At 38.3% G+C, this 54,898-nt stretch overlaps 1 protein-coding gene and 1 pseudogene across 1 annotated transcript; both read right to left on the bottom strand.

Annotated features, from left to right (window-relative positions):
• Positions 1-358: 358 nt before the first annotated feature.
• LOC118560998 lies at positions 359-1,412 on the bottom strand (annotated as a pseudogene).
• A 22,794-nt stretch (positions 1,413-24,206) lies between these two features.
• On the bottom strand, positions 24,207-53,775 carry LOC118556332 (adenylate cyclase type 1-like; the record flags this gene model as incomplete). The annotated part of the gene is given in 11 exon segments (XM_036132549.1): positions 24,207-26,718; positions 33,268-33,392; positions 35,142-35,256; positions 37,617-37,715; positions 38,130-38,276; positions 43,074-43,190; positions 45,641-45,767; positions 46,088-46,362; positions 51,311-51,400; positions 53,495-53,579; positions 53,678-53,775. Coding segments are annotated over 11 exon segments (1,611 nt in total), but the record flags the coding sequence as incomplete, so codon positions are not given.
• Between the last annotated feature and the right edge of the window lie 1,123 nt (positions 53,776-54,898).

Below are 54,898 nucleotides of genomic sequence, written 5' to 3'. Positions count from 1 at the left end.
CTGCTCATACAGGTTAGAAAATGGGATAAATGATGGGCCGCAGATGGGATTGTCTGGAGATTACATAATGGCCACATGTTAATCGCCTATATAGGCTTGATGCAGAACAACCTTGTTTAAAAGGGTGCCCTATATGGGTCCAAGGTGGGCTAAACAACTTACAATGTTTTATTGGAACCCATTTGAGACCCAATAAAGACCGAGTGTCCATCAAGCCTGAGCTTTATCCATTTGGAGCCCGCAAACACTTGTATGCTGAGAATGTTTGGAATAAGTCAAATAAGCTAAGCTGAGCCATGCCTATTTCTGTTGCACGTAATGAGTCAAATGACTCATGAAACTTTATCCCCAAAAACACCTACCTGCATGGTTTGTAAAGGCCACGCTTGTCACAGTTGGGGAGGTAGAATCTGGTCAATTTCTCTCCTAGTTTCTCAAGAGATTTGGCAATTGTCCAAAGCAGTCAGCAGCTCCAGGTGACACGGACCCTAAGTGGGAGGAAACAATGAACACGAACAGGTTGATTTAAATTATGATAAGCATCATTATTATCACTGTTTTATTAGGGGGAAAGCAGGGGGTTATGTTAAACTGCAAATAAGATTTGTAGTAATGTGTCTCCTTGCCTCCCTCTCATTTCAAAAAGTGCACCAGCTCCCCCTGGTGGGAGGTCATCTCCCAAACCCCCAAAAAACTTCATCCTTGCAAAAATCCACATTTTCACGCTTGCACAGTGTCTGTCTCACCTGCTCCACCAGTTTCTTGTGAATGGCGATGAGTCGGGCTTTCATGCTCTCCTGTGCTTCGGTCACAGCCCGCGGGTCAAAGGGGAGACCGGGGACGAAGCTGGAGCCGATGATGGCCGAGTTGTCCATCTCCGCGTCTGGCTCTCCTTGATCTGGTGGAGGGAACAAATGAATGAATGAGAGGGGAGTCTAACCGGCTTAATTTAAATCACATATGCGAGGATCTCCTTTGAATACAACGACGCAGCTGTGGGATGTGTGACTCTGTGGAGGTGCGAGGCCTACCTTGGGTCTGTGGCTCCGGGGTGGGCGCCGGAGCAGCGCTCTCCGTGCACACGGCCTGTCCGCGGGTGAGGGAATGCAGCGGACGGGGGTCGCCGGGTCTCGGAGTGCATCTCATCCAGAGCCGCAAGGCGCCCGTGTACATCCCGCACAGCTCCCCCGCCTTCAGTGCGCAGTGCGAGGCAGCATCTGCAGCCCGGTTCCCCGCCGCACCTCGGCACAGCCGGGCGCCACCGCCGGACACTGGCTACAGCCGCTCCGGGGTACACGGGGCGCATCGGATCGGTTCTGACCCTACTACCGGGGACCCCAGCGTCACCGTGACGAGAAGCGAACACACGCAACTGCCACCGCGACGTGCCTCAATCCACGCATAGCCAACATGTCTGGTAATAAATGTGAAATTGAAATGCAGAGCAGTTCAGAGAGAATGTGCAGATAAAAAAAAGGCGCCGGATTGATTCCCACGGTTGCTGCTCTGTGCCTTTCGTTTGATTTTGGGAAGATTGTCTAACTGGTGCGTTGCGCACAGCCGTATTTATAGCCGGCCGCTCTGTGAGTGTTTGACGCATCGGCGTTATGAATGATTTCTGAAAAGAAGGTGTAATGATACGATGAGCTCTGATTGGCCCATCCGTGTCCGGTCATGCCGCTCATTTGAATACAACAATCACGTCAATATTTGTTTTGGAACAGGCGGTGCTTGGCACGTATCGCTGACGACACCAGTGTTTGATGTTGCAATCAAGGACCCCCGCCCCCTTCCTCCCCACTCCCCTTTCTCACGCGGGTGCTACCCCAAAACACCACATTATAGAAACAACACATTAAACTCTGCTTCAGCTGGTTTCCACAACCTGAAAGGCGAACATGCTGGCACTCTGGAGGCTGGAGCTGCTGGTTGTTCCTATAGTGTCGGATTTCGGCTCTGACACAAACCACCCTCTATGTGTGTCAATGTTGTCTATTCATGCGTGTGTTTCCCCTTTAATTGTCCTCGAAATAACGCCTTACACAACTTTGGGGGGGAAAAAAACCCGAATAACCTAATAAGCGCAAATTACGCACGCCCACGCTGTGCGCAAAGAGCGTGGGTGCGCTGAGAACGAACTGGTCGCTCCGGTTTGACATCAGAAAGCATCCAGAGGATTGCAGCGGGATAATAACGCCACGTTTCAGAAATAGCAGCGCAGATGAGGGTCGCCGTTTTCGTAAAGGGAACGGGTGGCTCGGGACTTTTTTGGTATGCGCGCACGCCTGATTTTGAACTCCTTCCAGGAGATGTCCCGCTGAAATTACCCGTTTCCTGATGATAATAATAGACCGGAGGTTTGAATCGGGGCAGTCTGACATGACCACAGACACGTCCCTCACATCACCATCCTCTGGGGGGCTGTGAGGGTCCCACGCTGGACAACCCTGCACGTTTTCACGGCTTGCTGCAAAGACGGCTTATGCTTTGTCACTCCAGCCCAGAATGTGACAACGACCCCTCCATTTCCAAGCTTCCCTCCACAGCAGGCACACTGCTTCAGCTGCTTTACGGCCGCAACTGGGCCAGTTGACACATTTCAATTAATTGGCCTCTCCTGTCTTACTTTCTGATGCAATGAGCGGCATTGTGTCCTCTTCTGCTTGCAACTGCCTGATGGGATTGCATCATCTGAATCATGGCGTTAACCGTCACTCTAAATCATGCCCATATTTCTACGCCACGGACTAAATAATGCTTTAAATATAATCCGGTGTGGCATTGAACATTTTCTACCTCCATCCAATGAAATATCCATGTATCAGTCCAGATACATACCTGAAATACAAGTAGAAAAGTTAAACTGTCTCATAATTAAATTGTATTTAATTGAATAATATTAAAAGGACATTCAACTTAACTGTGTGTATAAGCTAAATACTGAGAATCAACACAATCAACTTGGTCATGAAAATGGCACTTTAAAATGTTTTCTTTCTTTCTTTCTTTATTATGTTTATGGCATGTGTTATTTTTTGTATTATGTACTAGATATTAGGATAATGAGCTGTTTCAATTCTGCAAAATAAACTAAATCTTGTATGCCCTTCGAAACTGACGCATGGTCTGGACCCCTTCACAAATCTGCCATTCACGTAGGTAAAGAACGATGCATTTATACCTTTGTTTGAATCTTGTGATAATCTGCTCTTTAATGCCACACAAACAAACTAGCTAAAGTCTGTTGTGTTTCTTTTCCAGTCTTTAAGTGACAGAAATTCTCATAGAATTTGGTCGCACTTTTTAAACATCAAGTACTGTGCAAATGTTTCAAAACAGCATTTCATTTCAACAGGTCTAAGTATTTCCATTTCCATGTTGTCCTTTAAAAAGTGGGCTCTTAAAGTAATCTGTTCCAATAGTTCCCCAAAAGTTTTTCTTTGGAGGTCAGCAGATTTTTCACAGATTTTTGTCTGACCCATGACAGCAGTTTGTGAAGTGTGTGCTTAGAAAATAAAGAAAGTGGGCAAACAGAGTAAAAAAAACCCCAGAAAAATAATATTTCAGAAACAGGGAACTAAGACCTGAGAAAGGTTCTAGGAAACACATCTTCCTTTAGCTGATCATCTTTATTATCATCTTCATTATCCCACATTTTAATCCAATACCTCAAAAAGAGCTGCTCTGTCATGGCCTTAATGCCATTTTCTCTCAAAACAATATTTCTCACGAAATCAAAGCAAAGTAATTGTAATACATTTTGTGTTTGCGACATGTGATATGTATCGAAATGCATAACAACCTTGTTGAAAAGTGCTTTATTGTTGTCTTTTATATCGTGACAAAGCACCGGTTCATCCTTTGCGTTTAGGACTTTTTTATGCTTGAATGATTCATGGCAGGTTTCTAATTGTAAGCATTTCTGTCTTGTAGCAACTAGGTCCTAGGTTTGAATCCTGGACCCCTATAAGGAGGTTGCATGGTCAAGGTTGCTGGAAACACCATTTGGTGTGAATGAGCATACATGGATGGGTTTCCTGCATGTCCTTATGCTGCTACCTCTAACCCCAGCCACAAAAGTGTACATCAAGCAGATATATAAAATAAATCATTAATTTATAGGTCAATATGTTGTAGGTTTCATATCTTAAGACAACATTCATCCAGAAACTATTGAAAGAAAAATCACAATCCCACATTACATGACTCTTACAAGACGTCATGACTGCTTATTAAAAGGAAAAATGTGAATTTGCAAATGCAGACCTCACCTACAGTAAATAGTAAATAGACCAGGAGGACAATGGGGTAACTTTGATTTGGCTGGAGCTCAAGAAAGTTTTCCAACTAAGTAGAACCCCTTAACACCCTTCAGTATAGTTGAAAGGAAGGTGCAACGATCCCACATGTAGAAGCTGTGGAAAGAGAAGCTTTTATACTGAGGCGTGAGTGGAAGTGGTTCAGGTGGGATCTTTTTACCAAAATGTTATTATTTCATGGTATCACAAAACCATTCAAGACTTTGACACTGTGTTGCACTGTATATGAGGAATATATAGCATTAGATAAACAACAGCTGTAATTTATTTTCATTTTCAACCTTTGTGTCATGTATTTTATTTACAATAAAGGTAGCTGGAGTTATAAAGAGTTCACCATCTCTAGTATCACTTTAGGAGAGACCAGAACTGCAAATTTGGTCTCTTTTCAAATGTCCTGACATCTTTAACAACTATAAACAGTTAAATATAACCTTCAAATGAATAATGTCAAGAAAAGTAGAACACTCATATATTCTAAAAAAAAAAAAAATCACCTCATAAAATGTACTGAAGCAGTGCATGATGACAAGGCCGCTCTTCTTTTTTCAACGCATTAAAGGACTTCCTGTTGGCTGAGAGTGAGCAAAAACAAACCACACTTGGACATCCTGTAGGACAAATTGTATAAGCTGCACATGAACATGCGTCACGTGTTTAAATGGAGAATAGCTACTTTTTTTCTTTTGAGACCTTGCATCTCGATAAGTGAGAGCAGATTCCCTTCCCTTCCTTTCCCTTTGGGAAATGAATCTAAAAAAACTTAACTGTAGCGAGAGCAGATTCAAAGATGCACCGATTTCTGTTAAACTTTACTTGAACTCTAAATTTGAGTATTAAAAGATGAGAGGTCATGTTTATGTAAAATATTTTTTAAACCTTGCAAGTATGCAATGAGAAGAGACAAGATGATACTGCACATTAAATGACCATGTAACTTAACATAAAACAGTGTGATTTTTTTACAACATTGTGGAGCAGAAAATAGATTGTCACAGACATATATAAATTATATATTTATGGCCTTAACTCATTGGCCTCCTGTATTAAATCTCCTAAGTTCATCTTTTGTAAGGTATGTACCTTGACTTATCGCCGTATGTTTCCATGAACTTCTAATGATGATTTTATTAATAAAAATGCAGTTTAATCTTAGAAAAATAACTGAGCCATTAGGTTTCACATGGAAATATCTATTATATTTGGTAGAAAAAGATTGTGTTGTTTTTGACTGGCCCTAAAAGAAGAAATTTAGATGGTAAGATTATCTTTAGTATAAGTTTTTCTTAAAAGGAAAAATCAAACCTTAAAATATAAGCCTGCGTCCTTTGAATGCATTCATAAGATACTCTTTAGTCAGTTATTAAAATCAGAATAATAACAAACAGGCTTAAATTGGAGGCAACCAGACTTTTGCTCAGTTTTTCTGAAAAAATTTGGACACCTATCCAGAAGTCTGATAGCTCGCATAAGCCACCTCCTGGATAGGTGTCGAAATGTTTTCAGAAAAACTGAAGCAAAAGTCCGGTTGCCTATGATATGAGCCTGTATGCTGTTGTGATAACCTGTATAACTGAGAATTTGCACAAACAGAAAATACTTTGGGCGGATTGTTCTAAAACCAGTTTAGCATGATCTACACTTTGGGTTTTGTTAAGAGGTGATATGTGCTTGAATAAATAACCATTTAACCCTTCTGATCAGGAATAATTGGCACAAGTTTGTCCTTGTTCTATATCTCTCAGAGATCATATTCAGACCACAATCACTGAAAAAAAACATGATTAGTGATTTTTAGGAGGTACTTCTCTAGCAGTCGTGCAGACTACATGATTTTAATAAAATCATACATACCTAAGAAATTTACTAAGAGCTTAACCTATTTTTGCAGGCAGACTTTGAATACAATTAGCATGGTGGAATTGTATCTATGATATTTATTTTCCTGTTATTTGCATTATGGTTGTAATTTTTTATATATTGTGATTTTACTGTTAAGTGCTTTGGTCAACTTAATAATTTTAAAGTGCAATCAATCAATCAATCAATCGATCGATCAATCAATCAATCAAACGTTCAATATGCACCATAGCTCCATCATTTGTATATGTTTGATCCCCCTATCTGCTATGTCAAAATATTTTTTTCCAAAACCAGACAGTTCTAATTACCACTGAAATAAAAGTTTTTAATGCACAAAGGCAGTTTGTATTAGACAAGGGAGAAAACATGTTTATTCAAATTAAGATGTGTCACATCATACAGTATTTATGAGCAGTTTTTCTTAAATAAAATACATATTTTTCTAATTTGTGAAAAATTGTCAAAATAAAGAAGAAATGCCTTTGCTTTTTAAAATGCAACATATTGTTTATTTTCTGCGGTAACAATATTCTCACCTGCTTTTAGGTAACAATCTCCAGCAATCTGCATGTTTGAATCAGCGTTAGTCTTTAAAGATAAGACACATTTTGCTCTGAATAAATAATACACAAAAAAAATGAGTGGAAACTGCATCCATGTTTCATTTAAAATGGGCAAACTCATTCTGTTAGCTTGAAAACAAAATTTTACAAGCAGACCTTCCTTTGTATGCCATTTGAGAATAAAAATTATTGGCAAACTTAATTTGTGTATCTTTAGGGTTCAGCATTTCCTTGTTGAATATACCAGAAAGTTTAATCATAGGCTGTGTGCAGGCCATGTATTAATGCAGAGGTCACACTAAAACAGAGGTACTGCTCTTCTTAGTATCTTTCAGATAAAGATTTTTTTAAATGTATAAGCCACAAATTCTTAAAATATATAATGGAAAAAAGCAAAAAGAAAATTTCTATATCATGTAAAAAAAAACTTTTTGTTTATTACACCACATAGTAACCCAGCTGTAAGTAAAAGCTCCCTTTTTTTTCTAAAGTGGAACATTTTCATCAACATGTTTCCCGATCAAAACACAACATGAGTCCCGATCTGAACTGTGATGTCAAGAATGCGGTGGAGCGGTGGCTCGAGGTCAGATGATCATCTGCAATCCTCCAGCTCTTCCCACCTAAATCCCTTGAAAATAACTTTCAAAGTCATCTGCTGCTGCATAAAGTCAGCTTTGTGGTATGGCAGTGCCTGGCATTGCTGGGAAAACACAGCATGGGATTGTGTTTAATTAGCAGGTTGATGCAAAGAGGGAGAGACATGCAGCATTAAAACATGTGAAGTATTCTCATAGAAGAGCCACATGTCAGATCCGAGAGGCGGAGTGGTCAAACAAAGCCGAGTCATCCAAGGTCACCGACAGACCCGCTTTTTCAAAAACACGTCAACACAGCGGGTTCCACTTCTACAAGCTGCTGCTGGGTTTGTGTTTGGGAGAAGCGTTGAAGAAGAGCTCTCGCTCACCTCCTTCAGGTGTTATATGATGAGGAGATCAAACGCCGCTTGGCATTGAACGTCCCAGGAGTGGAATGTTTGTCTTTGACGTGAGCAGCGGGGAAAAACAGCCATGTTGTTACAGGGGCCGCACACACACACACAAGCAAATACGAACGAAGGTCTCCGGGATCCACGTGTGATGAGCTTCCAAGCTTCCTCTCCTTTTTAGGGTGTGAAGAGATGGTAGCCACGACAGGTGATCGGAGGAAAACAGGGTTGTTTTGAACATACCCACAGAACAGAATATACACCTGTGTGAAGCCATGTCTAATGTGTGAAGAGCTCCATAGCTCAACTCTGCAGGCAGTTTTTATTTTTTAAATCTTGTTCTGGTGGTTCGATTATCCTGCAGCTACAATGTCGGATGGTTTTGCAACAGCTCCAAACAAGTTGGAGCTAGATTTTAACAACACTTTCAAATAAGAACAGGACAGGAGCCCCGGTTACCCTAAAAATGTATTCACATCATAGCTTTTGAAAATTTTCTAGGTTTTGTTAGTGCTGTACTTTGTGAAATCTATGCATTCCTTAAACACTTCTCATTTTGTTCCATACGACCACAAACTTTGCTGTAGTTTATTTGGATTTTTGTGATAGACCTACACAAATGATCCATTTCCATTAGTATCTACTCAGCTCAGCTCTAGTGGTCCTAGAGTCTGAACAATAATAACAACATTATTAGCACGTGGAGTCTAAGCAATGAAGTGGTGTGATTTGTGTGCGACTCAAAGACAGCGCCACCATGGAGGACATGAAAAACCTGGTGCTCAGTCTATGGCCAGAAAAGGTTGTAGGCAGCAAGATGAAATACTCTGGATAAATACAGGACAATGTGGGAACCCTTAGAGTAATATCAAATTTAATTATATGAGCGAAATTACGTGTGAAGGTAAGCCAATGGTTCCTAATGCTAGCTTGCTTCATTAGTCATATACACAATAAGCACAAAAAAAACAACAACAAACGAAAAAACTCAGCAAAACAAAAGAACACTTTTCGGTGCTATTATAGTTGCAAGCCTTTGGTATGTCTCTACCAGCTTTGTACATCTAGAGGCTCAATTTTATTTCCTATTCTTTTAGACTGAACTTTCTACTCTGACCGACTTCTTTGTTCCTGCAAAGAAAAATAATCTTCACAGCATGGTTCTACCGCCACCATATTTCACTACTGACCTGTTCAAGCTTATGTGCAGATTTACTTCTCAACTGAACTTTTTTTTTTTTTTACTGTAAAACATGCAACGAACAGGACAAAAATAACAGAAAATGGGCAAATCAGTTCAGTACTTTATAGAGCCACCTTTTACTTGTAAACCGACATATTCAAATGTAACCACATATTCTCAATAGGATTTAGGTCCTGGTTGTCCTGGTTGTTCCAGTCTAAATTCCTTTATTTGCTTTTTTTTCTCCAAAAACAGCTTGTAAATATTGCATTTTGTAAAATGACCACATTTTCGTTCTATGTTGTTGTTATTGTCTGTTATTGTTTGCATCATGATTGAGTTACATTTGTGACGTGCAGTTTAACTGTCAGAGGTGTAACTTTGATTGATATGCATCATGAATTAATCTGATTGGATGAAGAATTGCATAAAAAGCACTTATTAGCTGCAGCAGTTCACTGCACCCCGAAGGAGAATCTTTTAATGTAACCAATTGGAGACAGGCATGAAGTCACACGGAAGACAAAGATTAAAAAGCATACATGCACATTCATCTGTTGGCAGTCCCACACTATTAAATAATATTGCAGAGACAAAAAAAATAACCTCAAATGAATATAAAATGGAATGGGAATGCTGAAAAATCCAAAGTCAGACACATTTTATTAGATAAAAGATTTCTGTTTACTGTCTACACTTTTCCCTGCAATGATGATGAAGGCAGTGCCTGAGCACTCTCTATCGACAGTCTGCTACTGGTTGTGGGGCTGGGATGTGTTGAGTTTGCATGAGACATACTATTTTTTTTGCCAAATTTATCAGACAGCATGGGATGAATATCCACTATTATGCTGATGACACTCAGCTATATTTATCTATAAATCCTGACTAATCCAATGAGTTAGACTGACTACAGACTACAGGCATATTTCAATGACAACTGTAATTAAGTAAAAAAACTTGGAGTTGTTTTTGACCTGGAAATGTCATTTAAATTCTATATTAACAAATGTCTGCGATGGACTGGCGACCTGTCCAGGGTGTACCCCGCCTCTTGCCCATTGACAGCTAGAGACCACAAGCCCCCTCGTGACCCCAATAGGGATAAGCGTGTTGGAAAATGGAAACTTCTCCTCACATATAAAGTCCTTAATAGTCCATCATACAAAGATCAGAGAGCACTTCACTCTCAGACAGCAGCTTTACTGATGGTTCTAGATGTTTAAACCTCAGTAGAATAGGAGGCAGATCATACAACTCCCAGTTGATGTGTGTGAGGCATACACCCTGTCTGTTTTCAAGACTAAGTTTAAAGCTTTTCTTTTGATACATTGTATAATCTGTGGGACCTACTATCTTTGTAGTTATGCTTCTATATGCTTAGGCTGCTGGTGTGGACTCTATTTAGTGATCAAAATATCCCTGAAGGGTTTTAGTTGCACTAGATCTTATTTGGGAGTATCAGCATAAACGGGGTCTGAATACAATGGTACCAAACATTTACAAGAACGAATATGAATAAACCGTGTTTAATTTTCCCTTCACTTCACCTCTAGGCTCCACTTTTGGTCAGTCTGTCACATAAAATCCCAACTGCCCTGAGATTTATGGTTGTAAGGAGGAAATCTGGAAAAAAAAATAACAGGGTGTACATACATGTGCAATCTGCTATATTATTCATACTACACGTTTGAAGAAAACTTTAATAAACCAACATACTTTTAAGTTTACCTCTAAACAATAGGAAATAAAATATATCCAATAAAAAACAAACACAAATTAAAAAAAAAAAAAAGTAATTCTGAAAAAGGTTATGGGACTGTTTAACTCCCTATTTGTACACCATTCAGAGGTTTGCTAAAGCAACTCATATTTTAATTGTCTCTGCAGATAGGTGACCAGGGTGGACCCTTCCCTATTCCTGTAACGTTCTGTGAGGAATCCTATTTGAGCCAGACACGGAGCTGATGCCAAAAGATTTATTAATGCAGAAGATGGGCAGTCCAGGTAAACAGGAGAATCTTGGGCAGACTCAGGTAACAGAAACAGGTTAAAACAGGTGACGGACAGGTAAACAGACGGATCAAAAAATACTGGACTGTTCTTACCACTGGCGGAGTGAGTGGAAGCAAAGCAAGACATCCCGGCAACAAACAGAAAACTAGGGCGGGTTTAAATAGGCGAATGGAAAAGGAAAACAGGGCGGATCTAATTAACCAAAACAGGTGAAAGCAATAAAAGGAACCTACAGACTAATAAAGAAAAACCCTAAGCAAATAAAACCAAGACTAGATGACAACAAGCAGACTAAGCACAAATCAAAACAACACAGCACAGAAATAAATCCTAAAACAAAAAAGTTGACTAACTGAAAATAACCTAAACAACAACAGAACATTACAATTCCTATGGACTGCTGAAAAAGCATAAGGCCCCCAGTAACCCTGACAAGGGTTATATAAGGCAAAACAGTGTTTTTTTTTTTTCAATTTTAAATTTTCAAGATGTATTTGATGTTGTAACTATCAGTGTTATGCTGTGTTATGAAAATCTTTTCAGTGAGTTTAAAGTGGTGTTTTGCACTTCTGCAGTCAGAGGAGCCACACAGACCAGAACTGGATTTGCTTTGGACAACTTGTATTGTTTGGATCTCACAGTCTAATGAGCACCCCATCAAGGTGACCAGTTGGGTGGTTCCTAATCTCCCTCTCTCTCTCTCTCTGTGCAGATCTAGGTTTCGGGACTGGACCACTCTGTTCTGGGACACTTCTGCGGTGGGGCCTGTTTAAGCGGCGTCCTCTCCCAGGGCTGAGACTCAGCAGTCAGGAATGTGATCTGAGTGGGCACAGTGACGCTAATCTCCCCAGCAAAGTTGTTTTTTCTCTTCTTCCCCTCCTCACAAGATTTCCCTAATCGGATAATTACTGTCTTATTCAACAAGGAGTGTAGATCATGGGCCAAGCTCTGGGAGAAAAACACTGGAGCAGAACTGAGGTCATTTATGATGGAGGAGTCTCGGACTGCTCTCTCGGCTTTTACGGTTCTGAATGGAGGGATAGATTCATTCATTTGGACCCAAAGATCATGGCGCGTTGCATGATGATGCACGTGTAAGTGTTTCAGTGTGTTTCCAAATCAGAGTATATGTTTGCAAGTTTGTGATTGTACACTTGTGTGTGGGAAACCCAGGAAATCCAGTCTCCCATGCTCCAGCATCCATTGTGTCTGGTTTCCTCCTCGCTCTGTCCTTCTGAGTGACTGTGTGTGTGTTTAGCTGCAGAGTTTTCCTCTCTCGCTGCAGCTCTAATGAGACGGCGGAGGAAGTCCAAATATGAGGATTGCACTTGGCAAAGTTAGCTAGAAACAGTCTCATGAATGGGTCAGAGGATCCGTGTTGGTAGGATTATTATGTTCCAGTAGAAAAAGAAAAAAAGAAAAACAGAGCTTTCATCCAAGCTGTTTCTTCGGACACGCTTCTCCGTCCCCCTCTCCCTCCCTCCGTCTGCAGATCCTTTCTTCATTCACAACAGAACAATCGGTCCTGAACATGCACATCAAAGAATCTTGCACAGTAAATAAAGACTAGAAGATCATATGCAGGGAGGGAGAGCCATGGAAAAAAACCCAGACGCCACCCTTTTTGATGTTGACTGGATTGACTCTCTGTGGCTCCACTCCGCTTCACTTTCAACTTTATTGTTTTCCGCCTGGACCAGATAACTGTACAGCCCGCTGTGATGTTTTTTTTCTTGCAGGTTTCTGCTTTGTATTTAGCATAATCTGCTATCACTGAGTTTCCTAAGACCATGCAAAGCTTTCTAATGAAGTATTATGTCTGTAACATCTCCAGTATGGAGGACCAAGTTCTACTCCAGAGCTAGAAATCTAATTTATCAGCCAGTCATCTGCAGTTACTTTTCAGGAAATCCCTGGTGGCGGCCTTGATACCAATTGTGCATATTCCCCAGTAATCAAGTCCGAGTTGCAGAAAACTAGACCAAAATTGGCCCTTATCAAAGATGTGCAAAACACTAAGTCATTCATCTTGTCCTTAGATTTTACTTCTGGTCTGACTGAGAGACTGCTTTCAGTCAAAACTGAAAAACAAAAACAAAAAACATCTTCAAATTCATCTTTAAAAGCACAGGAGCTTCCCAAACTTGAGAGTGTCCATTGTTGTTCACAATTCTAACACAACAGTGCATGCACACCTGAAGAAAACCAGATTATAAAACTTGCCAAAAATATAACAGCAGCGGTATTTATTCATGGGAATTAAAAATGAATATACAGATAGGAAGTCCAGAACCCAGAGGATTGGTTCCTAAGGTGGAAAAAAAAAACAATCAAAGGAGATGATCATGGAATTTTTGGAATTCATGACTTGAGCACACAACCTTGCAATATTATTTCATTTTTGATGACCTTACCTGATCAAGGAAGGCCTCTGGAATCATGAACTGAGCCCAGCAGAGACTGCACTTATTGACGAAGCTAAAACAAACTACAAACCTACCATTCAGCATCCTGTAGAGCCGTGGAAGATGATGAAATTCATATTATTGCACATAGATATGTTTTATTAGTTTTTTTGCTTATATACATTTGTCATATATATATATTAAAGATTTTTTTACAACACAATCTGTTGAATATCCTAAACAAATCCTTTCTGGTTTTGTTATTTTTTATTTGTTACAAATGAAGTAACTGCATTTCAAGGAACCGGTGTCCTTCAGCTTTTAGCTATTTTCCTGGTCTAACACACCTGAACAAAAATGGCCTCTGCGGGACTGGATTTAATGCTGATGAAGCAATTAATTTATTGGAGCAGAGACTTCACTAAATGCTGACATGGACATTAAAGTGTAAACTGGTCATTTTAAGGGCTTTTTACCACAAGTCCAAATAAAAACATAAAAAAACTTGTTTCCTCTGAAACAATATTTTATTGGGGAGGTAATGGCTGATGTCTGATGGCAAAATTGTGAGTCTACATTTGCTTTAAGCTGCCATCTTAGTGGTCCATTGCTCCCTGTGGTGGCTAGTTCACACAATATTAAGAATCAATTGTCCCAATTTTTTTTTAACTTCACATTGTTCATATAATATTTTAATTTCTGCTTTGCATGATGAACTTGTTGTTTGAACACCGACTGATAACTGTTCGTCATAAAGTTGAACAATTATTAGTTTTAAAGCTAGTTTGATGTTGATCCCAATTCCTCAAAACTAACCTTGGTTCTTAAATTGCAGGACAAAAGAAAACAAAAGAATAAAACTGAAAACAAAAACAACTAAAATGATGCAGTGCTATCACAGTTCAGTGTTAATGTTTTTAATTTTTACTTAGTAGTTTAATTGAATTTCACTAGCCTAGTTCAAGAGTTTGTTGAATGAAGCACGTTAAATGGAAGTTTAAGTATTCCTGTAAATACATTCTTGTAAATGGAGATAAGTAAAAAAATGTAATGTACCTTGTAAATGCAGTAACGACCTCAAAGACACACATAATGCATCACTCCTCACATTGATCAGGGAATTTTGTACCATGACGTAGAAAAACAGTGCTCACCGTGCCTCCAAATATGGAGGTTACCGCTTCTGTACAATCCTTTATGAGGTTGTTTGTGCATGTCTGCACTTATAAGTCTGAAGGTCAAAATGTTTGTCGGCTTCCCAGAGGTCATAGTGATCTGCTGTTTTTTCAGGTTATTATGATATTTTCTGAATGTGTTAAGGTGCTTTCTACTAGCGCATCATATTCCATCAGCGTGGTAAAATAATAACAAACATGCAGCAGTGGTACAATCTTAGGTTCGAGAGGGTCACTGCAGCTCTTACACAACACAGAGTTCATTGAACTGCCGTGTATCTATGCAGACTGAACAGTCCTGGAAAACATAACATTCACATTTAAAAACAACATGCTTGCAGTGGGGAAATCCTTAGAAACATTCAGAAGGGAAGGTGTTTTTTTACTGCAAAAAAAAAAGTATATATATATATATATATATATATATATATATATATATATATATATATATATATATATATATATATATATCACAAGTATGCAATATAAAATGGTTGCATCACTGGTGATAATTATAAACATAATCAATATAATGTAATAGTTTTTTGTGCTTTTAATTGACTGGGCTAATTGTGCAATGAACCTGTCTTAACGATTTCAGTGTTATTTTAATATTGGACTGTTCTTATTCACTGACTTACAGTTTAAATGATAGGTTTACATATATTTTATAAAATGGCAAAATACATGCTTTTCTCATTAATCGTTGTTTTAGCTCGGTTTGGATCGACAACATTATTTCTGCCGGCTAGAACAAAGCCAAAGGCTTTTCATTTGTTTAAACAATCATACAGTACCTTACGAAAAAGTATTCAGCATACTTGACTAGTTAACTATCTTTTTATTTAACTAACCTATTATTTAAATGGTTTTTAATCTTACATTATGGAATGGATCTGAAAAAAAATAGTCTAAGTTGGTCAAGTGAAAAATAATGTTGATAAAATGGCATGCGCATATGTATCCATCTCTTTTCTATGAAGCCCCCAAAAATTATTGTGGTGCAACCATTGGGGATATCTTCTTGTTTTCTTACCTTTTACCTATTTATTTTTATTACATACAAATCTGTAATTCAAATACTTATTACTTTTAATGTGATGGATCTCCACAGTTAGACTGAGTTGATGAAGAGAAATGAGAAGAATACACATAAAAAGTGAGGGAAAGAAACAAATTAAAATTGGTACGAGCAGATGTGTCCATCCCCTTTGGTATGAAGCACTTAAACAGTTTGGTGCAACCAGCTTCCTTCAAAAGTCACATAATTAGTGAATTAAGTAATCGAACTAAAAAGCTAGTTTAAAGTTAAGCTCTAAAAAAAAAGAGAATGACTTATGAGAATGAGAAGAAAAAAGGAAAAATGTGCATTAATTAATTAATTGATAATGTCATATTCAGGTGAAACAGCATACATTAAACAAAAATAACTTTTTGGCCACCGTGGAAGTCTGTATGTCCAGTGCCCAACACGTCCCATCAACCCAAGAACACCATCCCCACAGTGGAACATGGTGGTGGCAGTATCATGGGGATGTTTTTCAAGAAGCAGTGACTGGAAAACTGGTCCAAGTTAAAGGAATGACAGATGTCTGTAAATACAGGGATATTCTTGAGCAGTCAGTCTGCCTGTGATTTGAGAAATTGCAACTCAGCAATATCTAATTGAGAATAATCCCAGCTCCTTATATCTCAACCCTGTACTAGAAGAAGAAATCATAAACATTGTGAATAACTGTACAAATAAGACTTCCACTGACTGTGATGATCTGGACATGAAAACTATTAAAATAGTAATTAAAGGAATCTCTAAACCACTAACTTATATTTGCAATTTATCATTTCAAACAGGATCATTTCCCAACAAAATGAAAATAGCGAAGGTCAAACCAATGTATAAAACTGGCAACAAACACCTCTTCACTAACTACAGGCCTGTTTCTCTTCTCCCACAATTTTCTAAAATCCTGGAAAAACTCTTTAAGAAAAGACTGGAACAATTCATAGAAAAACATTCGCTACTTATCAGCAGTCAATATGGATTCAGAGCAAAATGGTCAACATCGCTGGCCGTAACTGACTTAATAGAAGAAATAACCAACGCAATAGATAGTAAGAAACTGGCAGTAGGGATATTTATAGATTTAAAGAAAGCTTTTGATACAATAAATCATGAAATCCTACTTAAAAAATTAGAACGCTATGGAATTAGGGGAGTAGTTTCTGACTGGATGAGGAGTTATTTAAAGAGCCGGAAACAATTTGTGAAATTGGGAGATGTGGAATCTGATTGGCAGGAGACTGTCTGTGGAGTACCACAAGGATCAGTATTGGGACCAATTTTATTTAATCTTTATATAAATGACATCAGTAAAGTGTCCAATGTATTAAAATTTATCTTATTCGCTGATGACACAAATATTCTAGCCTCAGGAGATAATTTAGAGCATCTTCTCTCAACAGTCACTTCAGAGATTAGTAAATTAAAGATATGGTTTGACCATAACAAATTATCCCTAAATTTGGACAAGACGAAATTCATGGTCTTTGGGAACTGTTATAAAAATATTGAAATTCAAGTTCAAATAGAGGACGTAACTCTAGAAAGGGTTTTTGCTAATAAGTTCCTCGGTTTAATAATAGATGACAAAATCAGTTGGAAACCTCATATTCAACATTTACAGAGTAAACTCAGTAGAAGTATATCCATATTGGCCAGAGCTAGACATGTATTGAATGCTAAATCACTTCATACTCTATATAACTCTCTGATTTTACCATATTTATCATATTGCTGTGAAGTGTGGGGAGTTAATTACAAGAGCTCTTTACATCCGGTAACCGTCCTACAGAAACGAGCCATTAGAATCATCCATAATGTCGGTTATTATGAGCATACAAACCCGCTCTTCATAATATCCAGAATTCTCAAATTTGACGACCTTGTAGAATTTAAAATGGCTCAATTTATGTTCAAGGTATCAAAAAAGTTGTTACCTGAGCACATACAGAGCACGTTTTCTGAAAGAGAAGGGGGGTATAACTTAAGGGGTCACTCAATCTTCAAGATCCGCAATTTTAGAACAACAAGGAAAAGCTTCTGTATTTCAATTAAAGGTGTAAAGTTATGGAATAAGTTACATGAAGATTTAAAACAAAGCAATAGTTTAACACAATTCAAAAGAAAGTACAAAGAGGTAATTTTCAATAGATATACACATGGGGACAGAAAGCAATAAGGTGTGTATTGAAGATAATAACTTGGTGTAAGGGTTTAGAAAGATAAACCAGCATAAAATGGGAAAATGTATAGGTAAATATTATTAACTGTTACTTCTAACTGCCACTTTGATTTTGATTTTTTTTTTTTTTTAATGACAGTAGGACTCTAAAGTCTCAAGTGTTTAGGGGTAGGAGTTTATAAGTTCTCACTTCTTCCTACCCCATTTTGAGCATGATATGTTAACTGAAACAAAAATCTGTATTTTCTCTTCTTTCTTTTGCACTTCTTGTTACTGTGCACTATTTTATTTTTATATTTGTATTATGTTCATGTTCGAATAAATTTCATTTCATTTCAAAAAAAAAGAAAAAAAAGAATGGGATGCAGGTTCACCTTCCACCAGGACCATGACACGAAGCATACTGATACAGTGATACTTCAGTTGCTTAAGAGGACACCTTTATATGTAGTAGTATGGCATAGTCAATGTCTAGACCTTAATCAAGAAACTGGGGTTACACTTGAAGATCACTGTTCACAAGTGAAAAGCATCCAATATGAAAAAGCTGGAGCAGTTTTGCCTTGAGGAATGGGCAAAACTCCCAGTGGCAAGATGTAGCAAGCTTACAGAGACTGATCCAAAGTTACTGCCAGCTGTAATTGCCTCTGCAAAGTACGAACTTTCGCAGGTGTGTGGGTGTGTGTGTGGTGGGGGGAGGGGGGGTGTACAAGCTAAAGTTTTCTGCTATTTTGTCCTATTTGTTGTTTGCTTCACAATAAAAAAAAATACATCTTTAATGGTGCAAACTCTCAAAAAAAAAAATTAATTCCAGGTTGTGAAGCAACAAATCATGAGAAAAAATGCCAAGGAGGGTGAAAACTTTTGCAAGGAGTATTTTGACCCCCCTAAAATATATGACCCCACTTCAACATAATTTATTTATGAAGAAGGAAAAACATTTAATAGAAACGCGTTTGATTCCAGTTTATCTGAGTTGAGACTGGCAATGCATACCTTGTATATCATTTAGTCTGGCACTGGGCTCAAGTGGGATTTCTGCACAATTTTTACTGTATTTTTTATGTAGATATCAATAGGAAGGTTAGAGTCTAACAGGAAAACATCCAAGGAGAAACATGAAAAAATGCAGACTCGCAATAAAAAGTGATCAGAGATGAAAATGCATCTGTCTGTTTCTAATTGTGTGCTGTGGATAGGGTACCCATGGAAGGTCACAAAAATATTTCAAATGAGAGATGCATGTGTTAAATCTCAGTTTTTTTCTAAAGCTTATATATTTCTCTTTCTTGTCACAATAAAATGTAATATCAGTGTTTAACATATTCTTGTAGTTTTCTCACAATGCACATACTTTAATCTTTATAGATGGGGAGTTTTTACGGAGTCTATGGGAGAAAGCAGTCAACTGATGTTTTAAAACAAAGTCTAATCAACAGCAGAGTTCTATTTTTTGACATTATCGCAGTAAGAACACCTAGTTTAACCCAAATTGCTTTCTTTGTGAGTGTTCCCCAGAGACTGTAGATAGGTGACGTCCAATTCTAGCTCTCAACATCTTGTTGGAGATGTTTCCCAGCTTCAACACAACTGAATCAAAGACATGGTCGACTACTAGACCTCTAAAATACCCTGGTGATATACCAAGGAGATAATTCAGGTAATTATTCAACTGTACTGGAGCAAGGACACATGTTGAATTTGGTGGTTCTGAACCAATGAGTGGCAGATCTCACCCTAACAAATTGGTTTGCTTGAGTAATGGATTGTCTTTTATTTGGAGGTTTTAATTGAGTGAGAAATATTCAGGGTCATTATAATGACATGTTGGTAAAAAATACATTCAGGGGAGGTCATAAAGCATGAGAGGCCACAAAAGGAGTGTTTCTTTCTATGCATGTTAGGTCTGCTGACATTTTACAGCTCAGTTTTTTTTTTTGTGTGTGTATCAGACCTTAGTTATACAAGTGATATTTCTCCAGCATCCCTTGTGGGACTCATAAGGACAAATGTAAATGATCATAGAAATGTAAATAATTATGTATTAATTAGCAACTTGATATCGCTTATTAAGAAACCAGTAAAAGTTTTGTTAAAATACACACATTACACATTCATGCATGTGTTTGAGTGTGAGAAAAGATGTGTGTGTGTGTGTGCGTTTGCTGGTAATTATGGTTTTAAGAGAGAAACTGGAATGAGCATGCAACACTCATTTGACGCTGAGGGACTCCTTTGACGTAAAACCCTTGAAAACGTACTCAAACTGATCTAAACAAACACGAATACAAGAAAACAGAACATTTACGTTTCACAAGGCACTTTTTGGCAGAGGGGTTGTGTTTGTCCTCCCACGCTGCAGATTCCTGCAGAGTTTACAGTAAGGGATGTCATGACACACTTGGTCGTTGAGCAAGCATCGTGAGGAGTCGGCCATTTACCCAGCAAAGTGTCCCGGCCGGCTGCGATCTCTCTGCAGCGTGTGATTCAGACGGCTGTTACGCTGAACCACAGCTGCAAACAAGGCCCGAAAAAAGGCCCATTTCCTCCTCTTATCTCAGAGTGTGCGAATGTTTACGCTGGCACTTCTGAGCCAGGCAAGCTTGATCATATCTGAGAGTCCAGCAGGTGGTAAACACTTACACACTTACACACACACACAAACACACTTAGACACAAAGAGCATTTTTTTCAGATATCAGCAAATGGAGTTTTGACATCCTCTGTGGTGATTGCACACAATCAAAATGAGTCACAAAGCTAAAAGACGAAAGAGGATGAGGAAGGGTTCACTGGTTTATCATTTGCCAGCTGGAAAACACAACCTTGATGTTTACATGTTGGGGCATAAACTTGTTTTGTTGCCATGACGACTGTCACTCAGGATGCTGAGCATGCCCCACCAGAGGCTAAGTACACACATACGTTTTTACAACGTTGATGAATGTTTGGAGGTCGGTTCTTCCTGCAACAGGACTTAAAACATCCTTTCGCTCTCAGAAGCGGACATGAGGACAAGACCCCAATGTTGTTTTGTTTTTCTTTGTCCTCCGAACAAGGAAAACAAGGCATGAGAAAGAGGAGAAACAGAAACACGTTGAATTATCCAGGATCCACGCAGGTCCTGGACTCTTTCAGAAGACAGGAATGTAAAAAATTCTTCCACAGGACAATTTTAAAAGTAATTAAGTTGAATTTTCTGGCTGCATGTGAAAAAGAAAATGTTGCGTGGAGGAAAAATGGGATGTGGTTTTCGACATAGTTTAAAAATAGAAATTTGAAAAGTGTGGAAAATCTACTTAACTCCTCTTTGTTTAAAATTTGTAGAACCTTTTGGGTATGTCTCTACCAGCGGTGCAGCTCTATAGAGTAAAATTGTGGCCCTTTCTTCTTTACAAACTTGGTCATCGGAATTGTTCAATGAATGAATAGCTTTGCATTTAGGCTAAAAACGTCAGTTTCTCTCTTATCTGAGCAGAGCAACTTTGTACACCTTTCCTGTGTCTCCTACTTTTGCCAAAAGTCCTGACTTATGGCAAATATGATTTTTATTGGTTCTTTTGACAATGGCTTTCCACTTGACACTTTAATATAAAGGTGCCATGGTTGTAAGACAAGGAGCCAAGCACAGATACCCAAGCGACAGTGTTCTTTAAAAATAAGTGAAATAAATAAATAAATAAAAATGGAGGAATAAGGGCTACATTCCCACTGCAGGAAAATGCCCCCCAAATCCAATATTTTTGCCCGTATGCTACCAATCAGAAGTGAGAATCAAGACCCGCAGTGTGAACGTAGCCAAGGAGAACTAGGCATACAACATTGGCAGAAAAATGGAGGAATGGCGAATGAGGCAGTTTACAGAAGAATCCAGTGGCCGATTCTTCAGTTGTGCGAGAAGTTTTTGGATCGGACCGAGTGTCAGCTTCATCGTGCGTCCTGCGTCGTGTAGTATACAGGGGGTAAGGACGGGCGATTAGCCTCTCACAACCACCTCCCGATCACTAATTGTACCGTCGGATGAGAATCAAACATGTTTGAAATTTATTGAGTTGAGTCCGACGTGTGGTTTTTGGATGTACAATGTGAGCAGTCAGATCGCATCAGAGCATCGGGCCGTACAGTGTAAGAACAGATATGGTGAGCTGTGAACTTTTAAACCCCGCTGTTTCATCGTACAGTTTGAGCTGTATCTGAGTACAACGATTGAAAATATCATACAGGGTATTCCCCGCCATTAATCGGAAGATGATGTGGTGCAACTGAGGCATAAGGAACGTGGGCAGACTGAGAGAAGGGGGACTAATAAAGATGAATTGACCTGCACAGAGATACAAAGAAACTGTCAAACCGAGCGGAAACATCCAACATAAAATCTGAAGTATGAAGAACAGCAAACAAGAATAAACTAAGAAGCTAATCACAAATACATTTTGTTGTGTACTACGTAGTCTCTAGGAGTTCAGAAATTTGAATTTAGCCTTTCCAGGTGCTGCATAGATATCTTTATTTATTTTGGGTAATATCTTTCAAACTCTATTATCTATTAGTTTTTTTTGATTATGTCACAGTATTTGTTGCAGATCTGCTAAATAAGATCACAGACTTCCACCTTACCAATTTTGTAAATCCACCATTTTTATTTTTCTCGCCACAGTTTTGTAGTCCAAGCTTGAGGATGCTGAAGCCACAAGTGGATAAGTCAAATGTTCGGTTGTTGGATGTATTAACCCACAAAATTAACTGCACCGTCCCCCAGCATACTACAAAATAGCCAAACGGAGCATTGCAGTTATACCTGATATATATACATTAATGATTGAAATATGAAAAGGAAGTATGTTCTCTTTAACAAAAACAACCTGAAGAGGAAGAAAACAGAGACACAAGAGAAGCCGCCAATTGCAACACCTGAGGGCTGATATCAGATGCCTTACCAGAGTCCATAAAACCCAACAAAAAGCCACCTGACAAGAAACAAAGTAAAAAGGGTGATCTAGCATTGCTGACCTAATTTAAGCACCCATGGAAAATGTTGCCTGACAGTCAACAGGGGGACTAGGAGAAGTCGTGGAGAACATTGTTAAAATGCTGACTGGAGATGCTGGGGGAATCCATGGAGAACCTTGTCCAGAGGCCAAGAGGGGGACAGGGAGAACCCACAGAGGAGCTCTGGAGACTGCTTCACTGGACCCTGGGAGCCACGCTGACATCAACCAAATTCTCTGGAATGGGAGTACTGATGTCAAACGACCAATTCGTGAAAGAAGATGAGGCATGGGCAAGACCCTGAGGGACAAGAGCGGAGGCAAAGGCTTGACCCTCAGGGACAGGATGTCTAGCATTGGTTGGACCCTCAGGGACAGCAGTGAAGACGTCACAATGACAACATCTTCTGCAGCGAGCAGAGGAGGAGAACAGTGAGATGTGCTGAGACATCTGTGGCAGAGGTTGAAGCTGTGACTGAAGCAAAGACAACTGTCGGGGAGTCTCTACCCATGCTTCTAGGCAATTCCACTCCGCTTTTCGACTCTTCTAGGTCCAGAGGAGGAAGAGTGGCAATCCAGTCATTTAGCAGATTGATGCAATTAGCCACTTGCCATTAAACGCTACCATTGTTTGCCAATCTGAGTCACCACATTCATAAACTTGATGACGTCTTCATCTGAATATGGCTCTGTTGGATCCAGTTGGCTGGATTCTTCTTTTATGTGTGTAAACGAAAGATCCAAATACAGATATGCAAGCAACGGTGTTCTTCAATAACAAGTCTGTCTGTGGTGCAGTGAGCTAAGTCCATATCTTTGATACAGGGACCTGGGTTGGAATCCCGGTTGCATCAGCAAGGGTATTAGGTGTAAAACATCCGCCAAGTCTGTGTGCAAGTGGTAATGACTTGCTGCTGCAACCCTTGAATAAGGGAGCAGCCGTACAGTGTTCTTTAATGATAAATAAAGGGGGGAAAACTTTCTAACCAAATCTGGCTTTAGACTTCTTCAAAACCTTCTCCGTGATCTGTCTGCTATGTTTCTTGGTCTTCATGATTATGTTACCTCACCAGTGTTTTCTATTATAACAGAGCAGCTGTGTTTAAACTGAGATTAAATTAGATATTGGCACACTCTGTTTACTAACAATATGACTTTATAAGAAGAGGGCTGATGAACCCCACACTAGATTTTTTTAAATCACATAAACTTTTGAAAAATATGTATCCATTTTATTTCAGCATTATAAAGTATTAAAAAGTTAAATAGGTGTGAACGCTTTTGCAAAGAAACCACTAACTCATGTTGTCATGCGACCATCATGTCTGCATCATTGTGAGAACATCAGATTGACTTCAATGTTGTTCATTTTACATCAGCTGCTGTTTTTCTGACATTACATAATGCTTGAATATTGTTTTATGGCCTCTCTGAAATTTGTGGGCAAAAATGAGCACAGGTGTGTTCTTACTGCAGGAGACAACCCTGCTGGCTTTATTTTTATAATCTTCATAATACGTCAATCTAGCAGTGCAAACACGGTATAAAATATCATCTTTAACAAAATGTACATTCACATAAAACATCTCCATAAATACATCTTCAACAAATGGAACCTGACACATATCAAATAATTCAGAATATATCTCAGAAATAGACAATATTAGCAAGTAATACCTACATTTAACAACGAAAACCCGTATCATATAGTATGAAAATATCCAATTTACAAGAAAAATACTATGCACAAGTAATTTCCAGTAACTTTCCATCAATTGTCTTAAAGCAACTTTATAAAAATCCTCACTTCAAAGCTCAAACCAAGCGTCTGAGATACTAGATATTTAATCTATGTTAAATATAAGTACAACATGTCTGTGAAATAAATTCTCCAAAATTGACACTTGCCTTTGTGTTTAGTTAAAAACCTGTTCAGGAACAGTTCAAATAGTAAAAATACAGGCATTCAACACAAAAAATATCCCAAAGGAACCATAGCCACACACACATTCGGTTGTGCTACAGCTCAAGACGAAACGTTTGTTTGATATGTTTATGAAAATAGGTTGGCACGTTTGAAAGAAACAGCTACCTGTTCTAATACAGCAGGAGCAAGACAGAGGGTGAGAAGGAGGAGAAGCACCCCCTGCCCTCCGACATGCTTCCTGATGTCAATCTATCCTGAAATATGTCCTCATTAAGATTCACACGCCAAGCTCGTAAAGAAGACGTTTCAATAAAGCACCGTACATTCAAGAGGAACTGCTAATGTTAGCGCATGCATGAGGACAACATTAAAAAAAAAGAGGCTCTGCGTGTCTGCTGCTTGGCCTGCATCCGTGTTTCATCAAAGCATGCATGTACGAGCCGCAGGCTTGCAGGCATTGCATGCTAAAACTGATTAGAAGAGAGTTAATGGCTGTGGTAAGCCATACTGCGAGTGTTATAGTATAAAATAAATCATCTGGGTTTGCATGACGAGGCCAGAACCAGAGGTTTGGGTGTCTCCTCATAAACGCACACACATTTTCTTTTCTCTACTGAGACAGCTCTGAGTTTAATAAAAATAGCTAAATAGAACATTTCAACAGGAGCATATATGTCTTCATAAACAGAAAAACATTTTCTTTAAAAAAAATAAATAAAGAGGGTATCTCACCAAACTAAAACAAAGGTTCTCTAAGTCATGCTTCAACTCCACAGAGATAAAGACCGGTGTGGCAAGCTATGTGCACTCTATTAGCTACAAACACTATCAGGTCAACTTGGGACCCAGCAGGCTACAGCATGCAAAGAGAGAACACGCTGAGATAAGAAAAACTGCTTTATTGCTACACTTTGACGAGGAAGAGTCTGGACGTCAAGCATCACAGGGAAACGGACGGCAAACGCGACTTAAATGCAGCAGTGGCATCATGCACTTGATTTTTTTTTTTTTTTTTTTAAGTAAGTAACTATGTGTGCCATTAGAGGGTTTCAGTAAAGTGAACAGCATCCCCAACCCGTAAGTGCCTTAAGGCAAAGCCTTATTTTTTTGGCAATATTATCCCATTGCCTGTCTGCACTGATAAAACATTTGGCTTTAAAAATACGGTCAGACAGCAATAACCCTGTTTACAATTCATCTTCACTCATCTCCAAAAAAAATCCAGAAATGAACAAAAAGGCAACAAAAAAAGAGACATGAACCTTTCGTGAGGAGCTGGGGCTAAGGCAAAAACATCGGTGTTGTATATACACTCTGATAAAATGGTCAGTTTAAAGGAATTCCCAGGTGTTAGTCGTTGTGAGAGGCTTGCATGCTACACCGTCAGTTGAGGAAAAGGGTTTTTGGCAGATCCCGGAGACTTCCTTGGCCTTGGATTATGGTGAAGCAACGTGGCTAATGCATCCCACATCCTGATTGAGACAGCCTGCTCGAACAGGAAGGTAAGAGTCCGATTGAGGCATTTTGACTGTCCCACAGAAAAACAGACTTGAGTCAAGGCCTCCTGCTGAAGCACCAGCATCTCCACCTCCCTGTGCTCCACAAAAACTACGACAAAGAGTAGAGACAAGCTTTTCTGTGCTACAGGGATCCTTTTTCCCCTACCTCCACTCTTATTTTCTTGTTTCCCCAAACTTCTCTTTGGGACAGCATGTGTTACACCACCGCGGCAGAAGCAGATGGCAGGTACCTGGTGGTGCTGGTGGAGGCGTTTGGTTTGGGCACGCCCGGGCTAGGGGTCCTGATGTTCGAGTAGCTGGTCACTGTGGGTGCCGGGCTTAGCCTGGTACAAACGCTGCCATGGGTGAAGGCGCTCGAACGCCGCTCACTGTTGGTATGCTGTGGCTGCAGGCTCTGAGAGGGCCTGCTCCCTTTTCTACGGCCCTCCAGGAAGTATGTAAGCATCTGGCCCTTGCCCTTCACACTGACCTGACCACGGCAGACAAAGTTGTAGTGGTCGGTAATGAGGCGGTAGACGTCCTCCGTCACCTGGAGAATGAAAACAGACGAGTAATGTTAGGTGGAACCTACATTTTATACTGTTTGGTGTCAATCTGCATCGCCTATTTAATATACAGTAATCATGTCATATCTGTCATAACAGTAGTACCACCTGCTTAAGAGAGTGTTGGCCCCATTTATGAGCCACAGACAAGACTGGACCCCCGAACAGGCGCTGAATTACCTGTCACCAAGATCTTATCAGCGGATCCTTAAAATTCAGTAAATTGCAAAATGGAGCTTTTTTGGATCAGATAATTGTTCAAGGACCCCAGTTAGTTTAATAAACCTATCCATGATAATAATATTAGTGAGACTAAAGGTGCGCTCACAACAAAGCCCGGTTCTGCCGAAGGTTTTCCTTCCCGTTAATGGGGAGTTTTTCTTCCCACCGTCGCTTCATGCTTGTTCAGTATGAGGGATTGCAGCAAAGCCATGTACAATGCAGACGACTCTCCCTGTGGCTCTACGCTTCTCCAGGAGTGAATGCTGCTTGTCGGGACTTTGATGCAATCAACTGGTTTCCTTATATAGGAAATTTTTTATCAATCTGTATAATATGATTGAACTTGACTTTGTAAAGTGCCTTGAGATGACATGTTTCATGAATTGGCGCTATATAAATAAAATTGAATTGAATTGAATTGAATAACGTAAATCACTCAATCCAAACATCTCGTTCAGATTTTATGTAAATTCACCTTAAGCTAATTTCCTTTGCTAAGTAGTTGTTCTACCTTAAGTGTTGTGTCCAGGCTATTAGTTAAGTTCCTTAACAAATGCATAAATAATAAAGTTTACTGAAGATGCACAGGGTTCAAGCAGTGATCCTACATTTTTTTTTTAATTTCAGCGCTCCCCACTTTTGTGAGTTTTTATTTGATTACAGATGTTCAGCACAATATATTCAAACTAGTTGAAGTGTTTGCCATCCGATTTTGCAGGGCAGTAAAGGATTGTTTCAGTCTTTTTGCCATTAGGAGAAACTTTGATCAGTTTAAATATTGGAATAGGACTGAAATACTAATCCTTTAAATTACAAGTTTGAGATCAGTAATACCAGCATTGAATTTTTGTTTTTAAAATGTAGGAATTTGCCCAACCAGTCTACATGTGCTTTGTGGATCTGGAGAAGGCATTCGACCGTGTCCCTCGAGGGATCCTGTGGGGGGTACTCCGGGAGTATGGAGTACCGGACCCTTTAATAAGGGCTGTCAGGTCTCTGTACGACCGGTGTCAGAGGCTGGTCCGCATTGCCGGCAGTAAGTCGGACTCGTTTCCGGTGAGAGTTGGACTCCGCCAAGGTTGCCCTTTGTCACCAATTCTGTTCATAACTTTTACGGACAGAAGGTGCCAAGGTGTTGATGGGATCCGTTTTGGTGGCCTTAGGATTGCGTCTCTGCTATTCGCGGATGACGTGGTCCTATTGGCTTCATCAGGGCGTGATCTACAGCTCTCACTGGAACGGTTCGCAGCCGAGTGCGAAGCGGCCGGGATGAAAATCAATGCCTCCAAGTCCGAGACCATGGTCTTGAACCGGAAAAGGGTAGAGTTCCTTCTCTGGGTTGGGGAGGATGTGCTGCCCCTAGTGGAGGAGTTAAGTTATCTTGGGGTCTTGTTAACGAATGAGGGGAAGATGGAGCGGCAGATCGACAGGCGGATTGGTGCAGCGTCTGCTGTGAAGCGGGCGCTGTACCGATCCGTTATGGTGAAGAGAGAGCTGAGCCAAAAGGCGAAGCTCTTGATTTACCGGTCGATCTACGTTCCTACCCTCATCTATGGTCACGAGCTTTGGGTCATGACCAAAAGAACGAGATCCCGGATACAAGCGGCTGAAATGAGTTTTCTCCGTAGTGTGTCTGGGCTCTCCCTTAGAGATAGGGTGAGGAGCTCAGTCACCTGGGGAGGACTCAGAGTAGAGCCGCTGCTCCTCCACGTCGAGAGGAGCCAGTTGAGGTGGCTCGGGCATCTGGTCAGGATGCCTCCTGGACGCCTCCCTGGAGAGGTGTTCCGGGCACGTCCCACCGGGAGGAGACCCAGGGGAAGACCCAGGACACGAGAGACTATGTATCTCGGCTGGCCTGGGAACGCCTTGGGATTCCCCCGGAGGAGCTGGCCCAAGTGGCCGGGGAGAGGGACGTCTGGGCCTCCCTACTGAAGCTGCTGCCCCTGCGACCCGACCCCGGATAAGCGGAAGATGATGGATGGATGGATGGATGGAAAATGTAGGAATATCATTGTTTTATTTTTTAATCTGAAGCAAACCCAGCTCAAGAGTCTGACCTTTAGAACCCAGAAGTAAAAGGCTAAGAGGCTAAAAAATTAATCTATCTGTTATAAATGTGTACAACTCAAAAAAACAAACTAATCCAAAAGCTAAAAAAAATAAAAGTTTTGCTGTATCAACCAAAAAGCAAAGGTCATAAACAATTTTAAACATACATTATTTTACAAAAGAAATTCAATTTAAATCTTTTATATATTTTTTTTTTTTGCTAATTATCCAAACTGTGATGCTTTTTCAGACTTCTCCAGAGTACATAGGATTCCCAAGTTCAAGGCCAACAAACTGAAAAACCCAAGTCCGAATAACTGTTATAAATAAATATAATAAGGCAATAGTATTAAAAAAAACAAGCAATTTAAAGTATGATAAGAAAGCCAGGGGGTTTGGATGGGAAAATAGGTTTGTGTAAGGAACTGTATATTTTATTCCAACAGTAGAAATAAAGACTTCAAGAATTAAAAAGACTTAAAAATTATCATTTAAAAAAAGAGGGAAAAAAATCAGTACAGCCATTTGTGTACAACACAGATGTTGTACAACTTTAACCTAAGCTACTGAAGTGATTATCAAAACATGACTACTGCCTCATTCGAAAACACTTCAGACCAGGCAAAAACATCACAGGATGAAAGCAGGAATTAGCTACAAAACAGATTGCCCTTTCAGAAATCCGCTTGGTTTTTTTTTAAATCTGATTACATCTGTGTAACTATAAGAAAGAACCATGGTGCTTTGCCTAAACAATCTCAACAGCTTAATGAGGGACAACAAACTATGTTTACATCAGATTTGACATCACAGGCATAGCAGTAGTTGCTTTTAGATCGATATCCTACTTATTTCTTGGAAACCTCTCACAGGTAAAAGAAAACTTGCAGCTGCTTGTTTACACTGACAAAAGGAAATCCTTTAGCAGAAACAGACAATCTCTATAATTTGTATAATACCCTTAAACACAGAGGAGACGTTTTTAACTACTGTTCAAGACTGCTTTGTATTAAATAACAGCATTGCACCAAACACGATGACTCGCTTCCCTTCAAATTGCTCAACTTCCACTTTTCATTCACATCTTCAAAATCAAATAAAAAGGATAACAGATATTTTGCTCAAACATATGGGACAGTTACTTATAACTCCAGTGAGACTCTTTAATTTCCTTTGTCATCTTATCCGTTCTGTAATTTCTGTATGATTATATATTAGATATCCTCACTTTCTAAAGTAAGTTAACGTATTTTACTTGTTTGTATCACATTTATTTTGACTACGTTTTGCCAAGCCTTCATAAAATCACACTGAAGAAGCAGAAGCTGATGCAAGCAGGACCTCTGCCTCTCTGAAGAGGGCATATGTAAGTCTATAATATTATGCTGTTCTGCTCTTCTTCGATACAGACACTGCAAACTTTGGAACCCCTTTCTTTCTTTAGTCCAAAATCTGACTGTTGTGTCACTTCACCCTGGGAAATTAAAGTGGTGCGGTGTTCGACTCTGCTGATGTAGAAAATCTCTTTTGCTCTTTTGTTTTTCAACTGGGAAGATCCCCAGAAGTGTGTCTCCTGGAATTGGCCTCTGAGTCTCTTGGTGGGTCTCTCCCTTGGACTTTGGAACCAAAACATTATGTAAATATCCTTGCTAGATAAGCCGGTTGTTGCCAGAGCTTGCTTCAGCTTTAAAGACTGTGACGTTTTAGGTTTATTGCAGTAACTCACCGCAACTGAAACTTAACCAGGTTGATCAGGCCGGACAAATCCAATTGGGATTCTTCTCAGTTCTGTGTGTTTCTCAGTCTCTACCATCATTCTTTGAGCCAGCATACATTCATATCTATTAAATTAGATTACATGTGCCGATGACGCTCGTTTGCCAGATTAAAAAGTACCTTTTCGAAAAAAAAAAAAAGTTTCATAGTTTTCATCAAGCTCACATTTCTGTGTTACATTTTTTTTATTATTGGTGTGATGAAGGGTGCGCCTTTATATTATGTCTTATTGTGACATTTTTTTTATCATGACAAGAATTTAAGTTTATCTTGACAACGACAAATTCCAACTAGTGTTGTCTGAAAAACCTCAAAACAGCTACTTTTGTCAGGATTGTTATTTTTGCTATGTTCTTCACTGTTGGTTTCTTGAGAGCATCAAAAATATAAACAACATTTTAAAATCGAATTAAATGTAGTTAAGTTTGGTGAATCAACTTCTTTTTTACTATGTTACACCACTAAATGTTTTTTTTTAGGTTTTTACGGCACCAGTGGCTAATCTTTTGTACAGTGGACTGACAGGAAAGGGGGTACAAGAGAGGGAAGAGACATGCGTCAAAGGACCACAGGTCAGAGCTGAACCTGGATCAGCCACATCAAGGACTAACCCTTCAGTTGTGCATGGGTCGTGCGCATTAACCACTGCGCCACTGCGCCACTGAAGCACACCCTACTAAATGGTTTTTAAGCACAGTATTTGTGTTTATTGGGATAAGTGATATGCAGTCACAGAGACATAGTTATCTTAAAAGCTGCAAGAAGCTATAAATTATTTTTTATCGTCAATTTTATTGTTATTACAATAGTACCACAATATATCTTGATAAACTTTTAAGTCCATATTGCATACTTCTAGATGTTATATTTTAATCTTAAAGTGAACCAATTATGCAAAATTCACTTTTTGAGTCTCTGTTGCTGCTGGAAACAGTTCTAGTGCTAAAAGAACATCTAGTCATTGTTTTGGCAATAAGTAAATGTTTTGTAGGTTATTTAGCCATTTCACGAACCTCCCGATTATTACATTGTGCCTCACCCAGCAACTCAAGTGGAGTTCCGCCCACTTCATCAGCTGGTTTTAGTGTTGGATGCGTTGTACAATGGCTGTTCGGCATAAATATGATTTAGGATTTAGGACAGCCTAAAGCTAACAATGGGCTACTGATAGCACTGTGTCCATTTAGAAACTTACCATTCAGAAACTGTTGCTGTATCTTTGCTGGTTGTGCAGGAGGCTCCACTTCTTCAGCTTCTGCGTCTGACTCAGGGTCAAAGTTGTACTGTTGTACTATTGTGCATGTGTTTGCAGCCATTTTTAAGTATATAAAGAGTGAGTATGAACACATTGGCGGGCGTTGCAAGCTACAACTAATTTGCACAAAAGTGACAGACAAAAATAAACTAGTATTTTTTTAAACCCTGTTTTAATTTTTCGAATAGAGGTGGATTCAAAACTGTATTTTCTTTACTGTCTAGGAGCAGTTTCTGGTGAGTTAAACTATCAGAATGATATCATTACTTTGAAGACTATTATTTAACATTTGTTGGCACGAATTTAAATCAAGCATCCAAAATCATTATAAATATTGCATGGTTTGAAAATTGCAGGAACAAAATCTGTGAAAATAAATATTCTTTCAACTCAGTCTGATGCCATGAAGAAATACTTTTCTTGCACATGTCTGCAAGAAAAGTAAGATTTCTAAGTATACATTACTCGAACGATGGTTAAGCCCAAAATTATTGATATCCTTGGCAGTTTTAGGTTTAAAGAAATCTTTTTCACCACAATGCTTTCTATGTGCCCTGTAAATTTGCCTTGCAGCAACAATGTCTTAAGAACCCTATCTTCGGGTCTTTCAGAAGTTTGCATGCTCACTCTGTGCATGTGTGGGTAATTTCTGGTTACTTTCATTGTACATGTCAGATTATTTAGTCTCTAAACTGCCTAGGACAGTGAAGGGCCATGCAATTTTCTGGTGACTTTTTCATGTTGTACCCTGTCTCTAGCTTAATGTCTGCTGGCGACCCTCACTCCAACCTCTGGCTGCGTTTAGACAAGCTCCAAAAAAAAAAGAAAGAAAGAAAGAAAGAAATATCAAATGAAAAATGCAATAAGCTGGTAAGCAGCTGTCATTCAGGTTTGATTACTGTATTGGCAATAAAGACATTTCCATTAATTGTTGAGAGAGGTATAAATAATTTTCATCATTCAATTGTTTTGATAAAACGTAAATAGAAGTAGATACATATTTTTTCACAAAAATTTATTTTCAAAGTTTAAAAACTTTAAACCATTTTCTAAATAACCTTTTAACTCCAGTAAAAAAAAAAAAAAATTCCAATAGTTACTTTCGAAATGAATTCAAATGTTGGCTCACACGTTGATGCTAACTTTTACAGGAAACCATCAATTTAGGGCAATCCAGCTAATTTGCTGCACCATTGTGAAGCATTTTGTAGCTAAATGACCCATACTGTACCTGTATTTTTCCTTGTACTCCTGTACTGTCCATCCTGCTGGCTACATTAACGGTGTTTCCCCAGATGTCGTACTGAGGCCTCCGGGCTCCAATCACTCCTGCCACTACGGGGCCAACGTTGATTCCTGGTGTAAACACAGTTCACATTGTCCTCATAATCACACACTCATAAGTTAAACTTATTATTTCAGGTTTTGTACAGTTTTGAATACAACAAAGATTCTTTACATTTTAGCCTGGCATCCCATTCCTGCAAACCGTATCACTTATTTCTTGTGTTTAATTCTTACAGATTGCCTGATCTTCAAAGCTCTACCATTCTGGAATTGTCCTCCAAGAAAACAAAAACAGTATTAACTGATTTGTTATTTAAACAACAAAAAAAGCAAAACTGTGGAAGGTTTTCAAAAGGTTTTTTGATGTCTTCTAGTTACCCTATATGAAATGCTACATTTGAATGTTTTTTAAGAATTAGAATCTAAAAATTAAGTAAACGTTACAGCAGGTTGCAAATCTGCATTTATTAAAGGCCCTGCATAAAGCTACCCACTTTACTTATCAAGTTTTTATAGCTCGGGGTTAATACACACACAAAAACAACTACACACACTTTGATTCATACCAGCAAGAAATTCAGAATCAACACTCAACCAAACATGCAGAAAATCTGAAAAATAGAAGACAGGTGCAAAGAGGATTATATAAATTTCACACATAAAAGCCAGCTGTGATTGAAACCAGGAAGTGAGGCAGCGTTGGAGGTAACTGTAGAACCTGATCTGCCTTTTGTTTTAATCCAGCTGAGTATTTTGAGTTATTCATATTAGTTTCATCCAAGCCTTTAATTTGTACATTAGACCTAATCCCAACCAAAGTATTTAAGGAAGTGTTCCCTTTGATTACACACCTATTTTAGATATGAGTGAGGAGACTGTTGAGAGACTGAGACATTAGAAGACTGCTAAGGTTCTGGTTACGTTTGCTTAAAAGAGAGAGAACAAAACTCAGCTGCTTTTCCACTTGCAGAACTTAAAAGATATAGTAGACAATCTTCTTTTGGCTTCTAGTTCCGGGGGTTGGTTGTCCCAAATGGCAACCTTTTGTGACGTGCTCATCTGATGCCGATTTGCGTGTATGTTCCTTGCTAGTTTCCTCTTGCTGCGCATGCACACTTCAAGTGTTTAGGTATCCAGTGAGCGTTGGTTTCAGCTGTTCATTGTAGCGCCACTGCTCCCACCATATACTTAGAAAATTCCTGAGTGGCACAAGAAGCAAACTGTCTCACAAGTTTATGAGAAGAAGAGGAAGACCTCAGAAGAATTAAATAAAACCAAAGTGGATTTGGGAGATTCTTGCATGCGATCCCCTGAGGAGTGAGAGAGCTGGTAGGATGGTCTCGCACTTATTTAGTTATTCAAAAAGTGACTTCTAAGCTCAATTTTCGGAAAGATCCTCCACTATACCTTAAATAACTTTATATGCCAATTTATATACAGTTATGGATGGTAAAGCAATAAGTATTTTTATCAGCCAAAATACTGAGATATATCTTTACAAATCAAAGATTTAGTGTTGATTTCACTTGGTTTGCAGAAAATGTAGAAAACAAAAGTTCTGCAAAGCTGTCAACCAAATCAAGCAAATATACTCTGCAGACAGGATAGCTCTACGTACAACAGCGTATACTGGAATTAAACAAAACGCTCCACAGGATACAGAACACAATGGACCCAAGAACTTCAGTTGACAGGCTTCCTGGACGTTACGCTCTCTCTGTGGTGTATTTTCCTGGCAATCGTGCCAGAACGGGCCTCCCCAAAGGTTAAAAGGTCTTTAATGTTTGGACCACGCAGAGAGTTTGTGTTTTTACTCACCTACTCTCAGGACAAAGTCATTGTAGGACTGGTAGTTGATGGCATCCAGAACGTCAAACATCTCCATGGCAAAGTCTGACACTGTGCATAAGTGTGAGGTGATGGACTTTTTTGTCTGGAAAAAAACACATATTAAAAAGGCAAATTAGTGCAGAACACTAGTTAGGCATAGATATAGTACATTTTAACAATTTCATTTTCTTTTGTGCATGTAACTTTCACTATTTCTTTAAGTTTCCTATGCTATCTTTGCTATACTTTAACATTTATCCTTAGGTGTTTATATATTTTAATATATATATTATACATTTTAATTTTGACTTTTGTGGATTTTGTTCTCAGTTCACTCTATGTACATTTTGTTGTATTTCCTTTTTCCCCACCAGTCTTTTGCTCTGAGCTCATTTGATTTATTTATCTTAGCTGTTCCTGTCTTCCGCCTCACTTATTTCCACACCTGCCTCTGTATTTAAACGTCCTGGTTTCTTTACTTATTGCTGGTTTCTTCTGTTATTTTCATGTTTTCTATGCTTTGTTCTTCTGTCAGATTATTTTGCCATCGTTTGTTTATCACCCCTGTTCCTCAGATATTCAAATTAATCTTTATTTCATTAAACTTTCTGCCACCCTCACGTTCTGCGTTTGGGTCCTTCTTGACCCCAATCATAGCACACATAAGTTCTAAATCCTTCTTAATCTATTAATATTTTAAGTTTGACTTTTTTTTAAATGATAAGTCGTTCTCCTGGTCTTCTGATGTTTTTTTAAGTTCTTCTTGAGTGAAGTCTTTGTAGTTTACCGTGACAGCATTTTGTGCAGAGAGTTTCTTTGTTGTTTTTTAAATGAGGGCAGTGGACAAGTGGAGAACCAAAGAAGTTTAAGACCAAAAAAAAAAAAAAAGACTACTTAACTACTTAAGCATAACAACAAAATAAATTTATTTTTACTTTCTGGATTGCTTAAATAGTCTTCAAAATAGAATTCTATGAAATATATGTGTTTTTTCTTTGGTATTGATAATAATACTTTTTTTTATATAAAACACAAAATGCTATGGTAAAATAACAGTGATATTTTTGAAAAGACCCAAAGTTGGATCGCTATCTCCTTCTGCATCACAAAAATAATGCCCAAGAATAAAACCCTCCAGGTTGTAGAATGGGGTCTCCCTCCTAAAATGATCAGAAAAAAATGACTTGCAGCATTTTGAATAATCTTGTCAGTGAAAAGGGCTTTATAAATAAACGTGCCCTTTCTTTCTTACACTTTTTAAAACAAATTATAGCTTGGTCATTGTATTTATTTATTGCACAAAATGAAAGTTGTGCTTAACTCAGAAACACTCACTCAAATTAAACATTCTTTTAATTTATTGTAACTATGCACACATCTTAAAGTACCTTCCTTTGTGAAAGATCAGTAATCAGTAAGAACATAGGCAGTTTCTCACCATTTAGATATGAGAGAGCAGTCTCTCTTACACAGCTCTGAAACCAAACTGGGTTTCACATCAAAAGAAGACCACAGAATCGGAATTTTAAACTGCCTTTACCATTTTATATTAGAAATTAGCAAGATTAGCATTGTTATCATTACTGAGAGCAGTCCCCATGTGGATACCTTACCCAGAAGATTTTTAAAAGACTGCTAACCTTGGGTGTGGTGAAATCATGATATTAAAATCCCCAGATATTTCTTGTCAAAGTGAAATCTGTCTGGTAAAACGCTACTAAGTTACTGCTAGCCTGTGACTGGTTCTCGTCAAGTAAAGGCCAGTACATACTCAGCAAGAACAAGTGTTGTTTAACCTTATGTGACAAGAACAAGGTCATTTTGGCCAGTAGGTCTCTCCCACTGGACCATTGATAGATATTTTCTGACATCACAAAAATAGGTTCTGCCTGGATGACATGTCAAGAACAAGCTGCAGGAACTGCTAACCCGTGGTTAAGCATGATACATACTCTGCGAGAACCGAGATTCTTGTTCTCAAGGTGGCAATAACAAGAAAAAAGTTTGTTTCAGCTCTGAAGATTCATCCTTTATGAGATTTATTCAAGTTGCAGAACCGAGTTCAACGTAGCATTACACAATGTTTTGATTTAAAGTTACTTTTCTGCAAAGCTTTCATCCCTTGAGTTTAGAGTACATTATGAATCATTCAGAGGTCTTAAAATTAGACACTGGACATAAACTGGCCAAAAATCCAGAACACCACACCCTGTCAAACCTTCAACTGATAAGTTTCTTACAATCTTGGTAGACACTAAAGATATTACTCCTTTGTCTGTAATCTGTATTTTGATAAACTTATACCAAAAAGGCCAGTAATCGCTCACATTTTATATGTCAGTGTTGGAAATAAAGGCGTCATACCTGAAACCTGTTGGATCTCTCAACAATGAAGTTAGAAATTGTGCTAATTTTCAACAACACAAAATCTGATACTGATCTAAATAAACACCAAATGAGTACCTTAGAAGCAGTGGTAGGAACCAGCCCCACTGCAGCCATATATGTGCTGCCAATGGTCTTGATTTTCTCAATATCCCTGTAGCACTCTTTATCCATGAGCTGCAAAAAAAGTATTTATCATAGTAAGAAAACGATAATTGTATATTTACCTCCTTAAAAAATAAGCAAATTATCAGTTAATTTATGTATTGCAGCTAGAATATCAACATATGTTTGTGTAAATGAGTGGTTCATGTTGCTGATTACAGATTCAAACAGGCCCAAAGTCATCTGCAAGTCATTTGTAACACTGAAGAACTTTCCCAACCATAACCATGGAAGTTTGGTATATTACATCAGTAAACATGGTATTTCTATAAACCTCACTCTTGGCCACAATCTCATTTTTAAAAGATGACGCTCTGTAGGTCACCCTGCACTAAGAAGGTGGTTGCAGGGCAGAGATCTGCAGTGTGGACCAAACATCTAAAAACAGATGATTTATAGACAGATGGAACAAATCGTTTTACCCACCTCGTCAAAGTCTGCAATGATCTCATTGAGCAGCCTCAGACACTCGACTCCCATGTTGTTCCCATCCAGCTCAATATAGAAGTCATTGAAGTTAGCGATGGAGGCAAACAGAACACCAACTTGAGCGTAGGACTGATAGTAAAGATCCTGAAGGGATGACAGATAAATAATAAACTTTGTATTTGTTTTTAGTGTTGTGTCTTGATCAACTTTGTTGGTTTGTGGTTTTCTATTCAATTACGTTTCATCCTCAGTTGCTTTTGTTTCTAACTCCTCATTCACTCCAACTTATATTCTTGATCAACTCACCTGTTGCTATTCACTACTTCATCCTTCCCTTATATTATACTCTTTGTTTTTCAGCATCACTCATTGCTTACATTTGCTTACTGTTTATATATGTGAATTTGCTTCCTCTCTTATTTTATGTATTGAGTAGCTAAAAAAAGTTATATTTGTATCATCTTCTTTATCTTTCTTAACTTATTTTGTGTCCTTTAAACAACAGTCTACATTTCAATATAAATCAAGTTATTATCGCCATAAAAAACTCTGTAATCAAACTCTTCTGTGAGGTCTGAACAGTATATAACAGTATATGCAATGGTTTTTGCATCTAAATTTTACTGAGAAAAGCACACTTAATAATGAGAGGTGCACTAGAAACAGTGAAACTGGTAGATAGGGAGGCTTCCGAGTAAACTGAGTAAGGCTAAATCCCTTAGTAATTGTCAAAAATACTAAAATTTAATAGAGATAAAAGGCAGAGGGTGTGAGCAAGTAGGAGTAATATAATTACATCCATATGTCTGTGGTGTGGTGTATCATTGGGAGTGACTCAGACAAAATCTTGTCAGAATGTTATTTTACAATTTCCAAGAAACCATTTGGCAAAACGCATAGCTTGCCAACACACTCATAGATTTCTGAATAAATCAGGTGGGTGAAAAGCTGCATTAGGAAAGATACAGGCATCTATGTGTTCTTTTAATATGTATATATGCACGACAATTGTTAGTAGACCAAAAAGTAAATGAAAAATGGGAGGGGACAGAGCACAGTTTTTTCAGTTTACGCCACAGTTTATCTGAACAACTAAGGATGCCTAATGATTTAAGACCAACAGTAAGCCTCAACTGAAAGTTGTCATGAGAGCTTTTCAGCTGTGAAACATGACTCTCTCATGTTCTGGCTTTACTGTGTGTGTATTTTCCTTTGCACTGATTAATTATGATTGCCAGTTGCACCTGCTCTCCTCTGCCACTGCTTAATCAGTCTCATTCAGTTCACCTGGTCCACTGCCTTTTTATTTTACTTTTCTTTTTCCACAGTCGGCCAGTACCAGAGTATTAAACACCTTCCCTTGTTTCTGGATTTCGCTGTCTGGTCTTGCCCCTCATCGGACATCTCATCAGCTTTCTGGACACGACCTGGACTGTTCTCACGACCATAAATCTTGTCAAGCCCATGGAATATGTCAGCCACCACACCAGGGATTCTTCCCAAAACTGCCACAGAACGCCTCTCCAGAGTTGCCAGGGAGCGCCTGCACAGAACTATTAAGAACATCTGCCCAGAGTTGCCTGTGTGCCAATGCTCAGAACTGTTAATATTTGCCTGCTCCAAAGCTTTTTTATCATTTTATAATAAACCTAAAATGAAACAAAGTGTCAGGCTAAATTTCAGGTTATCAGCCTCCTAGTGCATTATAAAACCTTTCCAGGCCAGAAAGTTCCATAGAAAAAATTCAATGTCTTAAGAAAATATGCTAATTAGTTGAGCAGAAACCAGCCTAAGCTCTAAACCACAACATAAACTTATTTCTATATTTTAAATAGATCAAAGAATCAGATTCACTGCTGCAGTATTAGACAAAGCAGGTATAATAACACAGGGAGGAGTACGCTCAGAAAGCACACATTTCTTGCAGTAGGTGTCCATTTGACAAAATATAGCTGTGTCCTAGGAAGGTCTCCAAAACTCTAACAGTACTGTTTTGCTTTACCCGTTTATTCATACAGTTCAAAAAGAGGTGCCTGCCAGTATCCATTTTTTCCCCCGAAGAGTTAAACTTGAGTGTTTCCTATCTTTAGTATATTTTCATATAAAACAGTCTGTCTTCCAGTTGATGGTGGAAAGGCACAATTCACCCACTTCTACCAACTCATCAGCATTATCAAGAAGGGTATAACATTGCACTATTCCTTCAGCATCATCTCACTTTATTGTGAGCTCATTTGTCACATGCTTTAATACTTTTTGACAAACACTCCTATAAATGGGAATTAAAAATGTAATGTATGCCCTGCAAAGTAAGAAGAGGGAGAATATCTCCAAAGTCTTTCTCCAAGCCTCCACAGTCACACCTGGATATATTGCATTAGCTGGGATAGACAATGCATGGATGGATGTTTTGTCATACAAATACACTCTCATTCAGTTGCTGAAAATAATGCAAAATGTACACAATATCAATTTGGAGAGGTGAAACACAACTAATTAAGAACCCTCATCAGGATGGAAAATGCCAACATGTCCACAAGCAGAAACAGCCGCTTCACACACGGTGAAAATGTTTTCTCTAACCACACTGTTGGGGAAGTGAAACTATAAATCCCGTGTTCTGAATGCAGTTTATGGCTGAACTTTAGCCCACAGGAAACAGAGGAAGTCTTTCTGAACGCTGCATCTCTGTGAGGGTCAGCGGCGTCCTGGAAACAAACATCCTGGCTGATCCGCAATGTCTGATGCATTGCCCCGCTGATTGTTGAAGGAAAAACTACTGTTTTGTTTCTATTTTAGATTGTAAATTCCAGTAGCCAGCAATGTAAGTGTGCACTTCAAAAAGCTGTTATGATAATATAGTATGATATCTATATGTCTGAATGAAATTCTTCTACAGCTGCTAAAATGACCCAGGTGTATTTCTTTGTGCTATTTAAACTACACTGTGCATGCATGAAATGGATACATTGCTATCTCATTGTTTTGTGTAGAGTGTAAAGACCGATTAACAGAAAAAACTAAATCTTTATCTTGATTCATTTCAGGTCTTTAATGTGCTTAAAATGTCTGGTCAGAGGTTGCATCTGACAAATTAACAAAGATGTAATTTGCACTGACGCTTTATTTCTGTTAAGTTCCCCTTCACATTTTTAGAATACAGAGCATATTCTGCTTTACTGCAACAAAATTTCCTGATGTCCCCCTGATTTATATGGATTATTGTTGAAGGCCCGAGAGGATTGTTTTCAAAAGAGATTTCGTTACCGCATTCACAACTTTCTTGACTCCACAAATTTAATTCAAACTGCACATATAAATTCAGCTCATGCACAGTTACTCGTTAAAGTGATGAGGTGATGATTAGGAAATAGCCGACATCTGTCCACCTTTTAAGCTGCTGCAAAACAGATTTGAATACTAAGCACCTGTGGGTAATATTTCCTTTAAATACAACCGTGAAAGACTTTTGGCTTTAAATTTATATCCATTTTTATAATAATAGTTTATTTTGAACATACTTTGTTAAATACCTAAAATACCCGACATATCGCTGTGAATTGTTCCCCTTCATAGATTTCTAGTGGAATCAAGGCAATACATGTAGTTAATCACACTTAATTCGCCATTTAACAAGAGGGGAGTTGTCTTTTCAAAGAGTGCCTGATTGGATTAGACTGCTTTTACTCCTTGCGAAATAAAATCATAATTTGAAAACAGCATAATTATTACTGACCCAAGTGATCTTTATTTGACGACACGGTTTGTTTTCAGATCTAAAACATCTAAGTGTGAACAGAAGAAATCTTCAAAGGGGCAAATACTTTTTCACCACACTATGCATACAGCTCTGCATTTTCATGGAAAATCCCAGTACCTGTCCTATTTTTAAGGAAGAGAAGAGCAACAATCAGTGCAGGGTATGTTTATCCTTCCGAGTTTGGAGACATCGGCTCACAGTCCCCCTTTAGTTCCACAGCGGAGCATGATTTTGTAATTAGTCCCATTTTCTTGGAATGGTTTTAAGCATTTCCAAAAAAACTGAAGAAGCTCATCAGCAAAACATTACTGCAGTTCTAATGACACATTTATGTTTTGACAGCTGGATTCATTTACTTTAGTTAGATTCATTATCGTTCCTGTAAAACAATCTTTCAGAAAGTACCCTTAAAGCATTGGGTCATAGATCATGAGTTTATTTTATTATATTTTTTGTTCTTTAATTCAGTTATGCCTGCAACCTGGAGAACAACATATGACACCAACAGGAGGAACTATCAGAAGTAATTTCAAAACAATAAACACCATAAAACACATGATTGCTGAAGCAAAAACCTTTAAAGAAAAGGTAGCTTCAAACACAGATTTTATAATATTTTAATGTTATATTTCAGAACAGCAGCTGAGGGTCAACTTTTATTTCTGTCATATGGTGCTCTGGTGCACAAACTTTATCAGGCCCTGTAACGGGATTAAACATGGCTCTCTACGTCATATCAGGGCAAAATAAATGGATGGGAGTACGATTATTGACGATTTTCACCCATTTATAGTTGCGAAAAGCTCACAGAGCAGCTGCTGGACCACAGTTTATAGGTTTAGGGCGTTTTAACTACCCTCACATTTCAAGTCCCCGCAGTTTCAGAAATTGAATCCAAAGGGTTGTGATCAAATTAGAAATAACTGTTGTGGTTTATTCATTTTAAAGCTACAGGTGTAAAATTCTACATTTGACCTGTATTCCACTTCTATGAATAGGAAGAAGAAACAGCTCTGCGTAGATTTAGCTTAACCTGATCTCTTTAAACCTGATGTTTCTGCATTCTCTTAAGGTTTTTGACTTCTATTCAACAGGTGACCAGCTTTTTGAGGCTATTTCTTTCTTTCTGAAGTGATTTTAATCACTTCGGAACACAGTCTGTATCACTGATGATGCCTCACCATGTTTCTGGGGTTTGACATGAGGAAATGCTGAGCCACATGAGCTGGCAGCAGGTTGAACAGGATCCTCTTGTTGTCCAGCTTCACCTTCTCCATGTCGTCCCTCTCTTCCTCTGCCTGGAAACAGAGAGAAGGGACAGTGCCTTTTAACAGTGAAACTCGCTAGAAGAATGTGCTCCAAATAGAGATGTAATGGCAAGTGCTTATCACTAGAGGGAGATAATGATTTGCAAACAAGACAAAGATGGAGCTTATCTTAAAACCGCAACAATCAGGCTTTTATGCCACAGACCACACACAAGAAAACTGCAGCTTAAATACATAATTATTGTAAATAATAATAAGAATTTGTAAGAACAATCTAAAGTCAACCAAGGTCTAATGGTTTGACAAATTTGTTTTAAGCCCAGATTAAAAAAGTTATCAAGCAATACATTCTGAAAAGACAGGATTTCCAATTGTCTGCTCCAATTGAACATCTTTCTGTTTGAATCTACACCCAAACATTTTGCCAATTTTATAACTGTATTCAACCAAATATATTCATTTAATTTCTATTGACTTTTTATTCAAAATGTATTTCCTATTCGGTACAACAGGAAAACATCCTGTGTGTAGTATCTGAACCTCATTAATCTACATTTTTTTAATCACTCCTGGCATGATTTGTGTTCAGTGGTGACTAGTCACCAACCAGTGCGCCATCCGCTTTTACCTAAATCAGCCAAGTAAAATCAAACTTTGATATAATATCGCAATATAAAGACTTCATTCTATTTATCAGTGTGCAAAAAAAAAATACAGTGCGTTACACTCTTCAGCCTATTCTTTCTTTGCTTTGACAGACTCATTGTGGAGCTCATAAATATGCATTGCATTTTAAAAATGACCAAAGCACATGCTCAGACTGATGATGCATTGATTCTTATGACGTTGGTTTAATGCTAAGTGGGGACACCTTCTCCTTTTTCCAAAATAACTTTTTTTTTTGTTATTGAAGAACCAATTGGTTAGCTGGTGGGAAAGTTAACCCATCTCAACTGAGAAAAATCGAGCACAAAGAAGAAGGGAAAGCTGTTAATCTGTGGTGGACAAACAGAGTTGGTTTCTTGCTGGAGGATTGTCCAGAAACCTTCCCCTCAGAGTAAAAATTACACGTTTGGCAACTTGTTGCACACCAAACTCTGGCAGCATGGCATGATTTTTGGACAACACCAGCTTAAAACAATTTTAAAATACCTCACAGTGTAAGTTAGAAGTCAAAGTAACATGAAAATATTAGTACTTTTAAGATTTAGTTTTTATTCTAATTTTACAAATGGCAACTAGTGCATTTTACTATATGACTATTAAGTATATACGTATAACTTCTTATTTCTTTACACACACACACACACACACACACACACACACACACACACACACACACACACACACATACTGTCATGATTTAGGTTTTTGTTTGTTTTGGACTTTTCCGGACTTTCTTGAATCTGCCCTTTCACCTCTCAGCCACCATCCTATCAGCTCTGTCCACTCCTCAGCCATCAGTTATCATCCAATCAGCTCAGTCTCCTTCGCCACAGCTCTGCTCTTGATCAGATCCACCTGCTGCTCTAATTAGAGTCCACTCTGCTCACCTGTTCATGCCTACTTATACCTGCCTCAGTCATCCACTCTCTGCCAGATCGTCTCATCTTGCTCCATATAATCATGCTGCCGTGTCGCTACCAGTTTTTGTGTGTCCAGCAATATGGACTCTTCTGTTTCATTTGTGTTCAGCCCTCACTGTTGTATGCTGCCAGTGTCTGTGCGCTGCACAAGTCTGCTCTGTCTCCCCGTGAGTTCGAGCCACTTGCTCTGCCTGTTGTGGTGGTTCCTCGGTCTGCATTGCCCGTTCTGGTCAGCTTCTGTCTTCATCTCAGGTTCAAGTCTGTCACTGCCTGCTACGCATGTTGAAGTGTGGTTTTGCCAGTCACCCCACCTGCATCCTCTGGTCTCCTGCCCATTACTGCCTGCCTCATCTGCCATTATTCATATTCTGCAATGAATTTTTTTTAAAGTGAAGCTCTGGGTCCGGCAGAATATCAGGTTCTCCAGCTGTATTCTTAAAATACATACATATAAAGATGTTAAACATTTTAATGGACATTTCTGCAAATGTTTTTAAAAGGTTTTAAAAATCTGAATATGTATAGTTTCTTTAATTCAAGTTATTGTAGAAAGTGGACTTGATATAGTTTTTAAGATGCATCTTAGAACCGTAACTATTTTTATGAGCAGTTGCGATATGCTCACAAAGTCAGACACAGCAAAGGGACTAGATATTATTCACAAAGGAGCCAAAGTCCAAAGACAAACTTTGAGGCCTGGAAAAGTATTGATTAAGACCACATTAGATAGTGCATACCAAAGACTGACATTTAGAAGGAAAGTTAAAATAAGTCAGCAGTTGTGTGAATGAAATCCTTGGATCTTGTAAAGGCCCAGGATCCGGTTCAGTCTTTTTCCACCTTCAAAGGTTCATGAGAAAAGATAGATTTCAATATGCTTGGATGCAATCTCACCTGAGTTGCCCAAAGATAATCGAGCCGCAGCTTGAAATCCAACTGCCTGGAATGAAGAGCCAGAGCTCCAGAAAATAGCAAGACGGCCAACACGGGATCGTAGCCTCGCGTGTGCAGAAAGCCACCACTGGATCATGATGTAAACATACAGAACACACAGAAATGTTTTATTTTTTAATGTTGTTAAGAGCCCCCATAAAATAACAATAAGATTAATTTAGGAATTTTCTATAATTGCTGCTAAGGATGAGGTATTCAGTTCTTTACTAAAGTGAAATTTCAGAGTTATTAGTGTGTCAGCTATCAGATGAGCTTCTGTTCGAGTCATCATCCTTCAGTAGCAGAGCATCTTTATCACAAAGGATCAGATTTTAACAGGGATTTTACTACTTTGGATCTAATCTTCGTTTAGTAAACCAGATCCAGGCTAAAGCAGGAAGGCCTCACCCCACAGCCTGACGGTAGCCACTGCTTTCCATAACCGCAGTGTATGTGAGGGAGAGGAGGAGGAGCAGCAGGATCTTCGGGAGCGATGAAACACGGAGGTAGGGGACCACAGTGAGAGTCCCGGCCACACAGGACAGCAGAGCGTAGGCCATGCCGGGACCCGTCCTGTCCACTGCGGTGCTGTTGGCAGGTCCGACCCCGAGGGCGTCGGCAGGGATGTCTTCCACAAAATGGCTAGAGTTCCTCTCGATGTTACCCCACGGTACACAAGCTGCCTGGAAAGAATCAAATGTGGTCAATGTAACAGAGATCTTCCACTAAGCCTTCATGGGATACAAGTACAGATTTGTTTCAGCAGTCTGACAAAAAAAAAAGTTATTACCTCATGATCATGTAGGAAATGGCACGAATTGGATCAAAGTAGATCAGAAGTTTGTGTTTAATTGACTGCAATTGTACTGCCTTCCTCGTAGGTGTTTTAGGTTTCAGGTCCTTGTTGAAAACATCACTGGTTGCTAAAATTAGGAAGCTGAATCTATGATTGTGCCTCTTTCCTCCACAGATTTATATTCACTTCCACAAACTAATGAAACTAGGCTAAATCCTCCATTGTGTCGTTTCGCTTTTATATAAAAAGACAGACCAATTAGTGAAACGAAATTAAATAAAACAACGAGAAAACATTAAATAAAGCAAGGTTACGTTTCTAAAGGGGTGTGGACTCAAGTGAGCTTTTAGCAGCATTTTAAACAAATGATCACGGTAAATGCAGCAGAAAAAAACAAGAATTAAGATTTAATAAAAGAACTACACAGAATGAAAGGAATAATTTATTCTGTATCAAATTTTGAGACTTCCAGCTTTAATTTTCCATTCATATATTTAAGCTTCCATTCATATATTTTCCCCACCAACACTGTTAGGGCTATGGCCCATTTCTTCACTTAAATAGCACCAGTTTTACTTCAACTTAAAATATATATAGTCTATATGATCAATATAAGTTGGCTCAAAAGATACACTTACAAGGAAATCAGCATCAACTCATTTTTGGAAGGAAGGATGAAGCCATATTCTGGCAAAAAGATGAATAAACCTTTTATATTGTATTGTTTGAGTTATTGAAATAACTCACACCATCCTATCATTAATTGCAAATGTTGATTATAGCCAATTACTGTGCAAGGTTAAACATAAGAATAACCTATAACTGGACCTAAGATTGTATTTTCATACGTCATCTTGATTTTCTGCCACGTCCTCTTAATAACCTGTCGGGTATCACCTAGACACGTGTTCAATGCACCCCGTCCTTTCTCCTCTTTTTTTTTCTTTTGGATGGCCGTTGGGGGGGGGGGGGGGGGGGGGGTTACCTAGGGTTGTACCTAGATTACGTTTCTAGGTGAAACCCGACAGGCATAAAAAGGACGTGGCAGCAAAGCAAGATGAAGTTTGACAATACAGTTTAATCAGGTGATGTCCAGTTATAAGTTATTCTTATGTTTAACCTTAATCAACTAAAGCATCAATTGCCTGTATTCAACATATGAAATTAATGACGGGATGGTGTGAGTTATTGAAGGAACTGATTTTCATTCATCTTTTTTGCCAGCATTTGGCTTCACACATCCTTCTAAAAGAATTAGTTGACACTGATTTTCTTATTGGTGTACAATTTGTGCCAACCTGATTTTATATTAACTATTACAAAAAAAGTTAAAAACAAAACAACTGGACTTGTTTTCCGTAGTTGAAGACGTTTCACTTCCTCTCCAGGAAGCTTTCTGAATTCAAAAAGTCTGGAGTAATGAGCAGTACCAAGCTTTATACCATTACCAAACAAAGGCCTTGTAATGGCTTAGATAACATGCAAATTCAACCGAAACAGGTCCACCCCTTAGTAATGGGCAGTTACTGTGGAGTATTTTTGCCTTTTCCAACACGTCCTAGTCCAGATCTCGGCTAAAAAGTAGGAAAAACTGAGTTAGTCCAGACAACCCTGCTACCGAGCAAGGTTGTTTCACTGAGTAATTTGTTGTCATTATTTGACTCAGGGTAATGGCTTCCTAAGTTTCTGAAATGGAAAATCCAGGGTATGCAGGAATTTACCCCAGAAATTACTCTGGATAGCCACTACCCCGGCTTTGTGAAACTGGGCGCAGCCGATGACATGTCCCTAAATCATTGCTGATTGTGGAAACTTCATACTGGACCTTGAGCAATGTGGATTATGTGATTCTACATGCTTTAGCAAGACTGAGGTCTGGATGAAATGTAAACTTTACTTTCATCTGAAAAGGGGACTTTGGACCACTGTGCAACAGTCCAGTTCTTTTTTTCTTTAGCCCAGATAACATTATTATTATTATTATTGTTATTATTATTATTATTATTATTATTATTATTATTATTATTATTATTATTATTATTATTATTATAATAGTCACCGTTTAATTGGAGGAAACCAGTTGTGAACCAAGATTTTGTTTCAGATAAGCAGTGGAGGAAGAGGGAAGAAGGGAGTGTGGAATTGGGTGTGGTGGAAACGTAGATCTGGGTGTCATCTGCATAGCAGTGGATATGGATGATGAATTTTCCGAACATATTGCCAAGAGGATGGAGACAAACGATGATGAGAAGAGACCCTAAAGGCTCATTCCTGGTGCACACCTTGTGTAACAGGAGAGGGGTTTCAATCTAAAGGACTTGAGTTGGACGAACTGAGTGTAGCCTGACAGATAAGAATTAAACCACTCGAGTGGGGTGTGGGTAGTGCCAATGGAAGACGGTCTACTGAGAAAAGAAATAGTGTGAGACACCATATGAAAGGTAGCAGATAGAATGAGAAGGATGAAGAAGATCAGAGTCAGGTGTCATGAAGAGGTCATCTATGATTTTTTTGGAGGGCAGTTTCAGTGCTGCGGTGGGGCAAAAACCATGTTCATGAAGAGATTTTTGGGTTAAATGGACACAAAGTTGAGTGGGTATGCATTTTTTTTTCTAGAATTTTCGAAATAAAAAGTAAGTTAGCAATGGGGCACAGGTTCTTGTAGTTGTTAGGATCGAAACCAGTTTTTTTTTCAGTATTTGAACAACAGCTACAAATTTGAAATGGCAGGGAAAAACTCCAGAAGTCGATGATGGCATAAACGAGAGGAAGCGGAGAGGAAATGCAAGATTTTAACAAAATTGTAGGGAGGGGATCAAGAGGACAGGTGGATGACTTGGATTGAGAGATAAGGTCTGCAATTCATGTTCAAGTAATGACAAGGGCTGGCAATAATTTAAAAAGTCCATGGAGGAGACAACTGAAGTGTCTAAACTGAGGAGACTAGGAATTTTGTGATTACTTTCATTAAAATAAAATTAGGGAATTGCATGAGTCAGCTGAGTGCATAAAGGGGTGGGGAGGGACGGAGGGGGATTGAAGAATTTTGCTGACAAGTGAAAAGACTGACTTGGTATTATCTTTGCTGAGACAGATTAGACCAGAGCAGTGGGTGGCTTTTGATTTGGCAATTGAGTCCTTGTAGCGCAGTAGGTGGATATTATACATTTCTTTGTGAATAGTGAGGCCAGTTTTCCTGTATAGCCAGTTAAGTTGTCTATATTGGACTTCAGTGACTGGAGTTCAGATGTACAGGTACATCTAATATATATCTATATATATATATATATATATATAAGAGTATACTATCTATATATATAGATATATATTATATATATATATATATATATATATATATATATATATAGTATATATATAGTATATATAGTATATATATATATATATCTAGATCTATATATATCATATCTATATATATATAATATATATTATATATATATATATATCTATCTATCTATCTATCTATCTATCTATCTATCTCTCATCTATCTATCTATATATATATATATAATATATATATATATATATATTATATATATATATATATATATATATATATATATATGGGTAAAATTGCAATATTATTCGCCAGTCACGTTAGAAAGTGAAAATTATAGATATATTCCAAGCCATTGTTTCTTGTAATTTTGATGATCATAGCTTTTATATCATGAGAACATCAAATTCAGTGTCTTAGAAAACTAGAATACTGTAAAAAAAATGTATATTGGAAATTCACAGTGTCACACTAACATCAACTAATCAACTCAATGCACCTGCAAAGGTTTCCTGAGACATTAATCAGTCTCTCTCACTTTGGGTCATAAGGCAATACAATCATGGGAAGACTTTTTATTGACAGATGTCATTTCAGTGACATCCTTCACAAGGATGGTAAACCCCAAAATGGTCAATGCTGAAGGAGCTGGTTGTTCAGAGTTCTATATCCAAGCATATTAATAGAACGTTGTGTGGAAGGAAGAAGTGTGGTAGCATAAAGCGCACCAGAAAAAGGGAAAGCCACAGCGGATCTTACTTCATACTTGACTCCATGGACGATGATTTTAAATTTATTTAAAACCTAAGTACGCTACTATTGTGCGATGATGCAATCATCGCATGATCCGAGTCCAACTGCTCTAATTACCTTCCCTCGGGCATTAGACAGGTCTCTTCACTTTCTGATTTTAAATCCTCTCTTTTCCTTGGCTTTGACACAATTTGAGATGTTGACATGGTTTTACTGTGTATTACTTTCTCTAATTTTATTACTACTTTTATGTGCCATTCTGCTTATTGTTTTATGGTTGATCATTTCTATTCTACGATTGTGTATAGCACTTTGGTCCTGTGGGTGTCCTTTATAAATAAAATTGGAATGGTATGGTACGAAATAAACTTGCTTTGCAATAATTTTTTTCTGCATGCCCTGCATGCCTACATAACTCCCTGTCATGCATATGCAGTATATTAGTTGCTATGGAAGCTTTATGCAATTATATCTTACTTGATTGACATCTTTTTGATTTTGAAGTGTAGATCAGAGAATTTTGCTTTTATGTTAGTTATACAACAAGGAGAATAGGAAGTCAGTAATAACTAATCAAGCCCTGATCATTTTAAAAACAAAGTATAAATAACAAATATATTACATGTATTTTATAAGAACTGTAAGGGGTGCTGATAAGTGTGACAATGGTTATTTTGTGATGTAACGTATATAAAAAAAGGTTTGTTTATGATTATGCTACTGCAACATAGGATGAATAGGTGCTAATAATTACAAAGATCCACTGGTGTCCAGCACAAAGACTTACCACACAGGCTTGTGTAACAGAGTAGGTGAGCAGAACCAAGAAGATGCAGAGGACTGTTCGGATCTGGATGGTCAGACAGCCTGGTTGGCACTATAAAAAAAACAAAAAAAAACTGATGGAGTGAGAGGCTGAAGATTAACGGTCAGCAAATTAAGAAAGGCATAATAATATTCCATTGAAAAGTCAAACATAGACAGAAGTGAGACATAGAAATCTAAAAAAAAATCCCATAATAATGGTGCAAACTCAATATTGAGGAAAATAATAGTATTATGCTATCAAAAGGTCCCTAACCACAACAAACAAACATGTCTGCGTTTTACAGGCAACCTTGCCCACCTGCTCGGCTATAATAAACCTCATGTCTCACACGTGCTTCCTGCACTACTTAAGCACTCCACAGCCACTTTGTCAGGGCCACTTCTATCCACCTGTGTCTGTATTGGTCCTGTTAGATCGCAACACCGCATTTGATAGTTGATCACAATATTCTAGTATATAGGCTTGAACGTGCTGAAATAGGATTAGATAACTCTCTGATTTGCCCCGCTGTTGTTATTCCTGTTATGCTGTTGTAAAAATAAAATAATCATGGTTGGATAACTTCTGACCCATACTTCAATTTAGAAGGTGGTGGTAATACACCCTAAAGTTGTTTGTCACAACAACAAAAAAACGCGATACAAAAACACAAGATGTGTCAAAAGCGCTTGCCAGTAGATGTCCAGAGTGCTCTCCATGTCTGATCACTACGTTTCGACCTTGATTCCATGTCCTGGATTTCCCTGCCTTGCCCTTATTGAACTTTATACCAAGCGTCTGTTATCTGGACAAAGACCTGTTTTCTCTGTGCTGACATATGAGCTTGCCTAATGTTTTGGATTTGCCTGCCAACCTCTGATTATCTGTGTATGACCGTCCCCTGCCCTTTGGATTACGGACTGATCGCTGCCATTCTGTCTGACGCCTCTGCAGTGAGTGAAGCTTGCTCTCACCACTGCCAGGTAGAAACCAGCCCGCTCCTGCAGAGGTTCACTGACTGCATCTAGCTTTCTGGCTTAAACATGCCCTTTAAACCCAACATATTGTCTGGCTTGATTTTCTGGTGCTTAGTTTATTTATTTTTTGGCAAAAATGCAAACTGCAATCTCATAAAAACTGTAAAAATAGTCAGATGAAATAGAGACAAACCTAAAATAATATACAATTACCAGATGAATAAATAAACCAAGATCATAATGTCATTTTTAAAGCCAGAAAATTAACAGATTACACTAGTTAAAACATTAAATACAATGATGTCATAAAATAGTCATAAAGAAATAATACATTAATTAAATATGTAAAATTGCCAAAATGTAAAATTTTATATATATATATATATATATATATATATATATATATATATATATATATATATATATATATATATATATATATAATTTGTAGGTTTTTTTTAATTCAATTTTCAATTCAATTTATTTATATATCGCCAATTCATGAAACATGTCATCTCAAGGCACTTTACAAAGTCAAAATCAATCATATTATGCAGATTGGTCAAAAATTTCCTATATAAGGGAACCAGTTGATTGCTTCAAAGTCCCGACAAGCAGCATTCACTCCTGGAGAAGTGTAGAGCTACAGGGAGAGTCGTCTGAATTGTCCATGGCTTTGCTGCAATCCCTCATACTGAGCAAGCATGAAGCAACAGTGGAAAGAAAAACCACCCATTAGCCGGAAGGAAAAACCTCCAGCAGTTCTATGAAATTTGAGAAAAATTGACTATGGAGATTTTAAAGTATTAAAAAATGCAGAAGACCTGACCTTCCCCTTGAAGCTTTGTTATTCCCAACTGACTATGAAAAAAATACTCTGATACTAAAATTTCTTCATTTTTGAAAAATCTTTGCTAAAAAAGTCATAACTGTAGATTCAAAACCATAACAAATCTCAATGCCACAAATAATATACAGAATCACCATCATCAGTTGAGGCATGGAGTAGAAATAAGGACATAAAACAACTATAACAAATTTTGTAATGAAGACTAATGACCACACACCTATTAATTTGGATATCAGTGGCAGAAGGATGTATTTGATTCACAAAGTATCACAAAATGTAAATAAAAAAAGACCTTCTGAAGACCAGTGGCTCTTTGGAGAAGACAGAAGGTCCTACCTGAACTCTGGTGAGATGCAGGTACATCACACAAGCCACATGGAAACACACACACAGCACCAGCAGCAGCAACACCAGCATCCCCCTAAGAAAGAAACACCAAGGATAAAAAGCACATCCTGAAGTTTTTCCATGGATTAATACAGAATTATGTGTGTGTGACTGTGTAAGGGGTGTTCGTACTGTGGGATCATTAGTAGATAGATAAGGCCAAACAGGGCACCCAGGATCAGAGAGAGAACCACCGCACTGATGAAATGGTCGTCATAAACCTGGTGATACTAGGGAAAACAGAGAACGCTGTAAGATATTTTTAGCATTCATTCGTCAGGGCCTGCATTTGGGTATCCAGGTTAAATGCTGTACATGGATTTATCTTTTGTAAATGCTGAGTTTGGTATTTGTTCGCTGTAGTTATAGTAAAGGAAAACAACATTGAAAAAGTTACCAAAAAAAAAAAAGGACATTATTACAGCCGAATACATTATAATTAAAGCTGTGTTCACCTTCAATCAAGCATACATACTAGCAATAAGTAACTACAAATAATAATACTATATCGGATGCTACTACTATTACTTGCTGCAAACGAATTGCCTTTGGGGACCTAGCAAAGTCTAAAGTCAATAATATGAAAATCTGTTGAAGGTTTTTATCTTGGTATAGATATTATTACAGTTTAGTCAAATTTTGTTGAAAAACACAAAAAAAGTGTTTTTACAAACAGACGTTTCAACAGTAAAATGACTTGTTGCTGTTTTTTCACATTTTCATTATTAAACTGTTTTTTACATTTTCATTACTAAACTGTTATAGTATGTTGCTTTTTTTTCTAAAAACAGTCAAAGATCAACAGAAGAAATTGATAAAACTGTTGATACGTTTCCCATAATAATTGTGAAAGATCAACAAATCAGATAACAATCAGCAAGAATTATAATGGCCTACACTTGTATAATACTTTTTTCAAGTCTGAGGACTCCAAAGCACTTTGCAATACAATCAGTCATTATAGCCACAGCTGTCCTGGGGCAGACTGACAGAAGCGGGGCTGCCATAAATCAGCACGGCCGGGTCATGAGAAATTAGAAGGTTTTTCTCTGAGGAAGCCCAGAAAAATTGAAGAGCGAAGATATTAATATTAAAGGAGCAATAAGTAGTAAGACACATAGTAATACGTGAAATACACAATGCCTTTCACAGAGACCAGCCATTTACTCAACGGTGCGTTGTTGCTGTGAAACATCACTGAATTTTTACTTCCACAGGACAGATATATGATTTTTTTATTCTCTTCTACTTCTGGTCCGCTTCCCTTACTAGTTTTCATGTTTGCAGGCTGCTGCTCTTTTCCTAAAATAAAAGACCAAATGCTGTGCTCTGTTTTAGAAACTCTGGCAACTT

This window comes from Fundulus heteroclitus, unplaced genomic scaffold (assembly GCF_011125445.2).
Source record: "Fundulus heteroclitus isolate FHET01 unplaced genomic scaffold, MU-UCD_Fhet_4.1 scaffold_525, whole genome shotgun sequence".
In the NCBI taxonomy this organism is placed as follows: domain Eukaryota; kingdom Metazoa; phylum Chordata; class Actinopteri; order Cyprinodontiformes; family Fundulidae; genus Fundulus; species Fundulus heteroclitus.
The sequence above is the reverse complement of the archived record's forward strand: the minus strand, read 5'-3'. Positions and strand labels throughout refer to the sequence as shown.